Source organism: Oncorhynchus masou, chromosome 1, assembly GCF_036934945.1.
Source record: "Oncorhynchus masou masou isolate Uvic2021 chromosome 1, UVic_Omas_1.1, whole genome shotgun sequence".
Classification (NCBI taxonomy): Eukaryota; Metazoa; Chordata; class Actinopteri; order Salmoniformes; family Salmonidae; genus Oncorhynchus; species Oncorhynchus masou.
The window spans coordinates 65,375,638-65,447,726 of record NC_088212.1 but is presented as its reverse complement, the minus strand read 5'-3'; the positions used below and the strand labels follow the sequence as shown (position 1 = coordinate 65,447,726).

At 44.4% G+C, this 72,089-nt stretch overlaps 3 protein-coding genes and 1 pseudogene across 3 annotated transcripts; all 4 read right to left on the bottom strand.

Annotated features, from left to right (window-relative positions):
- Positions 1 to 10,694: 10,694 nt before the first annotated feature.
- LOC135548232 (UDP-glucuronosyltransferase 2C1-like) lies at positions 10,695 to 14,957 on the bottom strand. Its single transcript, XM_064977609.1, has 2 exons — positions 14,773 to 14,957; positions 10,695 to 14,395 (listed from the first exon to the last, which is right to left on the bottom strand). Exon 2 carries the CDS (start codon positions 14,357 to 14,359, stop codon positions 12,779 to 12,781), a length of 1,581 nt encoding a protein of 526 aa, XP_064833681.1. The 5' UTR covers positions 14,360 to 14,395; positions 14,773 to 14,957; the 3' UTR covers positions 10,695 to 12,778.
- Positions 14,958 to 42,618: 27,661 nt separating this feature from the next.
- Positions 42,619 to 45,261, bottom strand: LOC135548184 (UDP-glucuronosyltransferase 2A1-like). The gene is made up of 2 exons (XM_064977528.1): positions 45,183 to 45,261; positions 42,619 to 44,701 (listed from the first exon to the last, which is right to left on the bottom strand). The coding sequence occupies exon 2, from the start codon at positions 44,695 to 44,697 to the stop codon at positions 43,099 to 43,101; it is 1,599 nt and encodes a 532-aa protein (XP_064833600.1). The 5' UTR covers positions 44,698 to 44,701; positions 45,183 to 45,261; the 3' UTR covers positions 42,619 to 43,098.
- Positions 45,262 to 50,605: 5,344 nt separating this feature from the next.
- On the bottom strand, positions 50,606 to 53,003 carry LOC135548220 (neuronal acetylcholine receptor subunit alpha-5-like; annotated as a pseudogene).
- Positions 53,004 to 63,095: 10,092 nt separating this feature from the next.
- On the bottom strand, positions 63,096 to 65,717 carry LOC135548206 (UDP-glucuronosyltransferase 2A1-like). Its single transcript, XM_064977562.1, has 2 exons — positions 65,642 to 65,717; positions 63,096 to 65,178 (listed from the first exon to the last, which is right to left on the bottom strand). Exon 2 carries the CDS (start codon positions 65,172 to 65,174, stop codon positions 63,576 to 63,578), a length of 1,599 nt encoding a protein of 532 aa, XP_064833634.1. The 5' UTR covers positions 65,175 to 65,178; positions 65,642 to 65,717; the 3' UTR covers positions 63,096 to 63,575.
- Between the last annotated feature and the right edge of the window lie 6,372 nt (positions 65,718 to 72,089).

The window sequence follows — 72,089 nt, the reverse complement described above, 5'->3', positions numbered from 1 at the left end:
TTACTCTGACAGGGAAAATGAGAGCATACTGTAGTCATTTTATGGCAGTCCATGTTTCTAACATATTCATGGGTTGGACTTTCACACTTGTACCCACTAAAACCTCATTTCTTTATTGCATACTTCATCTTGTAAAGATAATGGAGTAGCACAAAAGCCACTAGAAAATTGTGCCTGGTCAAGTTACTTTGGCTGGGCAGTAAACTGCACACACCCGTGTATGACAAATACAAAAAGAGGGTAAAGGCTGGGATATCAATTACATGGTAAACATGAATGAAAAAAAGTCAGCTAAATTATGCTATGTCTGAGGAGGATTTTAATTATGCATTACTCAGTGGCGACCTGTCATTCAGGGCAGGTGGGGCAGAGCCCCCACCTGTTTAGCTAACAAAAAATAAATACAGCACCAGTCAAAAGTTTGGACACATCTACTCATTCCAGGGTTTTTATTTATTTATTATGTAGAATAATAGTGAAGACCTCAAAACTTTGAAATAACACATTTGGAATCATGTAGTAACCAAATAAGGGTTAAACAAATCAAAATATATTTTATATTTGAGATTCTTCAATGTAGCCACCCTTTGCCTTGATGACAGCTTCACACAATCGTGGCATTCTCTCAACCAGGTTCATGAGGTAGTCACCTGGAATGCATTTCAATTAACAGGTGTGCCTTGTTAAAAGTTCATTTGTGGAATTTCTTTCCTTAATACATTTGAGCCAAACAGTTGTGTTGTGACAAGGTAGAGGTGGTATACAGAAGATAGCCCTATTTGGTAAAAGACCATGTCCATATTATGACAAGAACAGCTCCAATAAGCAAAGAGAAAGGACAGTCCATCATTACTTTAAGACATTAAGGTCAGTCAACCTGGAAAATGTCAAGAACTTTGAAGGTTTCTTCAAGTGCAGTTTCAAAAACCATCAAGCGCTATGATAAAACTGGCTCTCATGAGGACCGCCACAGGAAAGGAAGAACCAGAGTTACCTCTGCTGCAGAGGATAAGTTCATTAGAGTTACCAGCATCAGAAATTGCAGCCCAAATAAATGCTTTACAGAGTTCAAGTAACAGACACATCTCAACATCAACTGTTCAGAGGAGACTGTGAATCAGGCCTTTGTGGTCGAATTGCTGACAAGAAATCACGACTAAAGGACACCAATAAGAAGAAGAGACTTGCTTGGGCCAAGAAACACAAGCAATGGACATTAAACCGGTGGAAATCTGTCCTTGGTCTGATGAGTCCAAATTTGAGATTATTGGGTCCAACCGCCGTGTCTTTGTGAGACGCAGAGTAGGAGCACGGATGATCTCCGCATGTGTGGTTCCCACCGTGAAGCATGGAGGAGGTGTTATGGTGTGTGACACTGTCTCTGATTTATTTATAATTCAAGGCACACTTGACCAGCATGGCTACCACAGCATTCTATAGCGATACGCCATCCCATCTGGTTTGCGCTTAGTGGAACTATCATTTGTTTTTCGACAGGACAATGACCCAACACACCTCCAGGCTGTGTAAGGGCTATTTGTTGTTATTGGCTGTTTTGGATGCTATTTTGCCATTAATACGTGTCACATATCAGTTTGCAAACAATGTTTAAAAAATATAATAATAATAGAGTTAATAAAGTCACATACAAACATGGTCCCTTTTTTGCTTTCTTGAGTAAGGCAGTTCCAAAATGCAAGTGTTTCAGCCTAGCTCAGTGCTTTCTGTGGTAGTGGGGCAGCCAACGGAAAATACTGAGCGAAGGGGTTGGTCATGTTCTCTAGTTGTGCCATGATTGGCTCAGTGTTCTGTCAAGCATGGGGACACTAAATCACTGCAAAATCTACTGGGGACAGATTGAAAATTCAAGCGCCTTTGGTGCGGCCATAGATTTACATTAGAAGTGCCCATCCAAGAAGGTTCAAGGTCATTGGCCACAGATAAAATTATATCAAATGACGTTATATCTACCGTAGCTTTGATTGGACTCATCATGTCAACATCATACCTTCAAAATCTTAGCTAGCAAGGTAGACAGGCAGTCATCGATCTACTGGCAAATCCTTTTCAATCATTGTCATATGAAGAAAAATTATAGATGAAATGTATCTGTGCTGATTGGTCATTGGACATAAACTTTACACAACAAGTTGGACAACGCAAATTCAACAATGAGTGGTTTGGAAGGTATCAGTGGGTAACTGAAAGCATTGCAAAGCAATCATTAGCCTACTATTCAGTGGAGTGGGTGTGTGGTCCAAGTCTGAGTTTAAGAGTCTCTTTTCCAAGCTTTAAAAGAAAGCATTCACATGCCATGGGCCAGAAAAGGTTGAATACATTGGCCATACTGTCAATCCAGCATGATTTCTGCCGCGTTCAAAACAACTGGAAACTCTGAACTGGTAAATCTCAGACTTTAGTGAGTTCAAGACAACTGGGAACTCTGGGGGGAAAAAAGAGCTCAGACTGGGAAAATTGGAAAATAGTTATATTGACTAATCAAAATTGTCATAATAATAATAATCAAAATTACAGAAGGCCTCTTATCCGCTCGTTGTTCCCTTATGCCATAGTTAGTACATCTCCATTGTCAGGAGAAATCACATTTGTTTAAACAAGTCAGCCGTATCAGCTGTTTTTAGTAGGCAGTAAATGAGCCTGAATGGGCTGTTTTGCTGCCAGACAAGGCTCCGCTGATAGCCAGGAGTAGCAGTGGTAAGGATTCACTCAATTGTGCTGAAAAGATAGCTCTTCTGTTGGGACAGCTTTATGTAGGGCCAAACAGCTTGTGGGCATCGTTTGTCACCGTTATATTGCAATTAATGCATTGTTTAGTGTTGTGTAGTGCTTTTGCTGGCATGCATCAACTAAACAATGACCCTAAGGTCCTATAATACACTGAGTGCACAAAACATTATGAACATCTGTTACCATACAGGTATGGTAGTAGGTGCCAGGTAAACCGGTTTGTGTCAAAAACGGGTTTGTGTCAAAAACTGCAACGCTTCTGGGTTTTTTCACAATCAACAGTTTCCCATGTATCAAGAATGGTCCACCACTCTAAGGACATCCAGCCAACTTGACACAACTGTGGGAAGCATCCCTGTCAAATGCTCTCGACACCTTGTAGATTCCATGCCCCTACGAATTGAGGATGTTCTGAGGGCAAAGGGGGGAAATATACTCTGTGTATTTCTAAGTGAAGCAAAAACTAAATGAGGCTTCCAACCAGAGTCCTGTAGAGAAATGTCAGACTTCTTTCTGCTCTATGCAGACCGCCTTCGTTGGCTTTTGTATTGTAGTTCAATGCTGTAATTTTATAAGCATCAGTATGAAAAGCCCTTCACATTACTGCTCAGATCTCACAGGATCATATTACCTCTGAATTATCAACGCTTCTTGAATGACTGAAGAAGGATGTTGTCGTTAGTCTGGATAATGACAAACTGAAAGTTGTTTGTTCTTTTGAAATGACCTCCACAATAGAAAAACCAATGAGGGACAAAGTGTTTTTGACAAACATCTAAGATGCATGATAACTTTATTAAAAGTTAGAGCTCCTTACCGGTCTTCTGGAGAATAAACATCGACATCAGTTTAACGATTACACACAAAGAAAGCAGCTACACACAACTATAACAGCATACATTTTAAAATGCACATTTGGACTTTCCTTAAATGGGCTGAACAGTTAATGTGCAGTTGTTTATTTAGCAAAATCTTCAAAAAGCAAATAGATAAAACATCTGTCAACAATACCGTATGCCTACATAAATGCCACATATACAGTTGAAATCGGAAGTTTACATAAACTTAGGTTGGAGTCATTAAAACTTGTTTTTCAACCACTCCACAAATTTCTTCTTATTAAACTATAGTTTTGGCAAGTCGGTTAGGACATCTACTTTGTGCATGACACAAGTAATTTTTCCAACAATTGTTTACAGACAGATTATTTCACTTATAATTCACTGTATCACAATTCCAGTGTGTCAGACGTTTACATACATTAAGTTGACTGTGCCTTTAAACAGCTTGGACAATTCCAGAAAATGATGTCATGGAGTTAGAAGCTTCTGATAGGCTAATTGACATCATTTGGAGGTGTACCTGTGGATGTTTTTCAAGGCCTGCCTTCAAACTCAGTGATTATTTGCTTGACATCATGGGAAAATCAAAAGAAATCAGCCAAGATCTCAGAAAAAAATGGTAGACCCCCACAAGTCTGGTTCATCCTTGGGAGCAATTTCCAAATGCCTGAAGGTACCACGTTCATCTGTAGAAACAATAGTACGCAAGTATAAACACCATGGGACCACGCAGCCGTCATACCTCTCAGGAAGAAGACGCATTCTGTCTCCTAGAGATGAACTTACTTTGATGCGAAAAGTGCAAATCAATCCCAGAACAACAGCAAAGGACCTTGTGAAGATGCTGGAAGAAACAGGTACAAAAGTATCTATATTCACATTGTTCTCCCTAAAATCTGATTTTAGACCTAACCCTTACCGTAACCCTAACCTTAATCAAATAAACGGCTCAAACACGAGACGTATGTGGCAGGGTCTACAGACAATCACGGATTACAAAGGGAAAACCAGCCATGTCGCGGACACCGACGTCTTTCTCCCAGACAAGCTAAACACCTTCTTCGCCAACTTTGAGGATAACACAGTGCCACCGACGCAGCTTGCTCCCAATGACTGTGGGCTCTCGTGTTCCGTGGCCAACGTGAGTAAGACATTTAAGTGTGTTAACCATCACAAGGCTGCCGGCCCAGACGGCATCTCTAGCCGGGTCCTCAGAACATGCGCACACCAGTTAGCTGGAGTGTTTACAGACATATTCAATCTCTCCCTATCCCAGTCTGCTGTCCCCACTTGCTTCAATATGTCCACCATTGTTCTGGTACCCAAAAAAGCAAAGGTAACTGAACTAAATGACAATCGCCCATAGCACTCACTTCTGTCATCATTAAGTTCTTTGAGAGGCTAGTTAAGGATCATATCACCTCTACCTTACCTGACACCCTAGACCCACTTCAATTTGCTTACCGCCCCAATAGATCCACAGACGATGCAATCGCCATCGCACTGCACACTGCCCTATCCCATCTGGACAAGAGGAATATCTATCAGAATGCTGTTCATGGATTATAATTCAGCCTTCAATGTCATAGTACCATCCAAGCTCATCATTAAGCTCGGGGCCCTGGGTCTGAACCCCGCCCTGAGCAACTGGGTCATGGACTTCCTGACGGGCTGGCCCCAGGTGGTGCAGGTAGGAAACAACACCTCCACTTCGCTGATCCTCAATACTGGGGCCCCACAAGGGTGTGTGCTCAGCCTCCTCCTGTACTCCCTGTTCACCCATGCCTGCGGTGCCACGCATGCCTTCAACTCAATCATCAAGTTCAGACGACACAACAGTAGTAGGCCTGATTACCAACAATGACCAGACAGCCTACAGCGAGGAGGGCCCTGGCGGAGTGGTGCCAGGAAAATAACCTCTCCCTCAACGTCAACAAAATGAAGGAGCTGATCGTGGAATTCAGGAAATGGCAGAGGGAGCACGCCCCAATCCACATTGACGGGACCGCAGTCGAGAAGGTGGAAAGATTCAAGTTCTTCGGAGTACACATCACTGACAATCTGAATTGGTCCGCCCACACAGACAGTGTGATGAAGAAGGCATAACAGCGCCTCTTCAACCTCAGGATGCAGAAGAAATTTGACTTTGCCCCTAAGACCCTCAGAAATCTTTACAGATGCACAATTGAGAGCATCCATCCTGTCATGCTGTATCACCACCTGGTACATCAACTGCACCGGCCGCAACCGCAGGGCTCTCCAAAGGGTGGTACGGTCTGTCCAATGCATCACCGGGGGCACACTGCCTGCCCTTCAGGACACTTACAGCTCCCGATGTAACAGGAAGGCCCAAAAGATAATCAGGGACATCAACCACCCAAGCCACAGCTTGTTCACCCCGCTATCATCCATAAGGCGAGGTCAGTACAGGTGCATTAAAGCTGGGACCAAAAGACTGAAAAACAGCTTCTATCTCAAGGCCATCAGACGGTTAAATAGTCGTCACTAGCCGGCTACCACCAAGCTACTCAACCCTGCACCTTAGATGCGGTTGCCCTATATACATAGAAATTAAATCACTGGCCACTTTAATAATGTTTACATACTGCTTTACTCATCTCATATGTATATAGTGTATTCTATTCTACTGTATTTAGTCAATGCCACTCTGACATTGATCGTCCGAATATTGATATATTTCTTAATTCTGTTCTTTAACTTTAAGATTTGTATATTGTTGTGAATTGTGAGATACTGCTGCACTGTTGGAGCTAGGAACACAAGCATTTCACTACACCTGCAATAACATCTGCTAAATATGTGTGTGACCAATACATTTTATTTGATCTATACTGATAACCTTATCCCTAACCCTGACCTTGAATGAAAAAAAAGATTGGTCTGTCAAAGAAAAAAAATGTGTGCACTTGTAACGAGTGCGCTGAGAGTCGTGTAGCAAGTTCAGGGAGTGGGTGTTGTAAATAAATAAAAGAAACAATGAACACGAGACACAAACAATGCACCGACATGAAAACAGAGTCAATTACACCTGAGGAAAGAACCAAGGGGAGTGACAGATATAGTGAATATAATCAAGGAGGTGACACCCCTATCCACATCGATGGAACAGTAGTGGAGAGAGTAGCAAGTTTTAAGTTCCTCGGCATGCACATCACAGACAAACTGAATTGGTCCACTCACACAGACAGCATCGTGAAGAAGGCGCAGCAGCGCCTCTTCAACCTCAGGAGGCTGAAGAAATTCGGCTTGTCACCAAAAGCACTCACAAACTTCTACAGATGCACAATCGAGAGCATCCTTGCGGGCTGTATCACCGCCTGGTACGGCAACTGCTCCGCCCACAACCGTAAGGCTCTCCAGAGGGTAGTGAGGTCTGCACAACGCATCACCGGGGGCAAACTACCTGCCCTCCAGGACACCTACACCACCCGATGTTCAAGGAAGGCCATAAAGATCATCAAGGACATCAACCACCCGAGCCACTGCCTGTTCACCCCGCTATCATCCAGAAGGCGAGGTCAGTACAGGTGCATCAAAGCTGGGACCGAGAGACTGAAAAACAGCTTCTATCTCAAGGCCATCAGACTGTTAAACAGCCACCACTAACATTGAGTGGCTGCTGCCAACACACTGACACTGACTCAACTCCAGCCACTTTAATAATGGGAATTGATGGGAAATGATGTAAATATATCACTAGCCACTTTAAACAATGCTACCTTATATAATGTTACTTAGCCTACATTATTCATCTCATATGCATACGTATATACTGTACTCTATATCATCGACTGCATCCTTATGTAATACATGTATCACTAGCCACTTTAACTATGCCACTTTGTTTACATACTCATCTCATATGTATATACTGTACTCGATACCATCTACTGTATCTTGCCTATGCTGCTCTGTACCATCACTCATTCATATATCCTTATGTACATATTCTTTATCCCCTTACACTGTGTATAAGACAGTAGTTTAGGAATTGTTAGTTAGATTACTTGTTGGTTATTACTGCATTGTCGGAACTAGAAGCACAAGCATTTCGCTACACTCGCATTAACATCTGCTAACCATGTGTATGTGACAAATAAAATTTGATTTGATTTGATTTGAAGTCCAGGTGATTGTCATGAGGCGCTGGTGCGCGAGACGATGGTGACAGGTGTGTGGGATAATCAGCAGCCTGATGAACTAGAGGCAGGAAAGGGAGTATATGTGACAGCACTAAAATGACAAAATGTTAACTCTGACGGCCCTAAAAAATATATTTTCAGTGCCCTGCAAAAGTATTCAGACCCCTTGGATTTCTTCACATTTTACTGCGTTAAAGTGGGATTAAAATGGATTTAATGATCTTTTTTTATGTCAGCAATCTACACACAATAATCTGTAATGTCAAAGTCGAAGAAAAATCTATTTCTTTAAATTAAAAAAAATCATAACTGAAATATAGTCGTTGCATAAGTATTCAGTATTCTTTGTTTCGGCAAGCCTAAATTAGTTCAGGAGTAAAATCTGTCTTAACAAATCACATAATAAGTTACATGGACTCACTCTGTGTGAAATAAAATGGGTTGACATTTTTGTATGACTAACCCTTCCTCTGTCCCCATACAGGGGCCTCCCGAGTGGCGCAGCGGTCTAAGACACTGCATCAAAGTGCTAGAGGTGTCACTTCAGACCCGGGCTCGATCCCAGGCTTTATCATCGGAAGTCCCATAGGACTGCGCACAATTGGCCTGACGTCGTCTGGGTTAGGGGAGGGTTTGGCTGGGGTAGGCAGTCATTGTAAAATAATAATTTGTTCTTAATTGACTTGCTTAGTTAAATAAAAGGTTAAATAAAATTAGAAAACAATACATAGAACATCTGTAAGGTCCCGCAGTCAAGTATTGAATTTCAAGCACAGATTCAACTACAAAGACCAGGGAGCTTTTCGAAAGCCTCATAAAGAAGGGCATTGATTGGTAGACGGGTAACAATAACAAATCAGAGATTGAATATCTCTTTAAGCATCGTCAAGTTAAGAATAATGCTGTGGATGATGTATTAAACCACCCAAACAAATCAAAGATACAGTAGTCCTTCTGAACTGCAGGACAGGAATGAAACTGCTCATGGATGTTACCATTGGTGCTTTAATTTATTTGCACTAAAGAAAAAAAGTGATAGATAACAATACAGATTTTTAAAAAAGAGAAAAAAGAACAGTGTGCAGGTGGTGTTGGAAGCCCAAGGGGCTGGAGGAGGAGATTACTGTCACGACTTCCGCCAAAATTGGTGCCTCTCCTTGTTCGGGCAGTCGACGTCACCAGCTTTCTAGCCTCCACCAATCTACATTTCTTTTGTCTGTATTGTACACACCTGGTTCCCATTACATTTGAATTATTTCCCTATTTAACCCTCTGGAGCCATTATGGTTTTGTGCGTATTTATTGTTGTCAGTTGTCTCGTTTATGTGATTCTGGATTTTTGTTCTCCTTGTTGGAAGATTATTTTTGAGTAAAGTTACTATTATTACTCATCTCTGTGTCCTGTGCCTGACTCCTCCTTACCCACATCACCTAGACTCTGGCAATTACTGAGTTGTTTGGTTCATCAGGCTGACCCCTCGTCTTCGCTTGAAGGATTATGGTGTTTTGGTAATGAGTAATGTACTGTACTTCTACAGTGCCATTAGAAAGTATTCAGACCCCTTGACTTTTTCCTGATTTTGTTACAGCCTTATTCTAAAATTCATTAAATGGCTTTTTCCCCTCATCAATCTACACACAATACCCCATAATGACAAAGCAAATGTACTGTATTACAAAAGAACACATTTACATAAGTATTCAGACCCTTAACTCAGTACTTTGTTGAAGCACCTTTGGCAGCGATTACAGCATTGAGGCTTCTTGGATGGGGAGCGTTGATGTATAGCTATTTTCAGAGAAGATTGATCAGGTTTAAGTCCGGGCTCTGGCTGGGCTACTCAACAACATTCAGACTTGTCCCGAAGCCACTCCTGCATTGTCTTGGCTGTGTGCTTAGGGTTGTTGTCCTGTTGGAAGGTGAACCTTCGCCCCAGTCTGAGGTGCTGAGCGCTCTGGAGTAGGTTTTCTCCAAGGATCTCTCTGTACTTTGCTTCGTTAATCTTTCCCTCGATCCTGACTAGTTTTCCAGTCCCAAACGCTGAAAGACATCCTCACATCATGATGCTGCCACCACAGGGATGGTGCCAGGTTTCCTCCAGATGTGACACTTGGCATTCAGGCCAAAGCGTTCAATTTTGGTTTCAGCAGACCAGAGAATCTTGTTTCTCATGGTCTGAGAATCTTTAAGTGACTTTTTGCAAACTTCAAGCGGGCTGTCGTGCAGTTTACTGAGGAGTGGCTTCCGTCTGGCCACTCTACCATAAAGGCCTAATTGGTGGAGTGCTGCAGATATGGTAGTCCTTCTGGAAGGTTCTCCCATCTCCACCAACATTTACATGCTAAAATCGCAACAGGCATTACTTAATATCCTAAAGGTCCTATTATACACTGAGTGTTGCTGGGTTTTTCACAGCCAACAGTTTCCCCATGTATCAAGAATGGTCCACCACCCAAAAGAACATCCAGCCAACTTGACACAACTGTGGGAAGCATCAGAGTCAAAATGGGCCAGCATCCCTGTGGAACGCTTTCGAAACTTTGTAGAGTCTATGCCTCAACGAATTTAGGATATTCTGAGGACAGAAAGGAGGGAAATATACTCTGTGTATTTCTAAGTGAACAAAAAAAAACTAAGTGAGGCTTCCAGGCAGAGTCCTTTAGAGAAAAGTCAGACAATAGCAATTACTTCTTTCTGCTCTATGCAGGCCACCTTGGTTGGCTTTTGTATTGTAGTTCAATAATGTAATTTTATAAGCATCAGTATGAAAAGCCCTTCACATTCCTCCTCAGATCTCACAGGATCATATTACCTCTGAATTATCAACGCTTCTTGAATGACTGAAGAATGATGTTGTCGTTAGTCTGGATAATGACAAACTGAATGTTGTTTGTTCTTTTGAAATGACCTCCACAATAGAAAAACCAATGAGGGACAAAGTGTTTTTGACAAACATCTAAGATGCATGATAACTTTATTAAAAGTTAGAGCTCCTTACCGGTCTTCTGGAGAATAAACATCGACATCAGTTTAACGATTACACACAAAGAAAGCAGCTACACACAACTATAACAGCATACATTTTAAAATGCACATTTGGACTTTCCTTAAATGGGCTGAACAGTTAATGTGCAGTTGTTTATCTAGCAAAATCTTCAAAAAGCAAATAGATAAAACATCTGTCAACAATACCGTATGCCTACATAAATGCCACATATACAGTTGAAGTCGGACGTTTACATACACTTAGGTTGGAGTCATTAAAACTCGTTTTTCAACCACTCCACAAATGTCTTAGCAAACTATAGTTTTGGCAAGTCAGTCTACTTTGTGCATGACACAAGTCATTTTTCCAACAATTGTTTACAGACAGATTATTTCACTTATAATTCACTGTATCACAATTCTAGTGGGTCAGACGTTTACATACACTAAGTTGACTGTGCGTTTAAACAGCTTAGAAAATTCCAGAAAATTATGTCATGGCTTTAGAAGCTTCTGATAGGCTAATTGACATGTGGATTTTTTCAAGGCCTACCTTCAAACTCAGTGCCTCTTTGCTTGACATCATAGGAAAATCAAAAGAAATCAGCCAAGATCTCAGAATAAAAATGGTAGACCTCCACAAGACTGGTTCATCTTTGGGAGAAATTTCCAAACGCCTGAAGGAACCATGTTCATCTATACAAACAATAGTACACAAGTATAAACACCATGGGACCACGCAGCCGTCATACCTCTCAGGAAGGAGACACATTCTGTCTCCTAGAGATGAACGTGCTTTGGTGCAAAAAGTGCAAATCAATCCCAGAACAGCAAAGAACAAAAGTACCTATATCCACAGTAAAGCGAGTCCTATATCGACATAACCTGAAAGGCCGCTCAACAAGGAAGAAGCCACTGCTCCAAAACTGCCATAAAAAACTACGGTTTGCAACTGCACATGAGGACAAAGATCATACAAAAATAGAACTGTTTGGCCATAATGACCATTGTTATGTTTGGAGGAAAAAGGGGGATGCTTGCAAGCCGAAGAAAACCATCCCAACTGACGGGGGTGGCAGCATCATGTTGTGGGGGTGCTTTGCTGCAGTAAGGACTGGTGCATTTCACAACATAGATGGCATCATGAGGGAAGAAAATGATGTGGATATATTGAAGCAACATCTCAAGACAGGAAGGTAAAGCTTGGTCGCAAATGGGTCTTCCAAATGGACAATGACCCGAAGCATTTATTTTTATTTTTTATTTTACTAGGCAAGTCAGTTAAGAACAAACTCTTATTTTCAATGACGGCCTAGGAACAGTGGGTTAACTGCCTGTTCAGGGGCAGAACGACAGATTTGTACCTTGTCAGCTCGGGGGTTTGAACTTGCAACCTTTCGTTTACTTGTCCAACGCTCTAACCACTAGGCTACCCTGCCTAGCATATTTCCAAAGTTGTGGCAAAATGGCTTAAGGACAACAAAGTCAAGGTATTGGAGTGGCCATCACAAAGCCCTGACCTCAATCCTATAGAAAATTTGTGGGCAGAACTCAAAAAGCATGTGCGAGCAAGGAGGCCTACAAACCTGACTCAGTTACACCAGCTCTGTAAGGAGGAATGGGCACGTGGAAGACTACCTGAAACGTTTGACCCAAGTTACACAATTTAAGGGCAATGCTACCAAATACATGTAAACTTCTGACCGACTGGGAATGTGATGAAAGAAGTAAAAGCTGGAATGAACAATTCTCTCTACTATTATTCTGTCATTTCAAATTCTTGAAATAAAGTAGTGCTCCTAACTGACCTAAGACAGGGAATTTTACTTGGATTAAATGTCAATAATTGTGAGAAACTGAGTTTAAATGTACTTGACTTAGGTGTATGTAAACTTCCGATTTCAACTGTATTTGTCACATGAACAAAAAGTAAAATTAGTGAGAAAACAAGTATGTTCCACACACTGTATAGATATTTGATGTACCACACTCTGTATGTACCACACTCTGTACATATTCTGTACAGATGAAATCCATAATCATTCCTCTTTCATTTTTATTTTCAAACATGCCCTGCAACAGAAACATCTGATAACGGCAATGAAAGCCAGCAGAGTAAATAACACAACAGCCAGTAAAAATACCATTACATCTACAGAGTGGTAGGAGTACCAGGGCATTCTGTAGGACTCTGTACGCAGGTGAGCAGCACCTTTGTGTCTCATGACAAACTCAATCCAGAAGAGGGCAGTGTCCAGGGGTTCCATTGGCACGTCCCGGTGTAGCCAGGAGAGTCTCTGCATGTTCATCCTGTAGGACGGCTCATTCAGAACTTCCTGTAAGGCTCGGGTGAAAATGTTTCTATCTAGAGTTGCTAAATCCACAACCTTTGCTACACCCTTCACTTTCATTCTAGAAAGATTGTCAGGTTGGTCGAACACCAGAGGAAGGCCTACTATTGGAACACTGTGGTAGATAGCCTCGAAAATCCCATTTGTTCCTCCATGAGCTACAAACAGCCTCGTCTTAGGGTGTCCTAACAGATCATTCTGAGGCATCCAGTCAACTAGTAAGGTGTTGTTGCCCAGAGTAGCTGGTCTGTCTCCTTTGTACCTCCAGATTACCTTCTGAGGCATGTGGGCAAAAGCAGCAGCTATCTCATCAGCTATATCATGTGGCAGTTGTCCAATTAAAGTCCCCAAAGACATGATAATGATTCCATGCTCTCCAGAACTCTGAGCAAACTCCTCCAGGTCTTGGGGAAGAGGCTTGGCAGGTTTACATTGGAACCCTCCCATATAAATAACATTAGGCATGGTGGGACGAGGGAACTCAAACACAAAGTCAACTCTCATGAGCCATAAATCAGCAGCTTGAAACAATGAGAAGTAGTCGACCTCAGGACCAAAGTAACGACTAACCAAAGCGGAATAATGAGGCCCCACTGTCTGTTTGTACAGATGCTGCCTGATGACATAAACTAGGAAGTTACGGACCCTCTGAAAAAAACTCATATTGTCTGTTAACTCTGCAACAGGAAATGGAACATACGATAGTGGAGAGGGAGCAATAGCAAAATGAGCCTCACCATGTATAGTCCATCTAACATTGAAAACAAGGGGCAAATTTAAATAGTGCGCCAGCACAACACCTCCCCCATTGGCTGGGTCTGTCAGAACCAAGTCATACTTGGTTTCTCTAATAGACTGCATCAACGGTTCATTCTCTAACATTTGGATTACCATCTCACACACTTTGCGGTGCATTTCAGAAAATCTGTCCTTCAACTCCATGTCCAAACTAAAACGAGTCCAAGCAGACTTTCCCTCTTTCTGTATCTGTATTTGTCTTGACACAAATGAGCTAAAGAACTGCTCATCAGCTCCACCTGGAATATCAATTGTGATTGAACTGTAGTGAGAGGAGGTTTCCTTGATGTACCAACTGTCTGATGGCCGTACTACTGACACACTGTGGCCTCTTGAATGCAGCGCTTCAATAATGACCTTCATGTTGATCCAGTGGCTGCCGTCTTGAGGAAACACCAGGACTTTCCCACCATGGACAGCAGGAATTGAGAGGGTCAACAGGGTAACAATGAAGATACCAGGGAGACACATCTTCACTAGCTGCTTCACACATGCATTAATTTTTACCTGAAATATAGAAAAATAAGGTAAAATAAATCAAATCATGTTTTGACATGAGAATAATGAAAACAGGCCTGATTGGCCTACTTTAAAGTTTAGACAAGTTATGCCAAAAGGTTGATTACGTAATGCTGTATAATCTTTCATTCCTGAGATAAATCCTTTTTTTCTCTGATATAAATGTGTCTTCAACCATAGGAAATTGTCAAATTCTGTAGATTTTTCCGATGAGAAACCTATTTTACATCATAATGTTAGGGTACACGTTAACATTGTATTATATTTTACAGCAGCTCAGAAAGAAACGATATGTCTTGACAGTGTAAACCACCAAAGTCACGACAGAATCCATACATTCGAAACGAATTTAACTGTAGGCTTACGTTCCGGGTTTCATCCAAAGAGTTGTTAGTGAAGACTATTTCAAAGCCTATTATGGCTGTAAATAAATTCGTCGATATTTGAAATAATCTCGGAAACCAGAGCGGAGAGGTGAAGTCAGTATAGTATAGTCTCTTGACATCCGTGTTGCCTCACCCGCAATTTTCAAACGCTCCGGTTTTTCAAGACAGGTCACTTGCCATAACACAGAATGGACGCGTTCGAGCAGATCACTTTTGTCAAGTCGGTCACCGCCTTATTGCGTTACAGGGATAACACGTTTTGACTGCACGTTTCTGCAGTTGCTCTTCACCAATCTCATCCTGCAGCCATCTTCTCCATTGTGTGAGGCTCTATTATCAACCATAATTTGAGTGTTTTTGTTTGACCCACTCAAACGTGACCAAAGACATGACTAAAACTGGCAACTTTGCGCGATTCATGTAAAAAGTGGGTATATACAAAACATGGGCGTCGCTCCACCACTAGAGACTTTGGTCATAATCAAGGCTTTGTTAACCAATACGTTTTTATGTGAGGCTGACAGTAACGTTAACGGTGTCTTTTAAATTCGACATAAATTATGTGGTATCTAATATGATATCTAATTAACGTTGTATTTAATGAAGTTTTGCTATATGTGCCATGCTATAAATGAGACAGATTACGTAACATCATGTACATATATTGTCATACTCAATACTCAATCATACTCAATTCAGTTGGTCATGTGTAGAAAATGTGACATTGTGTTGATCACAATGTCATTGTATTATCCTTAATTTCTAAACTATGGGCTAGCTAAGGACTAAAGTCAGATGGATATATGGAAATTCTTCTTCAAGAGAGGCAGGGCCAGCAGCTATGCCGAAAGCCAATTCAGGGAGAAATGAAGATTTTACCAGTTCAAACAAATGACAACTTCAACTGCTTAATCACATATTGAGCCTGGAGTTATAGTAAATATGAGTTTAATAACAATGCATGTCAAAACACAGCAGACAAGAATGAGGAAAAGAATCTGGAGGCTGACAGGGCTGAGGAAGCATGTCTGATGAAGGTTAGTGATAAAATAAGCAAGTAGATGTTTAAGCTTTCAGTTACATTTATACAGCATATGACAGCATATGTCTTACTTTTGTTAGGCATAACTGAATGATGTTCATGATATTTTAAAGGGTCATGCAGAAAGAGAGGCTTCTATGCAAGGCAGGGATCAACATGCGAGCTGTATAAGTGAGAGAGAGCAAGTATGCCCAGAGAAAGAGGAACAAGAAACGGATCCAGACAGGCAGGGGCAACAAACAGATTCAGAGAGAGAGGGACAACAAACAGATCCAGAGAGAGAGAGACAACAAACAGATCCAGAGAGAGAGAGACAACAAACAGATCCAGACAGAGAGGAACAACAAACAGATCCAGAGAGAGAGAGACAACAAACAGATCCAGAGAGAGAGAGGGACAACAAACAGATCCAGAGAGAGAGAGGAACAACACACAGATCCAGAGAGAGAGAGAGGAACAACAAACAGATCCAGAGAGAGAGAGGAACAACAAACAGATCCAGAGAGAGAGAGAGACAACAAACAGATCCAGAGAGAGAGAGAGGAACAACAAACAGATCCAGAGAGAGCGAGAGGGACAACAAACAGATCCAGAGAGGGAGGGACAACAAACAGATCTAGACAGGGAGGAACAACAAACAGATCCAGAGAGAGAGAGGAACAACAAACAGATCCAGAGAGCAAGGGACAACAAACAGATCCAGAGAGCAAGGGACAACAAACAGATCCAGAGAGGAAGGGACAACAAACAGATCCAGAGAGGAAGGGACAACAAACAGATCCAGAGAGGAAGGGACAACAAACAGATCCAGAGAGGAAGGGACAACAAACAGATCCAGAGAGGAATGGACAACAAACAGATCCAGACAGGGAGGAACAACAAACAGATCCAGACACGGAGGGACAACAAACAGATCCAGACAGGGAGGGACAACAAACAGATCCAGACACGGAGGAACAACAAACAGATCCAGACACGGAGGAACAACAAACAGATCCAGACAGGGAGTGACAACAAACAGATCCAGACAGGGAGGGACAACAAACAGATCCAGACAGGGAGGGACAACAAACAGATCCAGACACGGAGGAACAACAAACAGATCCAGACAGGGAGGGACAACAAACAGATCCAGACACGGAGGAACAACAAACAGATCCAGACAGGGAGGGACAACAAACAGATCCAGACAGGGAGGGACAACAAACAGATCCAGAGAGAGAGAGAGGGACAACAAACAGATCCAGAGAGAGAGAGAGGGACAACAAACAGATCCAGAGAGAGAGAGAGGGACAACAAACAGATCCAGACAGGAGGGACAACAAACAGATCCAGACAGGGAGGGACAACAAACAGATCCAGACAGGGAGGGACAACAAACAGATCCAGACAGGGAGGGACAACAAACAGATCAGACACGAAGGAACAACAAACAGATCCAGACAGGGAGGGACAACAAACAGATCCAGACACGGAGGTACAACAAACAGATCCAGACAGGGAGGGACAACAAACAGATCCAGACATGAAGGAACAACAAACAGATCCAGACAGGGAGGGACAACAAACAGATCCAGAGAGAGAGAGAGAGGGACAACAAACAGATCCAGAGAGAGAGAGGGACAACAAACAGATCCAGACAGGGAGGGACAACAAACAGATCCAGACAGGGAGGGACAACAAACAGATCCAGACAGGGAGGGACAACAAACAGATCCAGACAGGGAGGGACAACAAACAGATCCAGACAGGGAGGGACAACAAACAGATCCAGACACGAAGGAACAACAAACAGATCCAGACAGGGAGGGACAACAAACAGATCCAGACACGGAGGAACAACAAACAGATCCAGACAGGGAGGGACAACAAACAGATCCAGACATGAAGGAACAACAAACAGATCCAGAGAGCAAGGGACAACAAACAGATCCAGAGAGCAAGGGACAACAAACAGATCCAGAGAGGAAGGGACAACAAACAGATCCAGAGAGGAAGGGACAACAAACAGATCCAGAGAGGAAGGGACAACAAACAGATCCAGAGAGGAAGGGACAACAAACAGATCCAGAGAGGAATGGACAACAAACAGATCCAGACAGGGAGGAACAACAAACAGATCCAGACACGGAGGGACAACAAACAGATCCAGACAGGGAGGGACAACAAACAGATCCAGACACGGAGGAACAACAAACAGATCCAGACACGGAGGAACAACAAACAGATCCAGACAGGGAGTGACAACAAACAGATCCAGACAGGGAGGGACAACAAACAGATCCAGACAGGGAGGGACAACAAACAGATCCAGACACGGAGGAACAACAAACAGATCCAGACAGGGAGGGACAACAAACAGATCCAGACACGGAGGAACAACAAACAGATCCAGACAGGGAGGGACAACAAACAGATCCAGACAGGGAGGGACAACAAACAGATCCAGACAGGGAGGGACAACAAACAGATCCAGACACGGAGGAACAACAAACAGATCCAGACAGGGAGGGACAACAAACAGATCCAGACACGGAGGAACAACAAACAGATCCAGACAGGGAGGGACAACAAACAGATCCAGACAGGGAGGGACAACAAACAGATCCAGACAGGGAGGGACAACAAACAGATCCAGAGAGAGAGAGAGGGACAACAAACAGATCCAGAGAGAGAGAGAGGGACAACAAACAGATCCAGAGAGAGAGAGAGGGACAACAAACAGATCCAGACAGGGAGGGACAACAAACAGATCCAGACAGGGAGGGACAACAAACAGATCCAGACAGGGAGGGACAACAAACAGATCCAGACAGGGAGGGACAACAAACAGATCCAGACACGAAGGAACAACAAACAGATCCAGACAGGGAGGGACAACAAACAGATCCAGACACGGAGGAACAACAAACAGATCCAGACAGGGAGGGACAACAAACAGATCCAGACATGAAGGAACAACAAACAGATCCAGACAGGGAGGGACAACAAACAGATCCAGAGAGAGAGAGAGGGACAACAAACAGATCCAGAGAGAGAGAGAGGGACAACAAACAGATCCAGACAGGGAGGGACAACAAACAGATCCAGACAGGGAGGGACAACAAACAGATCCAGACAGGGAGGGACAACAAACAGATCCAGACAGGGAGGGACAACAAACAGATCCAGACAGGGAGGGACAACAAACAGATCCAGACACGAAGGAACAACAAACAGATCCAGACAGGGAGGGACAACAAACAGATCCAGACACGGAGGAACAACAAACAGATCCAGACAGGGAGGGACAACAAACAGATCCAGATGAAGGAACAACAAACAGATCCAGACAGGGAGGGACAACAAACAGATCCAGAGAGAGAGAGGGACAACAAACAGATCCAGAGAGAGAGAGAGGGACAACAAACAGATCCAGACAGGGAGGGACAACAAACAGATCCAGACAGGGAGGGACAACAAACAGATCCAGACAGGGAGGACAACAAACAGATCCAGACAGGGAGGGACAACAAACAGATCCAGACAGGGAGGGACAACAAACAGATCCAGACATGAAGGAACAACAAACAGATCCAGAGAGAGAGAGAGGGACAACAAACAGATCCAGAGAGAGAGAGAGGGACAACAAACAGATCCAGACAGGGAGGGACAACAAACAGATCCAGACACGGAGGAACAACAAACAGATCCAGACACGGAGGAACAACAAACAGATCCAGACAGGGAGTGACAACAAACAGATCCAGACAGGGAGGGACAACAAACAGATCCAGACAGGGAGGGACAACAAACAGATCCAGACACGGAGGAACAACAAACAGATCCAGACAGGGAGGGACAACAAACAGATCCAGACACGGAGGAACAACAAACAGATCCAGACAGGGAGGGACAACAAACAGATCCAGACAGGGAGGGACAACAAACAGATCCAGACAGGGAGGGACAACAAACAGATCAGAACAACAAACAGATCCAGAGAGAGAGAGAGGGACAACAAACAGATCCAGAGAGAGAGAGAGGGACAACAAACAGATCCAGACAGGGAGGGACAACAAACAGATCCAGACAGGGAGGGACAACAAACAGATCCAGACAGGGAGGGACAACAAACAGATCCAGACAGGGAGGGACAACAAACAGATCCAGACACGAAGGAACAACAAACAGATCCAGACAGGGAGGGACAACAAACAGATCCAGACACGGAGGAACAACAAACAGATCCAGACAGGGAGGGACAACAAACAGATCCAGACATGAAGGAACAACAAACAGATCCAGACAGGGAGGGACAACAAACAGATCCAGAGAGAGAGAGAGAGGGACAACAAACAGATCCAGAGAGAGAGAGAGGGACAACAAACAGATCCAGACAGGGAGGGACAACAAACAGATCCAGACAGGGAGGGACAACAAACAGATCCAGACAGGGAGGGACAACAAACAGATCCAGACAGGGAGGGACAACAAACAGATCCAGACAGGGAGGGACAACAAACAGATCCAGACACGAAGGAACAACAAACAGATCCAGACAGGGAGGGACAACAAACAGATCCAGACACGGAGGAACAACAAACAGATCCAGACAGGGAGGGACAACAAACAGATCCAGACATGAAGGAACAACAAACAGATCCAGACAGGGAGGGACAACAAACAGATCCAGAGAGAGAGAGGGGACAACAAACAGATCCAGAGAGAGAGAGACAACAAACAGATCCAGACAGGGAGGGACAACAAACAGATCCAGACAGGGAGGGACAACAAACAGATCCAGACAGGGAGGGACAACAAACAGATCCAGACATGAAGGAACAACAAACAGATCCAGAGAGAGAGAGAGGGACAACAAACAGATCCAGAGAGAGAGAGAGGGACAACAAACAGATCCAGAGAGAGAGAGGGACAACAAACAGATCCAGACAGGGAGGGACAACAAACAGATCCAGACAGGGAGGGACAACAAACAGATCCAGACAGGGAGGGACAACAAACAGATCCAGACAGGGAGGGACAACAAACAGATCCAGACAGGGAGGGACAACAAACAGATCCAGACAGGGAGGGACAACAAACAGATCCAGACAGGGAGGGACAACAAACAGATCCAGACAGGGAGGGACAACAAACAGATCCAGACAGGGAGGGACAACAAACAGATCCAGACAGGGAGGGACAACAAACAGATCCAGACAGGGGGGGACAACAAACAGATCCAGACACGGAGGAACAACAAACAGATCCAGACAGGGAGGGACAACAAACAGATCCAGACACGGAGGAACAACAAACAGATCCAGACAGGGAGTGACAACAAACAGATCCAGACAGGGAGGGACAACAAACAGATCCAGACAGGGAGGGACAACAAACAGATCCAGACAGGGAGGGACAACAAACAGATCCAGACATGAAGGAACAACAAACAGATCCAGACAGGGAGGGACAACAAACAGATCCAGAGAGAGAGAGAGGGACAACAAACAGATCCAGAGAGAGAGAGAGGGACAACAAACAGATCCAGACAGGGAGGGACAACAAACAGATCCAGACAGGGAGGGACAACAAACAGATCCAGACAGGGAGGGACAACAAACAGATCCAGACATGAAGGAACAACAAACAGATCCAGACAGGGAGGGACAACAAACAGATCCAGAGAGAGAGAGGGACAACAAACAGATCCAGAGAGAGAGAGGGGGACAACAAACAGATCCAGACAGGGAGGGACAACAAACAGATCCAGACAGGGAGGGACAACAAACAGATCCAGACAGGGAGGGACAACAAACAGATCCAAACAGGGAGGGACAACAAACAGATCCAGACAGGGAGGGACAACAAACAGATCCAGACAGGGAGGGACAACAAACAGATCCAGACAGGGAGGGACAACAAACAGATCCAGACAGGGAGGGACAACAAACAGATCCAGACAGGGAGGGACAACAAACAGATCCAGACAGGGAGGGACAACAAACAGATCCAGACAGGGGGGGACAACAAACAGATCCAGACACGGAGGAACAACAAACAGATCCAGACAGGGAGGGACAACAAACAGATCCAGACACGGAGGAACAACAAACAGATCCAGACAGGGAGGGACAACAAACAGATCCAGACACGGAGGAACAGCAAACAGATCCAGACAGGGAGTGACAACAAACAGATCCAGACAGGGAGGGACAACAAACAGATCCAGACAGGGAGGGACAACAAACAGATCCAGACACGAAGGAACAACAAACAGATCCAGACAGGGAGGGACAACAAACAGATCCAGACACGGAGGAACAACAAACAGATCCAGACAGGGAGGAACAACAAACAGATCCAGACAGGGAGGGACAACAAACAGATCCAGACAGGGAGGGACAACAAACAGATCCAGACAGGGAGGGACAACAAACAGATCCAGAGAGAGAGAGAGGGACAACAAACAGATCCAGAGAGAGAGAGACAACAAACAGATCCAGACAGGGAGGGACAACAAACAGATCCAGACAGGGAGCGACAACAAACAGATCCAGACAGGGAGGGACAACAAACAGATCCAGACAGGGAGGGACAACAAACAGATCCAGACAGGGAGGGACAACAAACAGATCCAGACAGGGAGGGACAACAAACAGATCCAGACAGGGAGGGACAACAAACAGATCCAGACAGGGAGGGACAACAAACAGATCCAGACAGGGAGGGACAACAAACAGATCCAGACAGGGAGGAACAACAAACAGATCCAGACAGGGAGGGACAACAAACAGATCCAGTAAGGGAGGAACAACAAACAGATCCAGAGAGAGAAAGTAATCAAGCTGCTGCAGTAACGCCTTCCAGAAATGAGATTGATTTAGGTGACAAAGATACTGGGCTGAATAGCTACCCACATGAAGCTGAATAGCTATCCACATGAAAGTTTTGGTACACAGAAAAGGGCATTTCAGCACTGCTGGTTTGAGAAATACAATTAGGTAGAGTACTCTGTCCACAAAAACACAGATTTCTGCTCTCCATGTAGTGTTTTTGTCGAAAACATAACATTTGATTATTCTATCAGTAATGAATGCAAAAATTGGAGAAAAAGCGCAGTTTAACTTCGATAAACATGTGATGGCACAAACACACAGAGACAGTGTTGTGGCATGTCAAAGCTACCAGGCAACTAGCAATCATGGGAAAATTGCTCAGATTTTAACATCTGCCCATGCTAGTGATATTGCAGAGAGAATGGAGTATCTGAGGAGAATTGTTGTGGTCACCTCAATGTTAGGAAGACAGGGACTTTCTTTCCGTGCCAATGATGAATATCGTGAAAGCACAAATAGAGGGACATTTCTTGAATAAATTGAGATTTTGAAGGAGTTTGACCCTTTCCTGCAAAGGTACAATAATCCATCAAATGCAATGTATCTCTGTCCAGAATCTCAGAATGATATGATCGAATGCTGTGCTCAAGCAATTACAAAGTCTAGAATGTATGCCATTATGGCAGATGAGGCCAGGGATGGGCCGTCTGAACAGTTGGCTCTGTGAGTTAGGTATGTGACAGAGAGGACAGTTTAGGAGCCTTTACTAGCACTAGCAGAAATCAAGTCATTTGATGTCCAAATGATAGCAAACGAGTTGCAACGGTAGCTCCATAGGAGAGGAGTAGCACGCCTAAAGTGCGTTGCACAGATCTATGATGGTACAGTTGTCATGAGTAGAGGTTGACCGATTAATCGGAAAGGCTAATTAATTAGGGCTGATTTTAAGTTTTCATAACAATCGGAAATCGGTATTTTTGGACACCGATTTGGCCGCTTTTTTTTGTTACACCTTTATTTAATCTTTATTTAACGAGGCAAGTCAGTTAAGAACACATTATTATTTTCAATGACGGCCTAGGAACGGTGGGTTAACTGCCTTGTTCAGGGGCAGAACAAAAGATTTTTACCTTGTCAGCTCTGGGATTCAATCTTGCAACCTTACAGTTAACGCTATAGTCCAACGCTCTAACCACCTGCCTCTCATTGCCCTCCACGAGGAGCCTGCCTGTTACGCGAACGCAGTAAGCCAAGGTAAGTTGGTAGCTAGCATTAAACTTATCTTATATAAAACAATCACTCAATCAGAAATCACTAGTTAACTACACATGGTTGTTGATATTACTAGTTTATCTAGTCCTGCGTTGCATATAATCAATGCGTATTCGCGAAAAAGGACTGCTCCAATGTGTACCTAACCATAAACATCAATGCTTTTCTTAAAATCAATACACAGAAGTATATATTTTTAAACCTGCATATTTAGCTAAAAGAAATCCAGGTTAGCAGGCAATATTAACCAGGTGAAATTGTGTCACCTCTCTTGCGTTCATTGCACGCAGAATCAGGGTATATGTAACAGTTTGGGCCGCCTAATTTGCCAAAATTTTATGTAATTATGACATAACATTGAAGGTTGTGCAATGTAACAGGAATATTTAGACTCATGGATGCCACCGGTTAGATAAAATAAAGAGCGGTTCTGTATTTCACTGAAAGAATAAATGTCTTGTTTTCGAGATGATAGTTTCCAGATTCGACCATATTAATGACCTAAGGCTTGTATTTATGTGTGTTATTATGTTATAATTAAGTATGATTTGATCGAGCAGTCTGACTGAGCGATGGTAGGCAGCAGCAGGCTCGTAGGCTCGTGATTTCAAGCACATCAACTCCCGAGATTAGGCTGGTGTAACCGATGTGAAATGGCGAGCTAGTTAGCGGGGTGTGCGCTAATAACGTTTCAAACGTCACTCGCTTTGAGACTTGGAGTAGTTATTCCCCTTGCCCTCAATGGGTAACGCTGCTTCGAGGGTGGCTGTTATCGATGTGTTCCTGGTTTGAGCCCAGGTAGAGGTGAGGAGAGGGACGGAAGCTATACTGTTACACTGGCAATACTAAAGTGCCTATAAGAACATCCAATAGTCAAAGGTATATGAAATACAAATGGTATAGAGAGAAATAGTCCTATAATTCCTATAATAACTACAGCCTTAAACTTCTTACCTGGGAATATTGAAGACTCATGTTAAAAGGAACCACCAGCTTTCATATGTTCTCATGTTCTGAGCAAGGAACTTACACATTAGCTTTCTTACATGGCACATATTGCACTTTCACTTTCTTCTCCAACACTTTGCTTTTACATTATTTAAACCAAATTGAACAAGTTTCATTATTTATTTGAGGATAAATTGAATTTATTGATGTATTATATTAAGTTAAAGTAAGTGTTAATTCAATATTGTTGTAATTGTCATTATTACAAATAAATAAACAAAAATCGACCGATTAATCGGAATCGGCCTTTTTTGGTCCTCCAATAATCGGTATCAGTATCGGCGTTGAAAAATCGTAATCGGTCGATGTCTAGTCATGAGTGAGTCCAAAGGAGGTGTGCAAGCACATTTCAGAGTTCTGTATCTGGAGGCAATTTATGTACATTGCTATGCTCATGAGCTTAATTCGGTGTTGTGTCATTCTTGCAGGGCTATTCCGGAGACTGCTGAGTTTTTCGGTTTCTTGGAGAATGTGTATTAGTTTTTCAGTACGTCCCTAGTTAACCCCCACAAGTTCAAAGAACCTCAGTCCAAACTTGGAATGGCATCAGCTGAACTTGTACAGCTCTCAAACACTCGTTGGTTATGCAAGCTGCGGTCCATAAATGCAGTCCTGAACACTTTAACTGCTATTTTTGATTGTCTATCTGCCATTGGATCCCCCATGGCTGTTGGTCTGAGAGCAAAGCTTCATCAGTTCTCCACCGTGTATTTGCTACTGATGTTTCAGTCCCCTCTTTCTATAACTGAGGGACAACACAAGTTCCTCCAGAAAGAGACTGTAGACCTGGCAGAAGCTTATTTCGTCAAACAAGCTGTATGTGAAACACTGATCGTCAAACGCACAGATGCATTTGGCACAGAATTTTATGACAGAACCAAAACACTCAGTGAAATTCATACTATTCCAGAGGCAGATGCAGCAAGAAAGTGCAAACAAAAGGAAATGGGAGATTGTGGTGGAGACCTCCTTGGGTTTAGGCACAGAATTGACATGTTCCCAAACAATGAAAACAGAGTTGTTGCTCCCCTGCTTAGACATGATGGTGTGTGAACTTGACCAGCGATTCTCGACTGTAGATGCAGGTCTGCTCAAAGGCATACAGACATGCAGCCCCAACTCAAAAAACATCCTAGATACATCATGCTTAACTGAGTTTGCCAAGCACCACGGTATTGATGTTAAAACAGAAGAGATGTTGCTGGCCAGAAACGTTCTTGTCTGGAGGCTGGGTGTTCACCCAAAGATATGCTTGCTGTGCATAACCTCTTGTATGATGATATGTTTCCTTCTCTGAAGGAAATCATTCAGGTTGCCCTCACAATTCCTGTGAGAAGCTGTTCCTGTGAAAGTTCCTTTAGTGCAATGTGCCGGCTGCATTCCTGGTTGCGTAAGACAATGGGTCAGAATGTCATTGATCGATTTGCAACCTTTAAAAATAAGAGGTACACTTTGGTGCGTCCAACCACAAAATAAGCATCAAAAGAGAGAAGGAGGAGCAGTTCTGTAATATAGGTTGTAATATTTGTTTGGGATCTTCCATGTGTCTGAATTATTGGGTAAATTTTGAGCAACAATTAACAAAAGGGTGAAATTTAAACAAAGATGTTTTTCTAATGGTTTAATATGACCTGCAGGTCTCCTCCTCTCACTCACTCACTCACTCACACAAAATAAAATCCCCAAAAGTATTTTCGCTACATAGTAGAGCCATTACATAGTACTGACATTTTTGCCTTTTGTTGGTGTTGGGTGGGGACAGAGTGGACTTTAATTTCTTTATTTGGATAGAATTTATGTAAGTCATATTTGATCAGTGTCTAAAAAGAAATCCTTGGGGAGTACGCCCAGACCCCCCTAAAAGAGGCTTAGCGCCCCTATCCATGAATCTCTAGTGATGTCCCTGCCTAAAAATATATATACAGTGCATTGAAAATGTATTTAGACCCCTTGGATTTCTTCACATTTTACTGTGTTCTACACAAAATACTATGTAATGTCAAAGTTGAATACAAATAAACAATTATAAAAAAAAGCGTAACTAAAATAGTTGTTGCATAAATTAGTTCAGTAAAATGTGTCTTAAAGGGATCAAATCCCGTTAGCGAGATCGATTTGACAACATCCGGTGAAATGGCAGAGCACCAAATTTTAATTAAATTATTAGAAATATTTAACCTTCATAAAATCACAAGTGCAATACATCAAAATAAAGCTAAACTTTTTGTTAATCCAGCCACCTGTCAGATTTCAAAAAGGCTTTACAGCGAAAGCAAACCATGCGATTATCTGAGGACAACACCCCATCATACAAACACATGACAATCATATTTCAACCTGCCAGGCGCGACACAAAACTCAGAAATAACGATATAATTCATGCCTTACCTTTGAAGATCTTCTTCTGTTGGCACTCAAAAATGTCTCAAACATCACAAATGGTCCTTTTGTTCGATAAATTCTGTCGTTGTATCCCCAAAATGTCAATTTATTTGGCGCGTTTGATTCAGAAAAAACACAGGTTCCAACTTGCCCAACATGACAACAAATGATCTAATAAGTTACCTGTAAACTTGGTCCAAACATTTCAAACAACTTTCCTAATCCAACTTTAGGTATTTTAAAACGTAAATAATCGATCAAATGTAAGATGGAATATACTGTGTTCAATAGCGGATAAAATGAAAGTGGAGCGAGCTTCAGGTCCCGTGCCCCAAACAAAACAATCCACTTGGCTCGACACTCAGAAAGGAAAGGGTTACTTCTTCATTACTCAAAAGAAAAACATCAACCAATTTATAGACTGTTGACATCGAGTGGAAGCCATATGAACTGCAACCAGATGCCTCAGAAATCTAGATTCCCATAGAAAACAATTGAAAACACAGTGACCTCAACAACAAAAATTCCTGGATGGTTTGTCCTTGGGGTTTCACCTGCCAAATAAGTTATGTTATACTCACAGACATTATTTTAACAGTTTTAGAAACTTCCAAATCTACCTATCCAAATCTACCAATTATATGCATATCCTAGCTTCTGGGCCTGAGTAGCAGGGAGTTTACTTTGGGCACGCTTTTCATCCAAACGTGAAAATAGGGCTCCCTATCCCGATGAAGTTAACAAATCACATAATAAGTTACATGGATAGGGGTTGACATGATTTTTGAATGACCCTTCCTCTGTCCCCATACATACAACACCTGTAAGGTCCCTCAGTCAAGTATTACATTTCAAGCACATATTCAACTACAAAGACTAGGGAGCTTTTCAAAAGCCTCATAAAGAACGACAGTGATTGGTAGATGGGTAACAATAACAAATCAGAGATTGAATATCTCTTTAAGCATGGTCAAGTTAATAATTATGCTGTGGATGATGTATTAAAACATCCAAACACATCAAAGATACAGGCCTCCTTCTGAACTGAGCTGCAGGACAGGAATGAAACTGCTCAGGGATGTTACCATGGTGTTAACATTGGTGATTTTAAAACAGCTAAAAAGTTAATTGGCTGTGATGGGAGAACTGAGGATGGATCAACAACACTGCAGTGACTCACAATAATGACCTAAATGACAGAGTGGAAGAAAGAATACAAATATACAGAATATAAAATATTCTAAAACATGCATCTCCTATACATCAGGGAACTAAAGTAACACTGCAAAAAAAACACAGCAAAGGAAAACACTTTTTTGGCCTAAATGCATAGCATAATGTTTGGGGAAAATCCAACACAACAAAGTAATTGCCTCCTTATTTTCAAACATGGTGGTGGCTGCACCATAGCATGGGTATACTTGACATCAGCAAATACTGGGGAGTTTTTCAGTATAAAAGAAAGTTCTTCCACTGACATTACGGAATATTTTGAGTAGATTGTTGACAAAAAATACAATTAAATCCATTTCATTCCCACTTTGTAAGACAATATAATGTGAAGTAATCCAAGGGGTATGAATACACTGTATACAGTGCTTTCTGAAAGTATTCACACCCCTTGACTTTTTCTAGATTTTGATACTTTACAGCCTTATTCTAAAATGTATTAAATAAAAACATGTCCTCAGCGATCTACACAAAATACAACCTAATGACAAAGTGAAAACAGGTTTTTTAGAAATGTTTGCTAATTTATTAACAATAAAAAACAGAAATACCTCATTCACATAAGTATTCATACCCTTTCCTGTGAGACTCGAAATTGAGCTCAGGTGCATCCTATTTCCATTCATCATCCTTGAGATGTTTCTACAAGTTGATTGGAGTCCACCTGTTGTAGCGGATATCATCCTCTTCGTCTGAAGAGGAGTAGCAAGGATCGGACCAATACACAGCGTCTCCAAGTCTCCATGTTTTAATAGCACAAAACTGAACACGACAGAAATACAAAATAAAGTGAATGGAAACGAAACAGTCCCGTGTGGAGGGAGTCTCTGGCGGATCCGGACTGGAGGGAGGCTCTGGCGGATCCGGACTGGAGGGAGACTCTGGCGGATCCGGACTGGAGGGAGACTCTGGCGGATCCGGACTGGAGGGAGACTCTGGCGGATCCGGACTGGAGGGAGACTCTGGCGGATCCGGACTGGAGGGAGACTCTGGCGGATCCGGACTGGAGGGAGACTCTGGCGGATCCGGACTGGTAGGTTCCGGGGCTGCAACCCGTCGTGGTACGTTCCGGACTCTGACCCGTCGTGGTAGGTTCCGGACTGTGACCCGTCCTAGAAGGTTCTGACACTGGTGGTACCGGGCTGGCGACACGCACCTCAGGGCGAGTGCGAGGAGCAGGAACATGGAGTACTGGACCCTGGAGGCGCACTGGTGGCCTGGTGCGTGGTGCCAGCACTGGTGGTACCGGGCAGGAGACACGCACCTCAGGGCGAATGCGGGGAGAAGGAACAGGGCGTACTGGACTGCCGAGGCGCACTATAGGCCTGGTGCGTGGTGCCAGCACTGGTGGTACCGGACTGGGGACACACACCTCGGGGCAAGTGCGAGGAGCAGGAACAGGGAGTACTGGACCCTGGAGGCGCACTGGTGGCCTGGTATGTGGTGCCGGCACTGGTGGTACCGGGCTGGAGACACGCACCTCAGGGTGAGTGCGGGGAGGAGGAACAGGGCACACAGGGCTCTGGAGACGCACAGGAAGCCTGGTGCATGGTGTTGGCACTGGTGGTACTGGGCCGAGGACACACACCTCAGGGTGAGTGCGGGGATGAGGAACAGGGCGTATTGGACTGTCGAGGCGCACTATAGGCCTGGTGCGTGGTACCGGTACTGGTGGTACCGGGCTGAGAACACAGGATGAGTGCAAGAAGCAGGAACAGGAACACACCGTGTTCTGAAGGTATACTGGAGACCTGGTGTGTATAGCCGGCATCAAATCTTCCGGAACTTTAACACATGTTTCAGGCTGAGTACGAGGAACTGACACAGGTGGCATCGGACAGCTAACATGCTCCTCAGTGCGAATGCCGTGCATACTATGCCAAACCAACAGCTCTTTCTCATCACTTTCCTCCAATTTCATCAACAACTCCTCGAATGTCTCATAATCTCCCCTCCGTTCACTCTCCTCCAATCTGTCCAATAACTCTTCAACAATCTCAGACTCACCCCTCAACTTCGCCGACTCCTCCAAGTGCCCCCACAATACATTTTTGGGGCTGCCTCTCGGGCTTCCAGCCGCGCTTCCTCCTCATAACGGCGCCTCTCTGCTTTCGCTGCCTCCAGCTCTGCCTTGGTGCCCAGGGTCCTCCGCCGTCCAGAATTTCCTCCCAAGTATATGAGTCCTGCGATCGCTGCTGCTGCCTTTTACCACGCTGCTTGGTCCTTTGTTGGTGGGTGATTCTGTAACAGATATCGTCCTCTTTGTCTGAAGAGGAATAGCAAGGATCGGACTAATAGGCAGCGTGGTAAGTGTCCGTATCCGGGAGCGTAATCATAGCCTCAAGCGCATTACCATAACACAACTTTTCCTATTCATGAAAATCGCAAATGAAATGAAATAAATATATTCAAACACAAGCTTAGCCTTTTGTTAACAACACTGTCATCTCAGACTTTCAAAATATGCGTTACAGCCAACGCTAGACAAGCATTTGTGTAAGTTTATCATGGTATAATGTTATGCTAGGCTCTGCTGGCAGCAGGCAACATTTTCACAAAAATAAGAAAAGCAACCAAGTTAAATCATTTACCTTTGAAGAACTTCAGATGCTTTCACTCAGGAGACTCCCAGTTAGATAGCAAATGTTCCTTTTTTCCAAAAATAATATTTTTGTAGGCGAAAAATCTCCCATTTGTTCATCCTTCTTGGCTGAGAAATCGACCGAAAAATACTTCAACTATAACGCCGAACTCTTTTCAAAATTTGCTCCATCATATCGACAGAAACAGGGCAAACGTTGTTTAGGATCCATCCTCAAGGTGTTTTTAACATATGTATTCGATAATATATCCGTCGAGGCAATTGGTTTCTCATAAGAAGCGATTGGAAAAATGGCTACCTCAGTATTTTATGCAAGATTTTCTCCGGGAGACACCATGTGACCACTCGCTATATATGGTCCCTTACAGCCATTCTCCAATGGAAATGCCTAAAAAGACGTCACAATGCTGTAGACACCTTGGGGAATGCGTGGAAAACGTAAGCTCATTCGTAGCTCATTCACAGCCATATAAGGAGTCATTGGCATGAGGCGGTTTCAAAAAATGTGGCACTTCCTGGTTGGATTTTCATCTTGGTTTCGCCTGTAGCATCAGTTCTGTGGCACTCACAGACAAAATCCTTGCAGTTTTGGAAACGTCTTAGTGTTTTCTTTCCAAAGCTGTCAATTGTATGCATAGTCGAGCATCTTTTTGTGACAAAATACTGCGCTTAAAACCGGCACGTTTTTTTATCCAATAATGAAATTAGCACCCCCATAGATGTAACAGGTTAAAATGGGAACATTTTTCATCCAAAAAATTAAAAGAGCGCCCCCTATATCCAAGAGGTTAACAGCACAAAACTGAACACGACAGAAATACAAAATAACAAAGTTAATGTAAACGAAACAGTCCCGTGTGGCATAAACACTGACACAGGAAACAATCACCCACAAAATACCCAAAGCATATGGCTGCCTAAATATGGTTCCCAATCAGAGACAACAATAAACAACTGCCTCTAATTGAGAACTAATCAAGGCAACCATAGACATACAAAAAACCCTAGACTGGTGCCAACACCATAAACATACAAAACCCCTAGACAGGACAAAAACATATAATCACCCATATCACACCCTGACCTAACCAAAAATATAAAGAAAACAAAGAATACTCAGGTCAGGGCGTGACACCTGTGGTAAATTCAATTGATTGTATGTGATTTGGAAAGGCACACAACTGCCTACAAAAGGTCTCACAGTTGACAGTGCACGTCAGATCAATAACCAAGTCATGATTACGAAGGAATTGTCTGTAAAGCGCAGAGACAGGATTGCGTTGCGGCACAGATCTGGGGAAGGGTACCAAATTTTTGGGGCAGCATTGATGGGCCCCAAGAACACAGTGCTTTCCATCATTCTTAAATGGAAGAAGTTTGGAACCACCAAGACCTTTTCTAGAGCTGGTTTCCTGTCCAAACTGAGCAATCGGGGTAGAAGGGACTGGGTCAGGGAGGTGACCAAGAACCCGATGGTCACTCTGACAGAGCTCTAGAGTTCCTCTGTGGAGACGGGAGAAACAACAATTTTGTAACATATCATACATTTGACAAATTTGTAATGTATTGGACGATTTACAATTCGTAACTTATCATACAAATTGTAATTCGTAACATATCATACGAAATGGATGATGGACATGGTGGGAGGGAGCTAAAACTTAGTCGACCACAAAATCAACTCTCATGAGCCACAGATCAGCTCCTTGTAATAACTCATAGAAGTCGACACCTGGTTGGAAAAACTCATCACAAACAGCCTGGTAATGTGGCCAGACAGTCAACCTGTCCCGAACAGCAGAAAGCAAATATAAAAGCATATTCTTTCATCTCTCTGTGAAAGTCATTTTGTCTGAGTTAGAGCTTTGTTGGCTTGTAAGGGTTAAGTTATAGTCAAAGTACTGCGTTTATGATTTCCTTTCCACTTCTTTTTTTAACCTTTATTTTACTAGGGAAGTCAGTTAAGAACAAATTCTGATTTTCAATGACAGCCTAGGAACAGTGGGTTAACTGCCTGTTCAGGGGCAGAATGACAGATTTTGTACCTTGTCAGCTCGGGGATTTGAACTTGCAACCTTTTGGTTACTAGTCCAATGCTCTAACCACTAGGCTACACTGCCGCCGCCTCTTAAAGTCACAGTGATGGTTACTCAAAACTCAGTGAGTGAACATGATTATAATTTTGGATGCATAAAATTACACATTTAAATACTGTTTAACATTGCAGACACATTTCACAATGTCAAACAACAATATTTTCTCGTCCAAACATTTCAAGGAAGCCCTCAGAGTTACCCATATAGAACTACCTCATGCTTTTTCTACCCCACACGATAGGGAGAATTGGAACCCTCCCATAAATTGGAACCCTCTATAGATATAATTAGGCATGACGGGAGGAGGGAACTCGAACACAAAGTCAACTCTCATGAGCCAATGACCAGCTCCCTGTAATAACTCATAGAAGTCCACACCTGGTTGGAAGAACCCATTAAAAACATTTTGGTAATGTGGCTGAATAGAAAATCTGTCGTGAGCTTCCCAAAGCAAATGGAAAAGCACATTCTTTACTCTCTCTGTGAAGATCATTTTGTGTGAGAGCCCTGATCCAGTCATTGGAATATAAGACATAGGGGATGGTGCAATGGCTTAACGTCCCTCTCCACTGTTTACCCACTGTACATTGTAGACTAGAGGTTCCTGAAGATAGTGAGCCACCAAAATACCAGTCCCCCATGCTGGGTCAGTAAACACCGGGTCATACTGGCTCTCTTTTAGGGTCTTCATTAAATCCTTGTCTTTCAATACAGCAGTTGCCGTGTCACATTCCAGTCCATGAACCTTAGACATTGCAGAGAACATCTCGATTTGAAAATGTATAAAGTTTAATACAGAGCTCTTTCCTCTCTCTATATCAATTACTTTCTTCACGATTGGCTTTACAAATTCCTCATATTCCACATCATCAGTGACAGGTATTGTAAGAAAACTGTAATGTAGAGACCCTTCTTTAATATACCAACTTTAGTTGGCCGTACCACTGTGACGCTGTGTCCCTGAGAGTGAAGAGCCTTGATCAGATTGTCCATGTTCAACCAGTGGCTACCTTCTAAGGGAAATAGTAGAATTTTCCCACCATCGTTGGTTCTCCAAGAAACAACCAGTAAAGATATGAGAAGGTATGAGTTTATGCTTCCATTATGGCTTGCCATCTTTCATCTGAATGATAGGTGAAATCAGAAGGCGGGATGAACAGAATGCAAAACAACAACTCTTGTTTTTGTATCAGGTAGACTCTGACTGACTTAAGTCCCCAACTATGTCCCCCAGTTTCTAACAGGCTCACAGACTTAAAATCTCATCTCAAGACACCTCTGTAATGCAAAGAGATGGTCTTAGAAGCTGGAAAGTAGTTACATTAAAACAGTAGTTTTTGCTCATACAAGAGCATTCACAGCTGAATTCTTCAGTGAAGCTTGTTCAAGTGGATTATAATTCAACTCTTTCTTGATCTTGTTATGTAACACTGCTTTTCTGAGAATGTAGCCACTGTTAAAAATGTTTTTATTTTATTTTGTATTTTACCAACCTAGAGTTAATAAAATATAAAAGTGTAATGTAAGGGTAATATAAAGGGTAGTGTATATAAAAGGGTATAAAAGGTTTGTCACGTTCTGACCTTAGTTCTTTTGTTATGTCTTTGTTTTAGTATGGTCAGGGCGTGAGTTGGGCGGGTTGTCTATGTTCGTTTTTCTATGTTGTGTTTTTGTGTTTGGCCTGGTATGGTTCTCAATCAGAGGCAGGTGTCGTTAGTTGTCTCTGATTGAGAATCATACTTAGGTAGCCTTTTAGCCCCTGTGTTTCGTGGGTGATTGTTTCCTGTTTTGTTGTTTGTGTCACCATTCAGGACTGTTTCGGTTTTCGTTTTCATTGACTTTGTTATTTTTATATTTTGTCGTGTTCAGTGATTATTAAAGTATCATGAACACTTATCACTGTCAGGATTTGGCCAGGGTGGTTCCGGGTTTTGGTCAGTAGATGTCCCCATTGTGCTTTTTGTCCCTATGTTTTTCCCTTGATCCCCATTATTATTTGCACCTGTGTCTCGTTTCCCTTGATTGTATTTAAACCCTTTGTTTCCCTCAGTTCTGTGCTCTGTGTTTGTATGTTAGCACCCTGCCCTAGTGTTCTGTGTGCTCTTGTCGATTCCGGGTGAAGTTCTTGTGGTATTCTGTTTTTTGTTTTTGTTTATTTTTTGGTGAGTTTCTTTTGAGGTCTTTTTGTGTTTTTCCTACCACCTTTTGGATTTGCCATTTTTTGCATTTTAGGATTTTTTCTTTATTAAATACACCGTCTTAAGTACTGCTGTGTCTGCCTCATCTTCTGGGTTCTGCTGTCTATTCGTGGCTCAGTTGGTTAAGTGACTGTTTCTCACTCCGGAGACCCAGGTTCGAAACCGGGTCCTGACAGAAACACAGAGCCAAAAATGAACCCAGAGGCAGCCAGTTCCCAGGATCTTTTTGCCACGCTGTCCCACCACCAGGAGACTGTCCAACGCCACGAAGCCGCCCTGGTTCAGCAAGAGGCCTTAATGGCTAGACATTCTCATCTTCTGTCGGAGATGCTGACTTCCATTAAGAAAATATCTGCTCGACTTACCCCGGCAACAGTTTCCGTCCCAGTACCTCAGGTTCACGTACCCATGGCAGTTAACCCCCTGGCTGAACCTCGTCTTCCACCTCCCCAACGGTTCTCAGGTGATCCAAGTGCTTGTAAAGGCTTTCTCACTCAATGTTCTCTCTCCTTTGAGCTGCAACCCTCGTCGTTTCCCACCGACCGGTCTAAGATCGCATATATCATCACCCTGCTGTCGGAAAAAGCCCTGGCCTGGGCTACTGCTGTGTGGGATGCCCATAGTTCCTGCTGTGCCAGCTACTCTGCCTTTGCTGAGGAATTCAAACGAGTGTTTCAAGGCCCAAGCAGTGGTTCTGACTCAGCCAAACAGCTCCTGACACTCCATCAAGGTTGGCGCAGCGTGACGGACTATGCCATCCAGTTCCGCACGGTGGCAGCAGCGAGTGGCTGGAACAACGAGGCGCTCACGGTGTGCTTTCTGAAAGGCCTTTCCGACACTATCCAAGATGAACTGGCCACTCGGGAACCACCGGACAATCTCGAGTCCCTGATCAAGTTGGCCTCACGCATTGACCAGCGTCTGAGAGAGAGAGAACTCAACCGTAGACCTCTAGCCCCTATCAGTCCCAGCTCCGAGTCCCCACCTTTATCATCGCTGGCTCCACCGGAACCCATGCAGATTGGACGCATCTCCCAGGCTGAGAGAGACCGCCGGATGAGGGAGCGACGCTGTTTATATTGCGGCAAACCGGGCCATTTCCGTTCCACGTGTCCCGGGCTCCAGGGAAACGCTCTGTCCCGTACAGACCGGGGGAACTGTAACGGGAAACATAACCTCCTCCCATCCGTCCAACTCCCGTCTGCTCATTCCAGTCACCCTCTCCTGGGACAACCACAAGCTTCACCTTCAAGCCTTGGTAGACTCTGGAGCCGCAGGTAACTTCATGGATGGTGTCTGGGCGAAGGAGAATGGCGTTCCCTCTGAACCTCTAAGTGACCCCATGAGGGTTACTACATTGGATGGAAGCCCTTTGGGATCTGGACTTGTCACTCATGTCACTACCTCCTTGAGACTTTCAGTTTCACAACACCAGGAATTGATGAACTTTCATTTGATCTCCTGTTCCGAGTTCCCTCTCGTCCTTGGATACCCCTGGCTTCACAGCCATAACCCTCACATCGACTGGTCTGTGGGCACTATCAAGCAGTGGGGTCCTACGTGCCAAGCTACTTGTATTTTCCAGAATTCCCCGGGTTCTACTCCCGAGTCTTTAGAATCCATCGACCTGACCCGAGTTCCCGAGTGTTACCATGACCTCAAACTGGTGTTTAGCAAACAGAGGGCCACCATGCTACCACCCCATAGATCTTACGATTGCCCCATCGACCTGTTTCCGGGCACTTGCCCCCCAGGGGTCGGATCTTTTCCCTATCTCCACCCGAACGAGCTGCTATGGATACCTACATCAAGGACTCTCTGGAAGCAGGCCTCATGCGTCCATCAACCTCCCCGGCGGGAGCAGGGTTTTTCTTTGTGGCCAAGAAAGATGGTGGATTACGTCCTTGCATCGACTACCGGGGACTCAATGACATAACTGTCCGTAACCGTTACCCGCTACCCCTTATGGCCACAGCCTTCGAGCTGCTCCAGGAAGCAGTTGTTTTCACTAAGCTTGACCTGCGGAACGCATACCATCTTGTGCGGATCAGACCTGGTGACGAGTGGAAGACCGCTTTCAACACGCCTACTGGTCACTATGAATACTTGGTGATGCCCTTCGGCCTGACCAACGCCCCAGCGGTGTTCCAAGCGCTCATAAACGATGTGCTTAGGGATATGCTTAACATATTTGTGTTCGTTTACTTGGATGACATCCTCATCTTTTCGAGCTCCCTTCAAGAACACACTAAGCATGTCAGACAAGTACTCAAACGCCTCCTGGACAGCCATCTGTACGTTAAGCCGGAAAAATGTGAATTCCATTCATCCCGAGTACAATTCCTGGGATTTGTAGTGGAACCCGGTCGAGTCCAAATGGACCCTAGGAAGGTAGGGGCGGTAGCGGATTGGCCCACCCCCAAATCCGTTAAGGATGTTCAGCGTTTCCTGGGCTTCACAAACTTTTACCGCAAGTTCATCAAGAACTTCAGTTTGGTGGCAGCTCCTCTCTCAGCTTTAACCAAAGGTGGCAATGCAAGGTTTTTGTGGGGAAGAGAAGCTGAGACGGCCTTCCAAGGACTCAAGCAGCGCGTCCTCTCTGCTCCCATCCTGATACTACCGACTACGGATGAACCATTTGTGGTGGAGGTAGACGCATCAGAGGTTGGTGTTGGAGCTGTCCTGTCTCAGAGGGGTGAAGACAAGAAGCTTCATCCGTGCGCTTTCTTCTCACACCGGCTTACCCCGACTGAGAGGAACTACGATGTGGGGATCGTGAACTCCTAGCGGTTAAGATGGCATTGAAGGAATGGAGACACTGGCTCGAGGGGCTTCTCACCCGTTTCAAGTGCTTACGGACCACAAAAATCTGGAGTATATCCAGCAGGCGAAGCGATTGAACTCTAGACAAGCTAGATGGTCTCTTTTCTTCAATCGATTCCAGTTTATCCTCACCTATCGGCCCGGGTCGAAGAATCTCAAACCGGATGCCCTGTCCCGAGTCTACGCTCCTGCCATTCGAGATGACACGGACATGCCTGTCCTTCCTGCTGCTAAGATTGTGGCTCCGATCTCGTGGCAAGTTGAGGATACCGTGAGACGTGCTCAAGCTAGCGAACCGGACCCTAAAGGAGGCCCTGCCAATCGGTTGTTTGTCCCCAAGGCAGTGAGGACTCAGGTCCTTCTGTGGGGGCACTCCTCTCGCCTCACCTGTCATCCGGGCGTAGGTCGCACCTTGGAGTTCATCCAGCGTAAGTTCTAGTGGCCTACCATAAGAGTAGACGTTGCCACTTTCGTCAATGCCTGCCCCGTGTGCTGCCAGGGCAAATCTTATCACCTCCGCCCTCAAGGACTCCTTCACCCTTTACCTGTTCCCCACAGACCCTGGTCCCATATCTCATTGGACTTTATTACTGGACTTCCTCCATCCCATGGCAATACTACTATCCTAGTCATAATCGACAGGTTTTCAAAGGCGGCCAGGTTCGTCCCTCTGACTAAGTTACCTTCTGCCAAGGAAACGGCTGAGTTGGTAATTAATCATGTGTTCCGAGTCTTCGGCATTCCTCAAGATGTGGTTTCTGACAGAGGTCCCCAGTTCGCCTCAAGGTTTTGGAAGGCCTTCTGCCAACTCATGGGGGCTTCTGCCAGTCTATCTTCAGGGTACCATCCGGAGTCCAACGGCCAAACAGAGGATGAATCAAGAGCTGGAAACCACCCTCCGATGTATGACTCGTGACAACCCGTCCACATGGTCATCCTTTATTGTTTGGGCCGAATACGCGCACAACACCTTGCGCTCCTCCTCCACTGGTATGTCCCCGCACGAGTGTCAGTTTGGCTATGCTCCTCCATTGTTCCCGGACCAGGAGGCAGAAGTCAGAGTGCCTTCAGCCTTGAGGTTCGTCAGACGCTGTCGGCTTATGTGGAGGAAGACCCGTCTTAATCTGATGCGTTCCTCACAGAGGTATCAACAACAAGCCAACAGACGTCGCCGTCCCGGGCCTACCCTGCGCCCCGGCCAGAGAGTCTGGCTTTCCACAAGAGACTTACCTCTACGGGTGGAGTCTCGCAAGCTGTCCCAAAAATACATCGGTCCCTTCAAGGTTGCCAGGAGAGTTAACCCAGTTTCTTATCGCCTACACTTACCCAGATCCCTTAAGATTAATCCCACATTTCATGTGTCATTGTTAAAACCTGTTGTTTTTTCCCCTTGTCCCGGCAGACAGACCTCCCCTCCGCCTCGTGTCATTGGAGGCCAGCCGGCTTATACCGTCCATCTGATACTGGATTCCCGCCGGGTGCAGCGGTCCTGGCAGTATCTGGTGGACTGGGAAGGCTACGGTCCTGAGGAGCGCTCCTGGGTTCCTGCCAAAGACATCCTGGACCCTGACCTCATTCGTCAGTTCAGGGTCCTCCACCCTGAGAGAGCTGGTAGGAACGTCAGGAGCCGTTCCTAGGGGGGGGGGATTCTGTCAGGATTTGGCCAGGGTTGTTCCGGGTTTTGGTCAGTAGATGTCCCCATTGTGCTATGTTTTTCCCTTGATCCCCATTATTATTTGCACCTGTGTCTCGTTTCCCCTGATTGTATTTAAACCCTTTGTTTCCCTCAGTTCTGTGCTCTGTGTTTGTATGTTAGCACCCTGCCCTAGTGTTCTGTGTGCTCTTGTCGATTCCGGGTGAAGTTCTTGTGGTATTCTGTTTTTTTGTTTTTGTTTATTTTTGGTGAGTTTCTTTTGAGGTCTTTTTGTGTTTTTCCTACCACCTTTTGGATTTGCCATTTTTTGTATTTTAGGATTTTTTCTTTATTAAATACACCATCTTAAGTACTGCTGTGTCTGCCTCATCTTCTGGGTTCTGCTGACTATTCGTGGCTCAGTTGGTTAAGTGACTGTTTCTCACTCCGGAGACCCAGGTTCGAAACCGGGTCCTGACACACACGCAACACCACACAGGCACACACGCAACACCACACAGGCACACACGCAACACCACACTGGCACACACGCAACCCCACAGACATGCACTAAAGGGTCATTCCGATAATGGCTGATATGTAGTTATTTTTATTGATTGACCATATTTAAAAGTGTGCTTTTTTGAATTACATTCGAGACAATTATTCAACTAATTTTCATTACCTTACAAACCCTAATTTGACAGTTTGGAGCAGGATTCATGCCATTCAGCCTAGCACTTTTTCAATCTGCGCTATCTAGAACAGCCTATATTGGCACTCACAGATTCAGAGACGAGCGACAAATAAACTTGAACCAAGCAGAAACTCGCCATTGCTATTCAATGACGATCCCACCTTCATTCAGATTTTATCAACATTTTTTGGCTCGGTGTGTGAATCTGGGCCAGTGAAAGGCAACTTTGTTTTTAAAGAGGAGCTGTACGTTGTGCTAGTACGGCGTTCCGGACAGCTACGGAGAGCTATGGAGAGAGAGAGAGAGAGGGATGAGTCATCTCTTTTTACAAGCAGATCCATTTGACAAGACTTTTGCTGGAGCTCACCATGAATTACTTTTCTCCTCATGAGAGACATTTGATTGCACTACACTATATACTGAGTGTACAAAACATTAAGAACACCTGCTCTTTCCAGGACATAGACTGACCAGGTGAATCCAGGTGAAAACTATGATCCCTTGTTGATGTCACTTGTTAAATCCACTTCAATCAGTGTAGATGAAGGGGAGGAGACAGGTTAAAGAAACAAATAAAGTAGATAGTAGGAGAGAAGCACTGACGTGGACAGAGCAATATCTTCAACCTTATGTCCTCATTCACCGCTGACAAAGAGATGTGGCCATGCAGTGGTGTAAAGTACTTAAGTAAAAATACTTTAAAGTACTACTTAAGTATTTTTGGGTGTATCTGAACTTTTACTTTTACTTCACTACATTCCTAAAGAAAATGATGTACTTTTTACTCCATACATTTTCCCTGACACCCAAAAGTACACGTTATATGCTTAGCAGGGCAGAAACTGGTCCAATTCGCACAATTATCAAGAGAACATCCCTGGTCATCCCTACTGCCTCTGATCTGGCGGACTCACTAAACATGTGATGATTCTGTCACGGTCTTCCTCCTCTTCATCTGAAGAGGAGAAGCGAGAAGGATCAGGGGACCAAAATGCGGCGTGGTATGTGTTCATGGTGAATATTTAATTAAATATGATGAGAGTGAGTGAGTTAATCTGAGTGACCACAATGTTTCTGTGTTTGTGGACTTTCACCAACTTGTACTTGTTTGGAATATGCAATATGTGTTTGTGAGAGCTGGGGCCACTCATATACAAAAGAATTATGCACGCATGACTGTACGTGACTTTGGATAAAAGCGTCTTCTAAATGCTATGTTATTATTTAAGGCTATGAGGTTGTCAATTTAAGCTGTACACAGCAAAATCACGAGTGTACATTGAACTCAGAGATTGTACATTGTATTATATCAGAATGTATATATGAGTCCAACTTAACTGGTGTTAAAATAACAGTTTTGAAAGTGTGAACTCTGTAGCAGATGTTAACAGTCAACTCCATCAGACAGCATTTGTACCCTAGAAGTTTATTATATTTTAACACTGTAGGGTGTAAAGCCTTAATTGTATATTTACCAGTCTGCCTTTTGAGGGAATGATCGAGTTACCACCCATTACTGTGTTTGTTAGTGACAGAGTTTGTTGCATTTATTCATTCACTTCCAGGCCTGTAGCCTTCACGAAGTGAGTGCCTAAGTGTTATAGTTTAATTAAGATTAAACCCTTTATGACAATACATTACATACATCATATGGGCTTTCTTTGATGGCCTAGTTTCTCCCTAACACTGTGGTCTGAAATTTTTGGCTCGCAAGCCACATCAGGCCTGCAAATTACATTATGCTGGCTGGCAAAGTATGTATCTTTCTGTAGCATAAGATCAATGTACATGCAAAAACACAGATATTGCAACAAACAATACTAAACATCAACCTGCAATAGAGCATGATGGTAAATATGATAATGATGGATGAGGTTTAGATTTTTCTTTACACTACACTGAGTAAAAAATCTTTAACACTGTGATTGTAACACTTACAGTAAATATTTGCAGTGTAGAATTGAATCACAAAATGCACAACCATCTGGAAATACTTGACAAGAAATATATTTCACACTAAATTATACATAAGCATTTTATTATGTTGGCATCAATTCGACATTATACATTTTCATGATTTAAAGGTGTACTATGCAGAAATCACTCTGCCATTTCCTGGTTGCTAAAATTGTAATCGTTTGCCTAATTTCAGTCTATGTGGCAAAACAAGCAAGTGTAGTGTAGAGAATCATTGTATCATCTAAACCACAGTGAAATATATTTTCCATAACCAAAAATGTTGTATTTCCTGCTGTTTGAACCTGGTGTACAAAACCGAAAGTAAAAGAAGCAAAAAGATACTTAAACATGGGAAGCATAGAGATAGCACACATAGAACAGATCTACGGCGTCTTAGACTTGCTTTCAATGAGAATGACAGATCCATAACTCGCATACCTATAGGAGTTTTGTTGGGTATTGTTCCATATAACAGCTTTAATTAAGTCATATATATCCTACTATTTGTGTGCACCAGAATGTGGAGAATTGGATCTGCTCATTCATTCACTTTTAATCTTTCTTTTCAAGCATTTTCTAATGCATAAATATCTTACTATTGCAACAAGAAGAAGAATAACCACTGAAACAACACCCAACAACATCAGGACAACATCTACAGAGTGGTAGGAGTACCAAGGCATTCTGTAGGACTCTGTACGCAGGTGAGCAGCACCTTTGTGTCTCATGACAAACTCAATCCAGAAGAGGGCAGTGTCCAGGGGTTCCATTGGCACGTCCCGTTGTAGCCTGGAGAGTCTCTGCATGTTCATCCTGTAGGACGGCTCATCCAGAACTTCCTGTAAGGCCTCTAGGAAGTTATTGTTCTTGTCTACTGTTGCCATGGATAAAAGCTTTGCTCCTCCTCTCTCTTTCAGACGAAGGAGGTTGTCATATTGATCAAATAACAGAGGTAGACCCACAACAGGAATTCCATGGTAGATAGCCTCTTGAACCCCATTTGTTCCTCCATGAGCTACAAACAGCCTTGTCTTAGGGTGTCCTAACAGATCATTCTGAGGCATCCAGTCAACTACTAAGGTGTTGTTGCCCAGAGAAGCTGGCCTGTCTCCTTTGTGTCTCCAGATTACCTTCTGAGGCATTTGGGAAAAAGCAGCAGCAATCACATCAGCTATATCATGTGGTAATTCAGTAACGAAAGTCCCCAAAGACATGATAATGACTCCATGCTCCCCAGAACTGTGAACAAACTTCTCCAGTTCTTGGGGAAGAGGTTTGGCAGGATTACATTGGAACCCTGCCATGTAGATAACATTAGGCATGGTGGGACGAGGAAATTCAAACACAAAGTCAATTCTCATGAGCCACAGATCAGCTCCTTGTAATAACTCATAAAAGTCGACACCTGGTTGGAAAAACTCATCACAAACAGCCTGGTAATGTGGCCAGACAGTCAACCTGTCCCGAACAGCAGATAGCAAATATAAAAGCATATTCTTTACTCTCTCTGTGAAAGTCATTTTGTCTGAGTGCCCTGATAAAGTCATTGGAATGTATGACATTGGTGATGGTGCAATAGTTAAATGTCCCTCTCCACTGATTGCCCACCGTACATTGTAGACTAGAGGTAGCTGAAGATAGTGAGCCACCAATAGACCTCCTCCCCATGCTGGGTCAGTAAGCACCAGGTCATATTGGTTCTCCTTTAGGGTCTTTATTAAATCAGTGTCTTTCAATACAGCAGTTGCTAAGTCACTAGCATATTTATGAAGCTTAGACCTGGCAGAGATCATCTCGATTTGCAAATGTATAAAGTTTAATACAGAGCTCGTTCCTCTCTCTATATTAATTATTTTCTTAATAATTGGCTTTACAAATTCCTCATCCATAGCGTCAGTGACAGGTATTGTAATAGAACTGTAGTAGGGCGATTCTTCTTTGATATACCAACTTTTTGTCGTTCGTACCACTGTGATGGTGTGTCCCTGAGAGTGAAGAGCCTTGATCAAAATGTCCATGTTAACCCAGTGACTTCCCTCCACAGGAAAGACCAGCAACTTCCCACCATGGCAAACTGAACCACACATAATCAACAGAAATAACAAAAGGCACAAAGTCATGCTTCCAATGTATGTCATCATTTATCTGAAATATAAAACAAACAGAGATAGGAAATCATATTCAGTTTGAATAACACATTGAATGGATTTTGACATATTGTCAGTGAGCTGATTATATATATATATATATATATATATATATATATATATATATATATATATATATATATATATATATATATCCTCATTTATGTACAAGCATTTTGCTACACCTGCGATAATATCTGCTCAATATCCATATGCGACCAATTAATACAATTTGATTTGATACAAATCATGAAAGACCATGAAAAGCTGTTCTCAATTGTGCCTTATTAATTCCCATTAGGGTTTTGAGAGTTTGAGACAATGAATATGAGACTTTATTCTTCATTTAGATTCACATTTGATTCAGTATGTGAACAATATCTCACAATACATTTCATCCTTGTTGATGAACATTAACTTAACGCAATTATTATTAGCTTATACAGTCTGGAGGTAAGATGCAGTGCAATATTACTTACCAGATGATCTTCATGTTATGTGTATGGAAGCCACGTGTAAAATGTGCAGTTAACTTTGGCTTTTGTTGGTTTGTTGATTTATACCGGTTAAGTTAAGGTCAAAGTCCCCCATGCTGGGTAAGTAAACACCGGGTCATACTGGCTCTCTTTTAGGGTCTTCATTAAATCCTTGTCTTTCAATACAGCAGTTGCCGTGTCACATTCCAGTCCATGAACCTTAGACATTGCAGAGAACATCTCGATTTGAAAATGTATAAAGTTTAATACAGAGCTCTTTCCTCTCTCTATATCAATTACTTTCTTCACGATTGGCTTTACAAATTCCTCATATTCCACATCATCAGTGACAGGTATTGTAAGAAAACTGTAATGTAGAGACCCTTCTTTAATATACCAACTTTAGTTGGCCGTACCACTGTGACGCTGTGTCCCTGAGAGTGAAGAGCCTTGATCAGATTGTCCATGTTCAACCAGTGGCTACCTTCTAAGGGAAATAGTAGAATTTTCCCACCATCGTTGGTTCTCCAAGAAACAACCAGTAAAGATATGAGAAGGTAGGAGTTTATGCTTCCATTATGGCTTGCCATCTTTCATCTGAATGATAGGTGAAATCAGAAGGCGGGATGAACAGAATGCAAAACAACAACTCTTGTTTTTGTATCAGGTAGACTCTGACTGACTTAAGTCCCCAACTATGTCCCCCAGTTTCTAACAGGCTCACAGACTTAAAATCTCATCTCAAGACACCTCTGTAATGCAAAGAGATGGTCTTAGAAGCTGGAAAGTAGTTACATTAAAACAGTAGTTTTTGCTCATACAAGAGCATTCACAGCTGAATTCTTCAGTGAAGCTTGTTCAAGTGGATTATAATTCAACTCTTTCTTGATCTTGTTATGTAACACTGCTTTTCTGAGAATGTAGCCACTGTTAAAAATGTTTTTATTTTATTTTGTATTTTACCAACCTAGAGTTAATAAAGTATAAAAGTGTAATGTAAGGGTAATATAAAGGGTAGTGTATATAAAAGGGTATAAAAGGTTTGTCACGTTCTGACCTTAGTTCTTTTGTTATGTCTTTGTTTTAGTATGGTCAGGGCGTGAGTTGGGCGGGTTGTCTATGTTCGTTTTTCTATGTTGTGTTTTTTGTGTTTGGCCTGGTATGGTTCTCAATCAGAGGCAGGTGTCGTTAGTTGTCTCTGATTGAGAATCATACTTAGGTAGCCTTTTAGCCCCTGTGTTTCGTGGGTGATTGTTTCCTGTTTTGTTGTTTGTGTCACCATTCAGGACTGTTTTGGTTTTCATTCACTTTGTTATTTTTATATTTTGTCGTGTTCAGTGATTATTAAAGTATCATGAACACTTACCACGCTGCGTATTGGTCCTCCTCTTCTTCCACCCACGACAAGGGTTACAGAATCACCCACCACCAAAGGACCATGCAGCGTGGTAAGGAGCAGCGCTATCTGGAAGAGGTAACAACATGGGACGAGATAGAAAGGTGGTCGGTCGAGCCAGGGAGAGTGCCGGAACCCGCCTGGGATTCTCTGGAACAGTGCGAGGAGGGATACCGGAGAATGGAGTTGGCACGGCGGTCAAGGAAGCCCGAGAGGCAGCCCCAAAAATGTATTGGGGGGGAGGGGGCACACGGGGAGTGTAGCTAAGTCAGGTAGGAGACCTGAGCCAACTCCCTGTGCTTACCGTGGAGAGAGGTGGACCGGGCAGGCACCGTGTTATGCCTTGAGATGCACAGTGTTCCCGGTGTGCAGGCATAGCCTGGTGCGTTACATCGCAGCGCCTCGTATCTGCCGGGCTAGAGTGGGCATCGAGCCAGGTGCCATGAAGCTGGCTCATCGCATCTGGTCTCCAGTGCGTCTCCTTGGGCCGGGGTACATGGCACCAGCCCTACGCACGGTGTCCCCGGTTCGCCAGCACAGCCCATTTCGGTCTATTCCACCTCGCCGCACTAGCCTGGCGACGGGGAGTATCCAGCCAGGTAGGGTTGTGCAGGATCGGTGCTCGAGACCTCCAGTGCGCCTCCACGGTCCGGTCTATCCGGTGCCTCCTCCACGCACCAGGCCTCCGGTGGCAGTCCCACGCACCAAGCTGTCTCTCCGTCTCCTTCCTCCAGGTGCTCCCTCCTGTCCAGCGCTGCCAGAGTCTCTCGTCTGTCCTGAGCTGCCAGAGTATCTCATCTGTCCTGAGCTGCCAGAGTCGCCCGTCTGTCCTGAGCTGCCAGAGTCGCCCGTCTGTCCTGAGCTGCCAGAGTCGCCCGTCTGTCCTGAGCTGCCAGAGTCACCCGTCTGTCCTGAGCTGCCAGAGCAGCCCGTCAGTCAGGAGCTGCCAGAATCGCCCATCACTCCGGCTCTGTAGTCCGCACCTTTGGGGGGGGGGGGTACTGTCACGTTCTGACTTTAGTTATGTTGTTATGTCTTTGTTTTAGTATGGTCAGAGCGTGAGTTGGGTGGGTTGTCTATGTTCGTTTTTCTATGTTGTGTTTTTGTGTTTGGCCTGGTATGGTTCTCAATCAGAGGCAGGTGTCGTTAGTTGTCTCTTATTGAGAACCATACTTAGGTTGCCTTTTCCCACCTGTGTTTCGTGGTTGATTGTTTCCTGTTTTGTTGTTTCCGTTTTCATTCACTTTGTGTCACGCCCTGGTCTTAGTATTTTGTGTTTTCTTTATCTATTTGGTCAGGCCAGGGTGTGACATGGGTTTTTGTATGTGGTGTGTTTTGTCTTGGTTTTTTTTCACATGTATTGGGATGGTAGCTTAGTGGGGTGTTCTTGGTGAATCTATGGCTGTCTGAAGTGGTTCTCAATCAGAGGCAGGTGTTTATCGTTGTCTCTGATTGGGAACCATATTTAGGCAGCCATATTCTTTGAGTGTTTCGTGGGTGATTGTCCTTTTGTTCCTTTTCATGTCCTTATATCTGTCGTGTACTAGTTTCCACCAGTATTAGGCTGTTTCGGTTTTCGTTCCGTTTATTGTTTTGTAGTGTTTGTGTTTAGTGTGTTTTTTTCATTAAACATGAATCCCAATAGCCACGCCACATTTTGGTCCGACTCTCCTTCGCATATAGAAAACCGTTACAGAATCAGGACCAAGAGGCGTGACAACAGGCAGCGGCAGCAGGAGATACGAAATAAGGATTTCTGGACTTGGAAGGAAATCCTAGACGGAGAAGGACCCTGGGCACAGCCTGGAGAATATTGCCGCCCCAAGGAAGAATTGGAGGCGGAAAAAGAGGAGAGAAGCTGGTATGAGGAGGCAGCACGGCGACGAGGATGGAAGCCCGAGAGTCAGCCCCAAAAATTTCTTGGGGGGGCACAGGGAGAGTGTGGCAGAGTCAGGAGTCAGACCTGAGCCAACTCCCCCTGTTTATCGTGAGGAGCCAAGGAGGAGACCAGAACCAGAGCCGGTGTTGGAGGTGAGCGAAGCAGAGACTGTGAAGGAATTAATGGGGAAATTGGAGGAGAGAGTTAAGAGGGAGTTGCTGTGTTGGTGCTTTAAGCATGGAATTCGCCCGACGGAGCGTGTCGGGATTTGATGGCACCTGGGTCAGCGCTCCATACTCGTCCTGAGATGCGTGTTAGTCGGCTGGTGAAGATTGTGCCAGCCTCATGCACCAGGCCTCCTGTGCACCTCCCTAGCGTTGCACGTCCTGTGCCAGCCCTGCTCTCAAGATCTCCAGTACGCCTTCACAGTCTAGCCCATCCTGTGCCACCTCCACACACCAGCCCTCCGGTGGCAGCTCCCCGCACCTGGCTTCCTGTGCGTGTCCTCGGCCCAGTATCACCAGTGCCAGCACCACGCATCAGGCCTACAGTGCGCCTCGCCTCTCCAGCGCTGCCAGAGCCTTCCTCCTCTCCTGCGCTGCCGGAGTCTCCCACCTGTTTAGCGCTACCAGAGCCTTCCTCCTCTACAGCGCTGCTGGAGTCTCCTGCCTGTTCAGCGCAGCCAGAGCTGCCAGTCTGCAAGGAGCAGCCAGAGCTGCCAGTCTGCAAGGAGCAGCCAGAGCTGCCAGTCTGCAAGGAGCAGCCAGGGCTGCCAGTCTGCAAGGAGCTGCCAGTCTGCAAGGAGCTGTCAGTCTGCAAGGAGCTGCCAGTCTGCAAGGAGCAGCCAGGGCTGCCAGTCTGCAAGGAGCTGCCAGTCTGCAAGGAACTGTCAGTCTGCAAGGAGCTGCCAGTCTGCAAGGAGCTGCCAGTCTGCAAGGAGCTGCCAGAGCTGCCAGTCTGCATGGAGCAGCCAGAGCTGCCAGTCTGCAAGAAGCCGCCAGAGCTTCCAGTCTGCAAGAAGCCGCCAGAGCTGCCAGTCTGCATGGAGCAGCCAGAGCCGTCAGTCAGCATGGAGCAGCCAGAGCCGCCAGTCAGCATGGAGCAGCCAGAGCTGCCAGTCAGCATGGAGCAGCCAGATCCGCCAGTCTGCCAGGATCCGCCAGTCAGCCAGACTCTTCCAGATCCGCCAGTCAGCCAGGATCCGCCAGTCAGCCAGACTCTTCCAGATCCGCCAGTCAGCCAGACTCTTCCAGATCCGCCAGTCAGCCAGACTCTTCCAGATCCACCAGTCAGCCAGACTCTGCCAGATCCGCCAGTCAGCCAGGATCTGCCAGAACCGCCAGCCAGCCAGGATCTGCCAGAGCCAACTAACTGCCTGAGCTTCCTCTCAGTGCTGAGCTTCCTCTCAGTGCTGAGCTTCCTCTCAGTGCCGAGCTACCCCTCAGTCACGAGCTACCCCTCAGTCCCGAGCTACCTCAGCCCCGAGCTGCCCCTCAGTCCCGAGCTGCCCCTCAGTCCAGTGGGGTCCTGGATGAGGACTACTAGGCCAAGGTCGGCGCCCAATTTTTCAGTTTTTGATTTGTTAAAAAATTTTGAAATATCCAATAAATGTCGTTCCACTTCATGATTGTGTCCCACTTGTTGTTGATTCTTCACAAAAAATACAGTTTTATATCTTTATGTTTGAAGCATGAAATGTGGCAAAAGGTCGCAAAGTTCAAGGGGGCCGAATACTTTCGCAAGGCACTGTATATAAAAGGGTAATCATAAAGGGTACTGTACACTTATTTACAAAGGGGTGGATTAAAAGTTGTGAATTAACACCTGTTAACTATTAGCTAGTCTCAGGTGGCCAGCATTCCATAATCCTGTCTCCTTAACTGTGAGAAGCCTGTTTTTCAGAGGCAAGAAAGACAGTAACCTGGAGAATTGTATTCATTGTTATACTTTACTTTGTGAGATATGCCTATAGGGAGGTATCCTCCTTTCAGAATATAAAACAATTGATTGTTAATTTAATCTATTAACACATACAGCAACATAGAGACAATAATCCCTCATTCATTTACACAAATCAAAAATCATGATGGAACTAGAATCCATTGCAATTATAACTGGTCTCCCACACCCACGTGAGTAAGTGTCTCTTTATCTGCACTGACTGTAGTGTCTCTGAAATTATTGTGCTCAGTGCACTTAGTCTCAGTTTAGTCTTATCCGCTGCCGCCTGCATGGTTGGGGACGATGATGTTTGCCCATTTGTAGATGGCAGGGATGAAGAGCAGAGCAGAGCCCAGTACTGAGACCAGGAGAAAGGTCCACAGGAACACACGATCCAGAACTTGAGCCACAAACTTCCAGTCCTGCACCACCTGGAGAGAGAGACCAAAACGCCCTTCAGACACCAACACATGACCTCGTTGACACAGGCTGGGAGGGCTTTGCACTCAGAGGTGCAGTTGCATGTGACAATCAGAGGATGGAGACAAATATACAGTATGGAGATGATGAATATATAGAGAGAATTACAGTAAGACTTCAAAAACCTAAATTCAGTACTATAGAATTGATTTTGAATGGTGTTCAAGTCATAACAAACAAACACAATATTCTCTCTGGCCAACTTTGTCATTGATACTGAGGGGCAGACTGATTCTCTGTAACTCAATGGGATCTTACCTCTCTGACCTCGTTCTCCTTGACCACATGCATGGTGATGTAGCGGATAGAGTCCAAAGCAGCCTGCAGGTTATTCCTAGAGGAGAGATGAGGGGTGGACTCTGGTGAAGAACCCTTCGTAATGGCCCCTACTACCCCCTCTCTTCTTGCCAGTCCTGCCCACTCTCTCCCTGTCAGTCCTTCCCTGGCCTCGTCTGGGGTAGCATAGCGGTCCACGTGGCTGCGCATACACAGCAGCTTAGGCAGCCTGTGCAGGAAGATACTTTGCACCCATGGCGCCATGCCTTGGTGCGTGGATGAGGAGCGGTGGTGGATGTTGATAGAGAAGACGGTGATGACAATTGAGAGCGTGACAAAGATCATGGTGAACACCAGGTACTCCCCGATAAGAGGGATGACCTTGGAGGAGGACGGAATAATCTCCTCGATCACGAGGAGGAAGACAGTGAGGGACACCAGCACAGAGGTGCACAGGGAGATCTTCTCCCCGCCGTTGGAGGGCAGTTAGAAGACCAGGATGGTGAGGAAGGAAAGGCCGATACAGGGGATAATGAGGAAGAGGGTGTAGAAGAGCGGCAGTCTACGGATGATAAAGGAGTAGGTGATGAAGGGGAAGTGGCAGGGACCGTCCATCCTCAGACCACGGCTGCCTGTTGCTTTCACTATCTCCCATTCACCATTGTCAAAGTAGTCCCTCTTATCTACATGGAAGTCCTCCAGGAGGATGTCAACCTATTGAATGAATACAAGGTTAGAAAAGATGAAACATCAACAGATGTATCTTCCCTTCAACTCCCCAAAGTATAAACAAGAGATTTACACATTTCTGAGATCAATTAAAGACTTTATGGTCATTACTATACTGCAGACTGTTTCACAATGCTGTGTAGGCTACAACCTGTAAGCCATCATAGGTCCAGGAGCCAAACTTCATGGAGCAGTTCTGCAGGTCAAAGGGGAAGAAGGTGACATCGATGATGCAGGCTGACTTGTAGTTAGCGGGCTGTGTCCAGATGATGGTGCCATCATACTTGACAACAGCCTTGGTGACAGAGCCCTCAAAACACCCATCGGCACTGTTAGAGGAAAGGGTTCACATCTGTTTATCTTCTACGGGGTTGAATCGGGCTTTTCTTGATGTGTTGGATTCATTGAATTTGTGCTGTTCAAAATATAGTCTATGCTGTGTAGGGTTGCAAAGCTACCGGTAATTTCCCAAAGTTACTGGAATCTTCAATTTTGGTATTTAACAGACAATCTATGGCAATCTATCGTAACTTTCGTAATTTATACTTGAAAACGTATTTAAAAAAAAGAATGAATATATAGTATTAATGTATTATATCTGTGTCCATATTGTCCATGAGTTTCTAGTAGATAGACCATATGGTTCAAGAGAAAATAACCTAATTAATTAAAAAAGCATTTAATCAACAAAAGCATTCTATTCAATTAACTCTGCAACACAACTGCCACCAGTTTGATGCCAAAACACTGACAACAAACACATACTGACATAGTAAAAAATGTTGAAACCCTCATATTAAACACCAATGGTATTCACTAAGTTGATGGTTTATATTTAGGTTAATGTTTTACAGCTTTGTCATTATATTTTATGAATTTCTTTAATCATCTTATTACATTATTGAAGATATTTTCTGTGATGAGGCCACTAAGACTGCATTTACACAATTCCGATTGTTTTAATTAATTGGTCTTTTGAACAATCAGATCAACTCTAAAAAAGATCTGATGTGAAAAGATCTGATGTGATTGATCAAAGGACCAATTAGTAGAAAAAAGATCAGAATTGGGCTTCCTGTGTAAAAACAGTCACAGAGGGCCAGAGATTGTTACTGTCATGTCTTATTATGTCTGTTCCTGTCCTTTCTCTTCACTCTGTCTCTCTCTGCTGGTCTTATTAGGTTACCTTCTCTTTCTCTCCTTCTCCAGCTGTTCCTCATCTCCCCTAACTAGCTCGTTCACCCTTTCCCCACCTGTTCCCTTTTTTCCCTCTGATTAGGTCTCTATTTCTCTCTCTGTTCCTGCTACTTTCGGTGTCAGATTCTCGTTTGTGTTTCTCATGCCAGAAGCAAGCTATCGTCTCGTTTGCTTCCTCCTAGTCCTATCCTGTCGGAGTCTGCCTGGCAGGTGCATCCTGTACTCTACTAACTATCTTTTGTTTGCACCGTGTCCAGTTCATCATATGCTACGTGTGATCAGCTACCACCGTTCCTCTGTGACCCGCACCGACCCAGAGCGACCTGCAGCCTGTCGCCGCTACCCAGCTATTCATCAGAGGGACTTTATGTTTCATTTGTCACCCTCTCTGCGGGTATTCTATTGTGCCATTGACAACGTCGGAAGAGGATCTATGCCATTCCTGTTTTTTCATTAAAGGAACTCTGTTTCTGTTAAACCGCTTTTGGGTCTTCACTCAAGTACATAACAGAAGAATCTGACCAAGAATGGACCCAGCGGCTCCGGACCCTTTTCACTCCGCCGTCGAGATCCAGGGAGCGATGCTAGGCAGACACGAGGAGGAATTGTCTGCTGCTCGACATGCCGTTGAGACCCTGGCCGCCCAAGTCTCCGACCTCTCAAGACAGGTTCACCAACTCCACCTCGATCCACCGCCCACTTCCAGGGTTTCCGAGTCTCCGGAGCCCAGGATCAATAACCCGCCGTGTTACTCTGGGGAGCCCACTGAGTGCCGCTCATTCCTCACTCAGTGTGATGTGGTGTTCTCTCTCCAGCCCAACACTTACTCCAGGAGCACAGCCCGCATCGCCTACGTCATTTCTCTCCTTACCGGACGGGCGCATGAGTGGGGCACGGCAATCTGGGAGGCGAGGGCTGAGTGTATTAACCAGTATCAGGACTTTAAGGAGGAGATGATACGGGTTTTTGACCGTTCTGTTTTTGGGGAAGAGGCTTCCAGGGCCCTGTCTTCCCTATGTCAGGGGAATCGATCCATAACGGATTATTCTATTGAGTTTCGCACTCTCGCTGCCTCTAGTGACTGGAATGAGCCGGCTTTGCTCGCTCGTTTTCTGGAGGGTCTCCTCGCCGAGGTTAAGGATGAGATTCTCTCCCGGGAGGTTCCTTCCAGTCTGGACTCCTTAATAGCTCTCGCTATTCGCATAGAGCGACGGTTTGATCTTCGTCGCCGAGCTCGTGGAAAGGAGTTCGCGTTCTCCGTTGCCCCCCTCTCCGCATCACTGCCACCTGCCGCATCACTGCCACCCTCCTCCGCCGTCTCGGATGCTGAGCCTATGCAGCTGGAGGGTATCCGCATCTCGGCCAAAGAGAGGGAACGGAGAATCACCAACCGCCTCTGTCTCTACTGCGGCTCCGCTGGTCATTTTGTCACCTCATGCCCAGTAAAAGCCAGAGCTCATCAGTAAGAGGAGGGCTACTGGTGAGCGCAACTACTCAGGTCTCTCCTTCAAGATCCTGCACTACCTTTCCGGTCCATCTCCGCTGGACCGGTTCATCTGCTTCCTGCAGTGCCTGGATAGACTCTGGGGCGGAGGGCTGTTTTATGGACGAGACCTGGGCTCGGGAACATGACATTCCTCTCAGACAGTTAAGGGATCCCACGGCCTTGTTCGCTTTAGATGGTAGTTCTCTCCCCAAGATTCAGCGTGAGACGCTGCCTTTAACCCTCACTGTCTCTGGTAATCATAGCGAAACCATTTCTTTTTTAATTTTTCGTTCACCTTTTACACCTGTTGTTTTGGGTCATCCCTGGCTAGTTCGCCATAACCCTTCTATTAATTGGTCTAGTAATACTATCCTATCCTGGAATGTTTCTTGTCATGTGACCTGTTTAATGTCTGCTATCCCTCCTGTTTCCTCTGTCTCTTCTTCACAGGAGGAGCCTGGTGATTTGACAGGGGTGCCGGAGGAGTATCACGATCTGCGCACGGTGTTCAGTCGTTCCAAGGCCACTTCTCTCCCTCCACACCGGTCGTATGACTGTAGTATTGATCTCCTTCCGGGAACTACTCCCCCGGGGTAGATTATACTCTCTGTCGGCTCCCGAACGTAAGGCTCTCGAGGATTATTTGTCTGTATCGCTCGACGCCGGTACCATAGTCTCCTCCTCCTCTCCCGCCGGAGCGGGGTTTTTTTTGTTCAGAAGAAGGACGGGTCCCTGCGCCCATGCGTGGATTATCGAGGGCTGAATGACATAACAGTTAAGAATCGTTATCCGCTTCCTCTTATGTCTTCAGCCTTCGAGATCCTGCAGGGAGCCAGGTTTTTCACCAAATTGGACCTTCGTAACGCCTACCATCTCGTGCGTATCAGGGAGGGGGACGAGTGGAAGACGGCGTTTAACACTCCGTTAGGGCACTTTGAATACCGGGTTCTTCCTTTCGGCCTCGTTAACGCTCCAGCTGTCTTTCAGGCACTAGTTAACGACGTCCTGAGAGACATGCTGAACATTTTTGTTTTCGTTTACATGGACGATATCCTGATTTTTTCACCGTCTCTCCCGATTCATGTTCAGCACGTGCGACGCGTCCTCCAGCGCCTTTTGGAGAACTGTCTTTATGTGAAGGCTGAGAAGTGCACTTTTCATGCCTCCTCTGTCCCTTTTCTCGGCTCCGTTATTTCCGCTGAGGGCATTAAGATGGATCCCGCTAAGGTCCAGGCTGTCATTGATTGGCCCGTTCCTAAGTCACGCGTCGAGCTGCAGCGCTTTCTTGGCTTCGCGAATTTCTATCGTCGTTTCATCCGTAATTTCGGTCAGGTGGCAGCTCCCCTCACAGCCCTTACTTCTGTTAAGACGTGCTTTAAGTGGTCCGTTTCCGCCCAGGGAGCTTTTGATCTTCTCAAGAATCGTTTTACATCCGCACCTATTCTTGTTACACCTGACATCTCTAGACAGTTTGTTGTTGAGGTTGACGCGTCAGAGGTGGGCGTGGGAGCCATTCTTTCTCAGCGCTCTCTCTCTGACGGCAAGGTCCATCCTTGCGCGTTTTTTCTCATCGCTTATCGCCGTCAGAACGTAATTATGATGTTGGTAATCGCGAACTGCTCGCCATCCGCTTAGCCCTAGGCGAATGGCGACAGTGGTTGGAGGGGGCGACCGTTCCTTTTGTCGTTTGGACTGACCATAGGAACCTTGAGTACATCCGTTCAGCCAAACGACTTAATGCGCGTCAGGCTCGTTGGGCTCTGTTTTTCGCTCGTTTCGAGTTCGTTATTTCTTATCGTCCGGGCTCAAAAACACCAAGCCTGATGCTTTATCTCGTCTCTTCAGTTCTTCTGAGGTCTCCACCGACCCCGAGGGGATTCTCCCTGAGGGGCGTGTTGTCGGGTTGACTGTCTGGGGAATTGAGAGGCAGGTAAAGCAAGCACTCGCTCACACTCCGTCGCCGCGAGCTTGTCCTAGGAACCTTCTGTTCGTTCCCGTTCCTACTCGTCTGGCCGTTCTTCAGTGGGCCCACTCTGCCAAGTTAGCCGGCCACCCCGGCGTTCGGGGTACGCTCGCTTCCATTCGCCAGCGTTTCTGGTGGCCCACTCGGGAACGTGACGCGCGTCGATTTGTCGCTGCTTGTTCGGTCTGCGCGCAGACTAAATCTGGGAACTCTCCTCCTGCCGGCCGTCTCAGACCGCTTCCCATTCCCTCTCGACCGTGGTCTCACATCGCTTTAGATTTTATCACCGGACTGCCTTCATCAGCGGGGAAGACAGTTATTCTTACGGTTGTCGATAGATTCTCTAAGGCGGCTCATTTCATTCCTCTCGCTAAGCTCCCTTCTGCTAAGGAGACGGCTCAGATCATTATCGAGAATGTTTTCCGAATTCATGGCCTTCCGTCAGACGTCGTTTCGGACAGAGGCCCGCAGTTCACGTCTCAATTTTGGAGGGAGTTTTGCCGTTTGATTGGGGCTTCCGTCAGTCTCTCGTCCGGCTTCCATCCCCAGTCTAACGGTCAAGCCGAACGGGCCAATCAGACTGTTGGTCGCATCTTACGCAGTCTTTCTTTTCGTAACCCTGCGTCTTGGTCAGAACAGCTCCCCTGGGCAGAGTACGCCCACAACTCGCTTCCTTCGTCTGCTACCGGTCTATCTCCTTTTCAGAGTAGCCTCGGGTACCAACCTCCGCTGTTCTCATCTCAGCTCGCCGAGTCCTGCGTCCCCTCCGCTCAGGCTTTTGTCCAGCGTTGCGAGCGCACCTGGAAGGGGGTCAGGTCGGCACTTTGCCGTTATAGGGCGCAGACTGTGAGGGCCGCTAATAAGCGTAGAACCAAGAGTCCTAGATATTGTTGCGGTCAGAGAGTATGGCTCTCCACTCAGAACCTTCCCCTTAAGACAGCTTCTCGCAAGTTGACCCCGCGGTTCATTGGTCCGTTACGTATTTCTCAGGTCATTAATCCTGTCGCAGTGCGACTTCTTCTCCCGCGATATCTTCGTCGCGTTCACCCGGTCTTCCATGTCTCCTGTGTTAAGCCCGTTCTTCGCGCCCCCGCTCGTCCCTCCCCCCCCCCATCCTTGTCGAGGGCGCACCTATCTACAGGGTTCGTAAGATTTTGGACATGCGTCCTCGGGGCCGTGGTCATCAGTACCTAGTGGATTGGGAGGGGTACGGTCCTGAGGAGAGGAGTTGGGTTCCCTCTCGGGACGTGCTGGACCGTTCGCTGATCGATGATTTCCTCCGTTGCCGCCAGGTTTCCTCCTCGAGTGCGCCAGGAGGCGCTCGGTGAGTGGGGGGGGTACTGTCATGTCTTATTATGTCTGTTCCTGTCCTTTCTCTTCACTCTGTCTCTCTCTGCTGGTCTTATTAGGTTACCTTCTCTTTCTCTCCTTCTCCAGCTGTTCCTCATCTCCCCTAACTAGCTCGTTCACCCTTTCCCCACCTGTTCCCTTTTTTCCCTCTGATTAGGTCTCTATTTCTCTCTCTGTTCCTGCTACTTTCGGTGTCAGATTCTCGTTTGTGTTTCTCATGCCAGAAGCAAGCTATCGTCTCGTTTGCTTCCTCCTAGTCCTATCCTGTCGGAGTCTGCCTGGCAGGTGCATCCTGTACTCTACTAACTATCTTTTGTTTGCACCGTGTCCAGTTCATCATATGCTACGTGTGATCAGCTACCACCGTTCCTCTGTGACCCGCACCGACCCAGAGCGACCTGCAGCCTGTCGCCGCTACCCAGCTATTCATCAGAGGGACTTTATGTTTCATTTGTCACCCTCTCTGCGGGTATTCTATTGTGCCATTGACAACGTCGGAAGAGGATCTATGCCATTCCTGTTTTTTCATTAACCTCTTACACTTATGGTGGCGCTATTTCATTTTTGGAAGAAAAACGTTCCCGTTTTAAACAAGATATTTTGTCACAAAAAGATGCTCGACTATGCATATAATTGCTACTGTTCGAAAGAAAACACTCTGACGTGTCCAGAAATACAAATATCTTCTCTGTGCGTGCCCTTTAACGTGAGCTTCAGGCAAAACCAAGATGACTTGGCATCCAGGAAATGACAAGGATTTTTGAGGCTCTGTCTTTCATGATCTCCTTATATGGCTGTGAACGCAAGAGGAATGAGTCTGCCCTTTCTGTCGTTTCCCCAAGGTGTCTGCAGCATTGTGACGTATTTGTAGGCAGATCGTTGGAAGATTGACCATAAGAGACCACATTTACCACGTGTCCGCCCGGTGTCCTGCGCCGAAATTGGTGCGCAAAAGTCACCTGCCAGTATTTTTCCATGGGGCACAGACAGAGAAGCAAGCTTCCAAGAACTGCATGTCAATGAAGAGATATGTGAAAAAACACCTTGAGGATTGATTCCAAACAACGTTTGCCATGTTTCGGTCGATATTATGTAGTTAATCCGGAAAAAGTTTCACGTTGTAGGTGACTGCATTTTCGGTTCGTTTCGGTAGCCAGGCGCAATGTAGAAAACGGAACGATTTCTCCTACACACAGACACTTTCAGGAAACACTGCGCATTTGGTATGTGGCTGGGAGTCTCCTCATTGAAAACATCAGAAGCTCTTCAAAGGTAAATGATTTTATTTATTTGGTTATCTGGCTTTTGTGAAAATGTTGCGTGCTACATGCTACACAAAATGCTATGCTAGCTTTGCATACTCTTACACAAATTAGTCCATTTCTATGGTTCAAAAGCATATTTTGAAAATCTGAGATGACAGTGTTGTTAAGAAAAGGCTAAGCTTGAGAGCAAACGCATTATTTTAATTTTATTTGCGATTTTCAGAAATCGTTAACGTTGCGTTATGCTAATGAGCCTGAGGCTTAGTCACAATCCCGGATCCGGGATGGGGAGTTTCAAGAGGTTAAAGGAACTCTGTTTCTGTTAAACCGCTTTTGGGTCTTCACTCAAGTACATAACAGTTACAGACACCTGTGATAATCTGAAGTACCCAAAAGGGCCACTAGACGTCTTGTAATAGATTAGATAAAATCCATGAAACATACCAAAATTCTGGTAGTTTACTGGTAAACTTAGAAAGTTTCCAGTATTATGCAGTGCTTGACTTGGGATGGAAGTAGTGTAGGAGCTGTATTATTCCAAGTCGGTACATTAGAGATTATGTTATAGAGACCTCTGATTATTCACTGTTAGTGGATTAAACTCATTTTCCATTACTTCTATATGACCTTTAACTAAAAAAATGAATGACTATTATTATAGCCTACATGAAAAAGTAAGCATTATTGACACTGGAAAGATGAAGTGTCTGATTCCATATAGACCTACCACGTCTTTCTCCTGCTGTTGTGCCCTTGATCAAGGCACTTAGCCCCCCAGATAGAGATGGACTGTTAGTCACATGTTGTCAACATGTGGTCAACTCTCTATCCGGAGAGCAGGGTGTGCAGGCTTGGCTTTTTCAACATTACAAACCAAATACTTTTGTCTCCATAAAAATGATTCTCTCATTCAACAAATGGATAAGGTAGGCTTCTTCAGAGCAAGGTATTAACGAGACCTGTGTATATATAAGGCACAAATATTTATGTTTTGAGGGAGATCTATGCACAAAAATGTATTTGTCAATTTCTTAGAATATTTTTACGTTGTCGCAATTACATGTCTACTGTTTAATAGGGGGGAATCCCAGTTGTTTAACATCTCAGATAGGCTCTACAGTGCCGGTGGAAAGGCAACAACGAAATGAATGCTTAGTTAGCTATATGTTAGTTAACTTGCGAGATAACTGCTACAAGTTATATTTTGAATTGAATCTAGTTCGTCTGTCTGTCATTATGGAATACCTGCTGCTGGAATGTCGCGCTCTCTCTCCTCGGGGAACCCCACACTGGCACACACGCAACCCCACACTGGCACACACGCAACCCCACACTGGCACACACGCAACCCCACACTGGCACACACGCAACCCCACACTGGCACACATGCAACACCACACTGGCACACACGCAACCCCACACTAGCACACACGCAACCCCACACTTGCACACACGCAACACTACACTGGCACACACGCAACCCCTCACTGGCACACACGCAACACCACACTGACACACACGCAACACCACACTGGCACACACGCAACCCCACACTGGCACACACGCAACACCACACTGGCACACACGCAACACCACACAGGCACACACGCAACACCACACAGGCACACACGCAACACCACACTGACACACACGCAACACCACACAGGCACACACGCAACACCACACTGGCACACACGCAACACCACACAGGCACACACGCAACACCACACTGGCACACACGCAACACCACACTGGCACACACGCAACCCCACAGACATGCACTAAAGGGTCATTCCGATAATGGCTGATATGTAGTTATTTTTATTGATTGACCATATTTAAAAGTGTGCTTTTTTGAATTACATTCGAAACAATTATTCAACTAATTTCCATTACTTTTCATTACCTTACAAACCCTAATTTGACAGTTTGGAGCAGGATTCATGCCATTCAGCCTAGCACTTTTTCAATCTGCGCTATCTAGAACAGCCTATATTGGCACTCACAGATTCAGAGACGAGCGACAAATAAACTTGAACAAAGCAGAAACTCGCCATTGCTATTCAATGACGATCCCACCTTCATTCAGATTTTATCAACATTTTTTGGCTCGGTGTGTGAATCTGGGCCAGTGAAAGGCAACTTTGTTTTTAAAGAGGAGCTGTACGTTGTGCTAGTACGGCGTTCCGGACAGCTACGGAGAGCTATGGAGAGAGAGAGAGAGAGAGAGAGAGAGAGAGGGATGAGTCATCTCTTTTTACAAGCAGATCCATTTGACAAGACTTTTGCTGGAGCTCACCATGAATTACTTTTCTCCTCATGAGAGACATTTGATTGCACTACACTATATACTGAGTGTACAAAACATTAAGAACACCTGCTCTTTCCAGGACATAGACTGACCAGGTGAATCCAGGTGAAAACTATGATCCCTTGTTGATGTCACTTGTTAAATCCACTTCAATCAGTGTAGATGAAGGGGAGGAGACAGGTTAAAGAAACAAATAAAGTAGATAGTAGGAGAGAAGCACTGACGTGGACAGAGCAATATCTTCAACCTTATGTCCTCATTCACCGCTGACAAATAGATGTGGCCATGCAGTGGTGTAAAGTACTTAAGTAAAAATACTTTAAAGTACTACTTAAGTATTTTTTGGGTGTATCTGAACTTTTACTTTTACTTCACTACATTCCTAAAGAAAATGATGTACTTTTTACTCCATACATTTTCCCTGACACCCAAAAGTACACGTTATATGCTTAGCAGGGCAGAAACTGGTCCAATTCGCACAATTATCAAGAGAACATCCCTGGTCATCCCTACTGCCTCTGATCTGGCGGACTCACTAAACATGTGATGATTCTGTCACGGTCTTCCTCCTCTTCATCTGAAGAGGAGAAGCGAGAAGGATCAGGGGACCAAAATGCGGCGTGGTATGTGTTCATGGTGAATATTTAATTAAATATGATGAGAGTGAGTGAGTTAATCTGAGTGACCACAATGTTTCTGTGTTTGTGGACTTTCACCAACTTGTACTTGTTTGGAATATGCAATATGTGTTTGTGAGAGCTGGGGCCACTCATATACAAAAGAATTATGCACGCATGACTGTACGTGACTTTGGATAAAAGCGTCTTCTAAATGCTATGTTATTATTTAAGGCTATGAGGTTGTCAATTTAAGCTGTACACAGCAAAATCACGAGTGTACATTGAACTCAGAGATTGTACATTGTATTATATCAGAATGTATATATGAGTCCAACTTAACTGGTGTTAAAATAACAGTTTTGAAAGTGTGAACTCTGTAGCAGATGTTAACAGTCAACTCCATCAGACAGCATTTGTACCCTAGAAGTTTATTATATTTTAACACTGTAGGGTGTAAAGCCTTAATTGTATATTTACCAGTCTGCCTTTTGAGGGAATGATCGAGTTACCACCCATTACTGTGTTTGTTAGTGACAGAGTTTGTTGCATTTGTTCATTCACTTCCAGGCCTGTAGCCTTCACGAAGTGAGTGCCTAAGTGTTATAGTTTAATTAAGATTAAACCCTTTATGACAATACATTACATACATCATATGGGCTTTCTTTGATGGCCTAGTTTCTCCCTAACACTGTGGTCTGAAATTTTTGGCTCGCAAGCCACATCAGGCCTGCAAATTACATTATGCTGGCTGGCAAAGTATGTATCTTTCTGTAGCATAAGATCAATGTACATGCAAAAACACAGATATTGCAACAAACAATACTAAACATCAACCTGCAATAGAGCATGATGGTAAATATGATAATGATGGATGAGGTTTAGATTTTTCTTTACACTACACTGAGTAAAAAATCTTTAACACTGTGATTGTAACACTTACAGTAAATATTTGCAGTGTAGAATTGAATCACAAAATGCACAACCATCTGGAAATACTTGACAAGAAATATATTTCACACTAAATTATACATAAGCATTTTATTATGTTGGCATCAATTCGACATTATACATTTTCATGATTTAAAGGTGTACTATGCAGAAATCACTCTGCCATTTCCTGGTTGCTAAAATTGTAATCGTTTGCCTAATTTCAGTCTATGTGGCAAAACAAGCAAGTGTAGTGTAGAGAATCATTGTATCATCTAAACCACTGTGAAATATATTTTCCATAACCAAAAATGTTGTATTTCCTGCTGTTTGAACCTGGTGTACAAAACCGAAAGTAAAAGAAGCAAAAAGATACTTAAACATGGGAAGCATAGAGATAGCACACATAGAACAGATCTACGGCGTCTTAGACTTGCTTTCAATGAGAATGACAGATCCATAACTCGCATACCTATAGGAGTTTTGTTGGGTATTGTTCCATATAACAGCTTTAATTATGTCATATATATCCTACTATTTGTGTGCACCAGAATGTGGAGAATTGGATCTGCTCATTCATTCACTTTTAATCTTTCTTTTCAAGCATTTTCTAATGCATAAATATCTTACTATTGCAACAAGAAGAAGAATAACCACTGAAACAACACCCAACAACATCAGGACAACATCTACAGAGTGGTAGGAGTACCAAGGCATTCTGTAGGACTCTGTACGCAGGTGAGCAGCACCTTTGTGTCTCATGACAAACTCAATCCAGAAGAGGGCAGTGTCCAGGGGTTCCATTGGCACGTCCCGTTGTAGCCTGGAGAGTCTCTGCATGTTCATCCTGTAGGACGGCTCATCCAGAACTTCCTGTAAGGCCTCTAGGAAGTTATTGTTCTTGTCTACTGTTGCCATGGATAAAAGCTTTGCTCCTCCTCTCTCTTTCAGACGAAGGAGGTTGTCATATTGATCAAATAACAGAGGTAGACCCACAACAGGAATTCCATGGTAGATAGCCTCTTGAACCCCATTTGTTCCTCCATGAGCTACAAACAGCCTTGTCTTAGGGTGTCCTAACAGATCATTCTGAGGCATCCAGTCAACTACTAAGGTGTTGTTGCCCAGAGAAGCTGGCCTGTCTCCTTTGTGTCTCCAGATTACCTTCTGAGGCATTTGGGAAAAAGCAGCAGCAATCACATCAGCTATATCATGTGGTAATTCAGTAACGAAAGTCCCCAAAGACATGATAATGACTCCATGCTCCCCAGAACTGTGAACAAACTTCTCCAGTTCTTGGGGAAGAGGTTTGGCAGGATTACATTGGAACCCTGCCATGTAGATAACATTAGGCATGGTGGGACGAGGAAATTCAAACACAAAGTCAATTCTCATGAGCCACAGATCAGCTCCTTGTAATAACTCATAAAAGTCGACACCTGGTTGGAAAAACTCATCACAAACAGCCTGGTAATGTGGCCAGACAGTCAACCTGTCCCGAACAGCAGATAGCAAATATAAAAGCATATTCTTTACTCTCTCTGTGAAAGTCATTTTGTCTGAGTGCCCTGATAAAGTCATTGGAATGTATGACATTGGTGATGGTGCAATAGTTAAATGTCCCTCTCCACTGATTGCCCACCGTACATTGTAGACTAGAGGTAGCTGAAGATAGTGAGCCACCAATAGACCTCCTCCCCATGCTGGGTCAGTAAGCACCAGGTCATATTGGTTCTCCTTTAGGGTCTTTATTAAATCAGTGTCTTTCAATACAGCAGTTGCTAAGTCACTAGCATATTTATGAAGCTTAGACCTGGCAGAGATCATCTCGATTTGCAAATGTATAAAGTTTAATACAGAGCTCGTTCCTCTCTCTATATTAATTATTTTCTTAATAATTGGCTTTACAAATTCCTCATCCATAGCGTCAGTGACAGGTATTGTAATAGAACTGTAGTAGGGCGATTCTTCTTTGATATACCAACTTTTTGTCGTTCGTACCACTGTGATGGTGTGTCCCTGAGAGTGAAGAGCCTTGATCAAAATGTCCATGTTAACCCAGTGACTTCCCTCCACAGGAAAGACCAGCAACTTCCCACCATGGCAAACTGAACCACACATAATCAACAGAAATAACAAAAGGCACAAAGTCATGCTTCCAATGTATGTCATCATTGATCTGAAATATAAAACAAACAGAGATAGGAAATCATATTCAGTTTGAATAACACATTGAATGGATTTTGACATATTGTCAGTGAGCTGATTATATATATATATATATATATATATATATATATATATATATATATATATATCCTCATTTATGTACAAGCATTTTGCTACACCTGCGATAATATCTGCTCAATATCCATATGCGACCAATTAATACAATTTGATTTGATACAAATCATGAAAGACCATGAAAAGCTGTTCTCAATAGTGCCTTATTAATTCCCATTAGGGTTTTGAGAGTTTGAGACAATGAATATGAGACTTTATTCTTCATTTAGATTCACATTTGATTCAGTATGTGAACAATATCTCACAATACATTTCATCCTTGTTGATGAACATTAACTTAACGTAATTATTATTAGCTTATACAGTCTGGAGGTAAGATGCAGTGCAATATTACTTACCAGATGATCTTCATGTTATGTGTATGGAAGCCACGTGTAAAATGTGCAGTTAACTTTGGCTTTTGTTGGTTTGTTGATTTATACCGGTTAAGTTAAGGTCAAAGTCCCCCATGCTGGGTAAGTAAACACCGGGTCATACTGGCTCTCTTTTAGGGTCTTCATTAAATCCTTGTCTTTCAATACAGCAGTTGCCGTGTCACATTCCAGTCCATGAACCTTAGACATTGCAGAGAACATCTCGATTTGAAAATATATAAAGTTTAATACAGAGCTCTTTCCTCTCTCTATATCAATTACTTTCTTCACGATTGGCTTTACAAATTCCTCATATTCCACATCATCAGTGACAGGTATTGTAAGAAAACTGTAATGTAGAGACCCTTCTTTAATATACCAACTTTAGTTGGCCGTACCACTGTGACGCTGTGTCCCTGAGAGTGAAGAGCCTTGATCAGATTGTCCATGTTCAACCAGTGGCTACCTTCTAAGGGAAATAGTAGAATTTTCCCACCATCGTTGGTTCTCCAAGAAACAACCAGTAAAGATATGAGAAGGTATGAGTTTATGCTTCCATTATGGCTTGCCATCTTTCATCTGAATGATAGGTGAAATCAGAAGGCGGGATGAACAGAATGCAAAACAACAACTCTTGTTTTTGTATCAGGTAGACTCTGACTGACTTAAGTCCCCAACTATGTCCCCCAGTTTCTAACAGGCTCACAGACTTAAAATCTCATCTCAAGACACCTCTGTAATGCAAAGAGATGGTCTTAGAAGCTGGAAAGTAGTTACATTAAAACAGTAGTTTTTGCTCATACAAGAGCATTCACAGCTGAATTCTTCAGTGAAGCTTGTTCAAGTGGATTATAATTCAACTCTTTCTTGATCTTGTTATGTAACACTGCTTTTCTGAGAATGTAGCCACTGTTAAAAATGTTTTTATTTTATTTTGTATTTTACCAACCTAGAGTTAATAAAATATAAAAGTGTAATGTAAGGGTAATATAAAGGGTAGTGTATATAAAAGGGTATAAAAGGTTTGTCACGTTCTGACCTTAGTTCTTTTGTTATGTCTTTGTTTTAGTATGGTCAGGGTGTGAGTTGGGCGGGTTGTCTATGTTCGTTTTTCTATGTTGTGTTTTTGTGTTTGGCCTGGTATGGTTCTCAATCAGAGGCAGGTGTCGTTAGTTGTCTCTGATTGAGAATCATACTTAGGTAGCCTTTTAGCCCCTGTGTTTCGTAGGTGATTGTTTCCTGTTTTGTTGTTTGTGTCACCATTCAGGACTGTTTCGGTTTTCGTTTTCATTGACTTTGTTATTTTTATATTTTGTCGTGTTCAGTGATTATTAAAGTATCATGAACACTTACCACGCTGCGTATTGGTCCTCCTCTTCTTCCACCTATGACAAGGGTTACAGAATCACCCACCACCAAAGGACCATGCAGCGTGGTAAGGAGCAGCGCTATCTGGAAGAGGTAACAACATGGGACGAGATAGAAAGGTGGTCGGTCGAGCCAGGGAGAGTGCCGGAACCCGCTTGGGATTCTCTGGAACAGTGCGAGGAAGGATACCGGAGAATGGAGTTGGCACGGCGGTCAAGGAAGCCCGAGAGGCAGCCCCAAAAATGTATTGGGGGGGAGGGGGCACACGGGGAGTGTAGCCAAGTCAGGTAGGAGACCTGAGCCAACTCCCTGTGCTTACCGTGGAGAGAGGTGGACCGGACAGGCACCGTGTTATGCCGTGAGATGCACAGTGTTCCCGGTGTGCAGGCATAGCCTGGTGCGTTACATCGCAGCGCCTCGTATCTGCCGGGCTAGAGTGGGCATCGAGCCAGGTGCCATGAAGCTGGCTCATCGCATCTCTCCAGTGCGTCTCCTTGGGCCGGGGTACATGGCACCAGCCCTACGCACGGTGTCCCCGGTTCGCCAGCACAGCCCATTTCGGTCTATATCACCTCGCCGCACTAGCCTGGCGACGGGGAGTATCCAGCCAGGTAGGGTTGTGCAGGATCGGTGCTCGAGACCTCCAGTGCGCCTCCACGGTCCGGTCTATCCGGTGCCTCCTCCACGCACCAGGCCTCCGGTGACAGTCCCACGCACCAAGCTGTCTCTCCGTCTCCTTCCTCCAGGTGCTCCCTCCTGTCCAGCGCTGCCAGAGTCTCTCGTCTGTCCTGAGCTGCCAGAGTATCTCATCTGTCCTGAGCTGCCAGAGTCGCCCGTCTGTCCTGAGCTGCCAGAGTCGCCCGTCTGTCCTGAGCTGCCAGAGTCGCCCGTCTGTCCTGAGCTGCCAGAGTCGCCCGTCTGTCCTGAGCTGCCAGAGTCGCCCCTCAGTCAGGAGCTGCCAGAGTCGCCCGTCTGTCCTGAGCTGCCAGAGTCACCCGTCTGTCCTGAGCTGCCAGAGCAGCCCGTCAGTCAGGAGCTGCCAGAATCGCCCATCACTCCGGCTCTGTAGTCCGCACCTTTGGGGGGGGGGGGGGGTGTACTGTCACGTTCTGACTTTAGTTATGTTGTTATGTCTTTGTTTTAGTAAGGGAATTCACCCCCGTAGTGGACAAAAATGAATGGCAAATTATTGGCATAGGACAAACCATGTACACATTGGTCAATACCACCCAAATCGGCGTTGATTCATGCAAAGTTTACTTCAAATGCCATATGGCTATTGCCAGTTGTAACACTTCAAAAATCCAACAGGTGGCGTGTGCGCTCCACCGTGGTTTTTCATATTGATATTGGACTCCAAGTCAACATCCAAAAGCCAAATTTTGAAAAAATTGATTTTTTGTCAAAAACTTATCACCCCTTAAAAAAGTGCTTTCTGGACCGTTTTTCAAAATTCTTTCGCTTTTTTGGTCAATTACACATGTGTAAGAACTGTATGAATATACTTTTGTCCAATTTTATTATCATAATTTTTTTGTTTTTTTTTACTTGTGCATTATTGCATATGTTTTGTCCATCTGCAATATGATTTCATAGGAAGTCAGAAGTCAAAAGTCAATAATTGCAAAATTTCATTAAAAACTTCACACACCCCTAAAAAAGTGCTTTCTGGACCGTTTTTCGAATTTTTTTCTAATTTTGTGTCAGTTACACACGTATAAGAACTGTATCAACATACTTTAGTCATATTTTATTATCATAATGTTTTTTTTTTTTTTACTTGTGCATAAGGCATATGTTTTGTGGGGGCCAAATGTCATAAGAAATTTGACATGCTCAAAAATCCTTCAGAAATGCAAAATTGACTGGCCTGATGAACTCGGGATGGCCGGGCAGTGATTGTTGTTCCTTTCAATCACTCGTGGTGTTGATTTCATCATGTCCATTTGTTTATGTTTTCTCACTTTTGCAAAGTCACTGTGCATTTGCAATATGGTTAACTGGGCATTCACCATCACCAATTTGTCATGCTATAAAAATCATGCAGGAATGCCAAATTGACTGGCCCGATGAACTCGGGATGGTTGGGCAGTGATTCTGGTACCTCTCCATCGCTCGTTTGGGTTGATTTCAGAATGTCACTTTTGGTGATGGTACCCCACTGTTAAAACATATTGCAAATGTTTTCTCACTTTTGCAAAGTCACTGAAAATTTGTGCAGGAATGCCAAATTGACTGGCCCGATGAACTCGGGATGGCTTGGCAGTGATTCTGGTACCTCTCCATCGCTCGTTAGGGTTGATTCCAGAATGTCCATTGGGTGATGTTTCTCACTCTTTCAAAGTCACTGTGCATTTGCCATATGGTTAACTGGGCATTCACCATCACCAATTTGTCATGCTATAAAAATCATGCAGGAATGCCAAATTGACTGAACCGATGAACTCGGGATGGCTGGGCAGTGATTCTGGTACCTCTCCATCACTCGTTTGGGTTGATTTCAGAATGTCACTTTTGGTGATGGTACCTCACTGTTAAAACATATTGCAAATGTTGTCTCACTTTTGCAAAGTCACTGTGCATTTGCCATATGGTTAACTGGGCATTCACCATCACCAATTTGTCATGCTATAAAAATCATGCAGGAATGCCAAATTGACTGGCCCGATGAACTCGGGATGGTTGGGCAGTGATTCTGGTACCTCTCCATCGCTCGTTTGGGTTGATTTCAGAATGTCACTTTTGGTGATGGTACCTCACTGTTAAAACATATTGCAAATGTTTTCTCACTTTTGCAAAGTCACTGAAAATTCGTGCAGGAATGCCAAATTGACTGGCCCGATGAACTCGGGATGGCTTGGCAGTGATACTGGTACCTCTCCATCGCTCGTTAGGGTTGATTCCAGAATGTCCATTTGGCAATGTTTTCTCACTCTTTCAAAGTCACTGTGCATTTGCCATATGGTTAACTGGGCATTCACCATCACCAATTTGTCATGTTATAAAAATCATGCAGGAATGCCAAATTGACTGGCCCGATGAACTCAGGATGGCTGGGCAGTGATACTGGTACCTCTCCATTGCTCGTTAGGGTTGATTTCAGAATGTCGCTTTTGGTGATGGTACCTCACCGCTTAAACATATTGCAAATGGACAAGAGTCACCTGCAAGTCACTGTCCATCAGTCAATTTGATATCATTCATAGCTAACTATTGGAGGCACTGTCAGTCTCTACGCACCCCAATAATACGTCCCTCCATCCAAGTTGTGTATCTGTGTGATTTAGTTTTCCTTTGAATTTTTATGGGAAAAATGACTGATTTACAATCCATGGGGGTTGCCTAATCATATATATGAAGTTTTGGAAAGATCTGATTTTTTTAACCCCTCCAAACAGCCCATGAGACACCAATTATGGCACTTCCGGTTGGCACAGGAAGCTGTAACTCAACATACATCCTCATTGGGGTATTCCATTAGAGAATCCTGAGTTTTAAGTCTTTACCATGAAAACTGACTGATTTACACAGGGTTGAATGCACTATGTCTATCAAACTGCAGGCAGGTTATGGGTATACACTTTTAGGGCGATTTGAACCACTTCCGGTTGGTCCAGGAAGCTTAGAATCGACACAGGTAGACCTTATAGTGGCCTGATGGACTGGTACCAATGACAGGTTCATACAGCATTCATAACCCATATAGACTCCAGGTTGTATTTAGTGGAGCAGCCAATGTATTCCTATGGGGAGAGAAGTCAATGAACACTGTTTTTATGTAAACACCTTCTTTTGACTGTGAAGGGTTAATGTCACACGGTCAAGGATAGGCTTGGACAGATCAGGAGGACCTTAGGAACATTCCTGTGGTTGAATTGTCTTTCTAAACCTAACGGTTCCGCCGCTGTCACCCAAAATCAAATGACGTACTGGTGCAGGCTTCATATTGGGCCTATTTTTCTCATGGTCGCTGCGCTCAGACCGAGTGAGCTACGGTCAAGCGGGGCGCCTCGTTGGACTCGGTACAGTCTGGACACTATGGTGATGCCATTGTTTGTGTTGATTTCAGAATGTCCATTTGGTAATGTTTCTCACTCTTTCAAAGTCACTGTGCATTTGCCATATGGTTAACTGGGCAGTCACCATCACCAATTTGTCATGCTATAAAAATCATGCAGGAATGCCAAATTGACTGAACCGATGAACTCGGGATGGCTGGGCAGTGATTCTGGTACCTCTCCATCACTCGTTTGGGTTGATTTCAGAATGTCACTTTTGGTGATGGTACCTCACTGTTAAAACATATTGCAAATGTTGTCTCACTTTTGCAAAGTCACTGTGCATTTGCCATATGGTTAACTGGGCATTCACCATCACCAATTTGTCATGCTATAAAAATCATGCAGGAATGCCAAATTGACTGGCCCGATGAACTCGGGATGGCTTGGCAGTGATTCTGGTACCTCTCCATCGCTCGTTTGGGTTGATTTCAGAATGTCACTTTTGGTGATGGTACCTCACTGTTAAAACATATTGCAAATGTTTTCATCACTTTTGCAAAGTCACTGAAAATTTGTGCAGGAATGCCAAATTGACTGGCCCGATGAAGTCGGGATGGCTTGGCAGTGATTCTGGTACATCTCCATCGCTCGTTAGGGTTGATTCCAGAATGTCCATTTGGTAATGTTTTCTCACTCTTTCAAAGTCACTGTGCATTTGCCATATGGTTAACTGGGCATTCACCATCACCAATTTGTCATGTTATAAAAATCATGCAGGAATGCCAAATTGACTGGCCCGATGAACTCAGGATGGCCGGGCAGTGATTCTGGTACCTCTCCATCGCTCGTTAGGGTTGATTACAGAATGTCGCTTTTGGTGATGGTACCTCACCGCTTAAGCATATTGCAAATGGACAAGAGTCACCTGCAAGTCACTGTCCATCAGTCAATTTGATATCATTCAAAGCTAACTATTGGAGGCACTGTCAGTCTCTACGCACCCCAATAATACGTCCCTCCATCCAAGTTGTGTATCTGTGTGATTTAGTTTTCCTTTGAATTTT

What these genes read in the sequence shown, in the direction of transcription:
- LOC135548184 (XM_064977528.1), bottom strand. Translation starts at nt 44,697, where the DNA reads ATGATGACATACATTGGAAGCATGACTTTGTGCCTTTTGTTATTTCTG.
- LOC135548206 (XM_064977562.1), bottom strand. Translation starts at nt 65,174, where the DNA reads ATGATGACATACATTGGAAGCATGACTTTGTGCCTTTTGTTATTTCTG.
- LOC135548232 (XM_064977609.1), bottom strand. Translation starts at nt 14,359, where the DNA reads ATGTGTCTCCCTGGTATCTTCATTGTTACCCTGTTGACCCTCTCAATT.